The 50,828-nt window shown below is 41.4% G+C and overlaps 1 protein-coding gene and 1 pseudogene across 17 annotated transcripts in view; one reads left to right on the top strand and one right to left on the bottom strand.

Annotated features, from left to right (window-relative positions):
* The window catches only part of LOC103105268 (zinc finger protein OZF-like), a 16,185-nt gene extending 13,740 nt beyond the window's left edge, over positions 1-2,445 (top strand). For all 17 annotated transcript variants that reach the window (XR_008917139.1, XR_008917138.1, XM_016433043.2 and 14 more), the window contains 2 exons: positions 155-235; positions 1,077-2,445. Coding sequence is in view for 15 of the 17 variants with exons in the window: in XM_016433043.2 (XP_016288529.1) it covers positions 155-235; positions 1,077-2,257 (1,262 nt within the window). In the remaining 2 variants the exon portion in view is untranslated. The remainder of the gene's footprint in view (positions 1-154; positions 236-1,076) is intronic.
* On the bottom strand, positions 25,434-50,433 carry VN2R524P (vomeronasal 2 receptor 524 pseudogene; annotated as a pseudogene).

Genomic DNA, 50,828 nt, shown 5'->3' with positions numbered 1-50,828 from the left:
ATTACAAATGCTTTCCATGATTTCTGCCCTTCTGCCCAATAGTGAATACAACGGAAGCGATTCTGTAGGCCTTACTTGCATGCCTCTCTTTCCTTTATAAAGACCACCTTGTTTCTTTTTCTCTCCTGATCCCTTCCTTATTTTTCATGCCCAGGTCTTCCAGTTCCCAGAGAAAATTTTATCTCCTGTTTTCAAAAAAGGGAATCACTTTGGCTGCTAGAGCAAAAAGGCCCAGGTGAGTGAGTTGAAAGCAGGTATATAAGGGCTATTATCCCAAAAAACTTATATCTATTGTAGTGAAGGGAGTGCTAGACTTGGAGACTGGCAGACCAATGCTGAATCGTGCTGTTCATTTCCTGAAAAATGAGTGATGGACTAGGGCATGAGACATAATATATGGTAGGTCGTAAAATAAGATGAATATTGAGTATGTCTGTACTAAATGACACATTAGTTTTACATCTGTAGAAAAAAGAAAACTTCTACTTTGAAAATTACTGCTTGAGTTAAAAAAATGAAGCTGTTTCTCTGCTTAGCCTACAAAATTTACCAAGATTCACCATGTGATAGTGCATCCAAAATGATGAGGACAGAATATCTGGAAAGTTACCCGAGATTCACAAAATTATAAGAATAATGGAGGAGTGACTTTTTAGGAAAAATGGAAAGGGCAATGGAGAAAGACTATACAATACTGCAGACAAAGCATGCTCATGCACAGGGTTTGGGTTATAGTCTGGCTGCCAAGAAGTTGGTCAGGTCATTACTCCATTCATTATTCATGACCAGTTGCAAAGTATGATGAGAATCTTGGGCCTGCCTGTGTCACAGGTCCATTGTGAGGTTTCATTTTTATTGTATGTAAAAGTTTGTCTAAAATCATCCATCTTAAAGATATGACAAAATGGTCTATCCAAAGTCAGATTCTGCTTGTTTCAGTTTGTAAACTTCTTTTTGTCTGAGGAAATAGAATAAAAATCAGTTTACTTTCTCCCGTGAGAAGAAAAAACTTACATTTTTCTGTGGGTGCTTGTCCTCCTTCCTTCTGTGTTTATATCATTATTTGTTTTCTTCAGAGGCAGAGACTAATTTTGAAGTGAAGGAGATATCCACAAAGCTAAGCCTTTTTGTGGAAGGATCTGGCCCCCAAAGATGCATGAATGAGGATCCCCATGACGTCCTTTTGAGAAAAATCCATGTCTCTAATATCAAGTTAAATAAAAATTCAAAGAGTGACAGTGAATTTGATGAAACTGCAGAGAAATTCAGCCAAAATTCAGTCCTAAATCAGTACATGAAATTGACCTCAAGAAATGACTATTGTCAGGATAGTGAATATAGGAAACACTTTCATGAAGAAAGAGGACTTGTTCAGTCACCTGAGAAACCTGAAAAACCCGTGTATCAAAGTAACGTAGGAGGAATGGCCTTAGGCTGTAGCTCAGACATCATAAGACATTCAAAAAGTAAACATGTGGAGATGGTTTCTGTGAGTGATAAAGGTGGGAGAACTTTCAGTCATAACTCTGAGCTTGCTGCACATCAGCGAATCCACACTGGAGAGAAACCTCATGTATGTAAACACTGTGGAAAGGCTTTTACAAAGAAGAACAAGCTTACTGCACATCAGAGAATCCACACTGGAGAGAAACCTTATGAATGTAAACAATGTGGAAAGGCTTTTACTATGAAGGGATCTCTTGTTACACATCAGAGTAGCCACACTGGAGAGAAACCTTTTGAATGTAAACAGTGTGGAAAGGCTTTTACAGACAGGGCTCTTCTTGCCAGACATCAGACCGTCCACACAGGAGAGAAACCTTATGAATGTAAAGAATGTGGAAAGGCTTTCACACAGAGGAGCCATCTTGCTACACATCAGAGCATCCACACTGGAGAGAAACCTTATGAATGTAAACACTGTGGAAAGGTTTTCACACAGAGGGGCTCTCTTGCCAGACATCAGACAATCCACACTGGAGAGAAACCTTATGAATGTAAACAGTGCGGAAAGGCTTTCACACAGAGGGGCCATCTTGCTGCACATCAGAGCATCCACACTGGAGAGAAACCTTATGAATGTAAACACTGTGGAAAGGTTTTCACACGTAGGGAATCTCTTGCTAAACATCAGAGAATCCACACTGGCGAGAAACCTTATGAATGTAAACAGTGTGAAATGGCTTTCTCACGGAGGGACTATCTTGCTGCACATCAGAGAATCCACACTGAAGAGAAATCTAATTGTATGGGATAAAAAAAAATCATGTATTATTCTCCAGCATACATTATTTAGTATTAGTAATTTTTTATTGGTGAATTCCTATAGAAAATTAGTAAAAGGTGCCCTTCAAAAGGGAGATATTAATCTCTCCTTATGAAGAGTAGAGAAATCCTCCTCCCCAGCAGCTTTTTATATATAAATAAATATACGCATTCAATTCACTCTTTTCTAATGTGGCCAAAACCCTTCTTTTTCTCCCCTTTTAAAAATTATTATGGATTAATAAAATCAATGGATTAATCAAAGCCTAGTGAACCTCCAACCCACCAGTCAGACTTAGGGGATGCAAGGCCTGGGGTTCAAGGCTAAATAGCCCCATTCCCAGGATCCAAGGGTAGTGAACTTGTGGCCTGATGAGTAGAGTCTGCTAGGGCCCAGATGCATGGTATTGCTTATAAGGACCCTTTGGCTTTCATCCTTCCACCCTACTGACTATCTGGGGGAGCATCAGCCTTGAGTCCTAGGCCCCAAGCACAACTGCATCTGTGGTGTGTTCTCAGGTTCATGATCAGAGATAGGGTATGGTGGGTCACCCAGTTTTGTCTACAGGGCCCAGAGCATGACTGGAAGATGAGGGAATCTTGGCTCCCTCCAAGCATGTCCTCGGGAATTGAGAATTTTGGCCCTATTGCAGTGTCAGGGATCTAGAAAAGTGCAGTCTGGTGATGGTAGGATGATGGTGACACAGTGGTGACCCCAGATCATTTAACCAGAGCGTGGCTGACCAGGACATGTCCTTGGTTCTGTGAGAAGGGCAATGGGCCACCTTGATCTGATGATCAAGACATAGCGATCCTTCTGGGGAAATTTTTGGGTCATATCAGGCAAGCCAGCCAGAGGTGGGAGGAGCACAGGCTGGGGTAGGGGGACCCAAGCCAACTTGGATAGTTTGCCACTGTTCTGGGCAGGTCTAAGCCTTGGCTGGTTTTGTCCTCAGGGTATTGTGATGTTATCCTGAGAGGATATCACTGGCCCCATGTTTGATCCTGAAGTCCTGAAGAGTCAGTGGCATAGGACTGTCCCAACTTTTAGTAGGAAAGATAAAGGTCAGCCATGACCCAGGGTATTTTCCATGGTCTGGGCTTGTGGCCACAGGGGCTAGGGCAAGGGTCCCTTTTTGAGCTCCACCAGGGCTGAGCCCTGGGACTCATTGACTTGTAACCTGAGTCCAATTCTCTTACCCTGGGGCACCTGGGGTCTGAGGGCTCATAATAGGAGTTACAGGATCTGATGAGTCTCTGAATGCTGTCCTGCATATTGAGCTTGTGGTTCCCAGAGTAGGGTGACCACAGGCTCTTTCCTCTTGAACTAGTTCATGTAAATGGGTGTAGTTTTTCCACCTTTAGAATGGACCCTGTGGACATTCCACTTAGTGACTAAAACCACTTAGCTCCACAGAAGCCAAGTTTTCAGGACCATTAACCTTCCCGGTTATAAAAGAAGGCCTTGTTCCTAGAGAGATCGGAGGGAGGGTTACCTCTGGGGGCAGGGGCCCAGTGGTACCTCATCTGTCACAATTAGAGCATGGCAAACACATGGGATGGTGGTCCTCAGAGCAGGAGTTGTTCTCATCCAGCTGAGGGAAACAGAGCTCCCAAGGCAATGACCCACTCCTCTCCAGTCTGAATATCTTAGACCAGCCCCAGTGCAGAAATGCGGGCTCTTTGGGGTGGTGCTAGAAGGCCTGGAGCAGCCTTTGGGTGGTACAGTGGTCATCCAGAGTCCAGGGTGGCAGGTTCTCTGTGAGCTTTCCTGCCAAATGGACTGCTCCAAGGCAAGGGAGGCCTGGGCTCTGCCCAGAAGCCCAACTTGGCCCAACATCCACTCCATGGGGACTCAGGAAGGCCCACTCAGGGCAGACAGCTTGTCCTCAGGATCCAAGGACAATGAAGTTGTGACCAAATGGCCAGGGTCTGCCAGAGCCTTGGGCTCATCGCTTTGGGTGAAATACCTCTTCGGCCCTGCAATCTGGGACCAAAATGATTTCTCTTTTTTGGTTGTTGTCTTGGTCCTGAGGTTGGGGACCAAGTGAAGCTGCAGATCGGAGCTGTGGGAAGGCCAGAGCCCAGCCTTGGTCCAACTTCATGGGGTGAGGACAGCCAGGGCCTGCCAGGGGAATAGTGCCCTCATGAAGTCTCACCCTTGGGGCCTTCCTCAGACACCAAGTCATTGTCTGATGGCAGTATAATGACTGTGACACAGTACGGGGGACCAGAGGGATGAGGGTGGGGGGGGGGTGCCACACACCCTGCTCTTGGGCCCAGTGGCCCAGGGTCCCCACATCCTCATGGTCAGGCCCCAGGGACCTTGGGGATGGACGATAGGGGCCTCAGGTCAGGGCTGAACCATCAGAGTTCTGGAAGGCCCGGCCCCAGTCAGGGCATCATCCTTCATCCTTATCCAGCTGTCAGGTCAATGTGGCCACAGACACAGGAGTCTATGGGTCAGGGTGGGAGATCCCACCTCCAAGATGACCCCCTGTGTGCTCCAGAGATGCCATGTGGGCCCAGTTACTTATTGTTGTCTCCCCCTCTAGAATGTGAGTTCCCTGAGGGCTGCACGTGTCTCCAGTGCCTAGTACCTGGCACAAAGGGACCACTTAATAAAAATGTTTGTTGACTGACTTGAGTGCTCTTCCAGACCTGTGGTGGGATAGACACAACCTAGCCAAATCTGGGCCCTGTGTTGGGCTGCCTGTGCTTCTAATGTGGATGTGCCTCTAGCAGTCCTAGAGGGAAGAGGTGGGGGGTGGTGACAAGGCTTAGAGGGTCCTGAGCATTCTTGTGCTCATGTCCCAGACCAAGTGAGGCCCAGCCTGGTATGTGTAGCAATTAAATTTAGGTTTTGACTCAATATGAGAGTTATAAAAATAATATTGTGGCTGCCACTTATAAAATATTAGCCCCTAAGTCAAAATGACTGTTAGCAGCTTTTTTATTTACAAGGTAGAGATATTGAAAGCGGGAAATGTAGAAAGGAAACAGAGCCTTGTCTAGACTACCAGCCCTAAGTGCTGCTCCATTGAAGTCCCCAGGACTATTACCAGAGTTCCACCAATGCAGAATGACTCCAAGGAAAAGCATGTCTCTTTAGCTCTACGCACTGACACAGAATCCAAGAAAAGAGTCTCTCCAAAAGCCAAGGAAGGAAAGAGCCCAGACTATGTCAGTCTCTTCTTTTATACCACTTTTCTCCCACATCATTTCCTGTCTCTCCCCCTCTTCACAGAAACCAATTGCAGTCTTTCAATTTACCTCCTCATCCCTGGGACCCAAAGGTAGGGACTCCACCGAGACTTTAGGCCCATGACTTGGGCTGAAATCCAGCATTAGCCCTTATCTGGGCACTGTGAAGATAGAATTATCTCTCTTTGTCTATTTTTTTTAAACCTTTGCCCTCCATCTTAGAATCAATACTTGGTATGGGTTCTAAGAAGAATGGTAAAGGCTAGGCAATGGGGGTCAAGTGACTTGACCAGAATCACACAGCTAGGAAGTATCTGAGATCAGATTTGAACCCAGGACCTCCAGTCACTGGGCCTGGCTCTCAATCCACTGAGTCACCCAGATGCCCCCTCTCTTTTGTGAATTTTAGATTTTTTACATTTTGCTTAGTCTTAGAATTCTAACAACCAGGAATGTATACACCCCCACTTAAGGATTAAGTGTTGAGGAGGATGGCCTATGACAGACATGTTCTAGCAAGTGACAAATAAGAAATAACTGATAGACCCCCTGAGTTGTCCTAAGTCAAGCTTAAGCTACCATTGGTACATGTGAGATGCAGGAAGTGATGTAAAGAACGATCTATATATTTTGTGTCACTTCCTCTTGAGAGGTCTTTCTCACTCTCTCACAGACGTTGGGTTTGTCTTTCAGTGTTAGGAGCTCGTGGTGGCATTCTTAGCTTGCTTGGTGAATGGTTTAGACTGATTCCTCTTTTCCTTTATGTCCTAAAGTACTATCCTCCTAGGAGGCCCCTCATCTCAGAGAAGGCCTCATGGCTGGAAGCCAATCTAGATTGAGAAGGCCCCTTGGCCTAGGCCTCTGAATTCCTATCTGGCTTGCCAGAGCAGTCCTTTCTCTCTCTCTCTCTCTCTCTCTCTCTCTCTCTCTCTCTCTCTCTCTCTCTCTCTCTCTCTCTCTCTCTCCCCTCTCTCTCTCTCTCTCTCTCTCTCTCTCTCTCTCTCTCTCTCTCTCTCTCTCTCTCTCTCTCTCTCTCTCTCTCTCTCTCTCTCTCTCTCTCTCCCTCTCTCTCTCTCCTTTTAATTTCTTCCTTCTATTGTAATTAAACCACCATAAAAAATCCCAAACTGACTTGAATATTTTATTGGGATTGAATTTTAATCACTGGCAACCACTAGTATAATATATTCAGTCAACAATCCTAATTATTAGCCCTTACACTTTATCTATTTTAATGAAATCAATCAGCAACCTTTAACTCAATCAATCAAGAACTCAAAGCACCTCTATTTCACACTTAAGTAAGAGAGTTCATAAGTCAAAAGCCTTGGGTAGGACTAAGAAAATTGAAAGACTGCAATTGGTTTCTGTGAAGAAGAGGGAGAGACAGGAAATTATATGGAAAAGGAGCATAAAAGAAGAGAGGAGCATGGCCTTCTGCAATTCCTTTCCTGGCATTTGGGGAGATTGTTTCTGGAGATTCCTACCTTGACTTTGAAGGAGACTCCCTGGATTCTGCATGGGTGAGCTACTTTCTTTTCCTTGGAGTCATTCTGTGTTGGTGGAACTCTGGCTGAAGAAACCACCTGGATTTCTGGCTCAGAATTACTGGCAAATTCACGTGGAGATCAGAACTTGGGTAAGCCCCTGCCAGGGACTGAGCTGGACTTCACTGGAGAAGGACTGGTAGGCTTGTTAAGACTCTGTCTCTTCTACATTTCCCACTTTCACTTTTTCTACATTGTAAATAAAAGCTGCTAACAGTCATTTTGATTTAGGGGCTACTGTTTTATAAATAGCAACCATTTTTATAACACTCATATTGAGCAAAACCCCAGTTTTAGTCCTTACAGCCTGAAGCTGCTTCTCCCTTTTGGTTCCTCTTGTGAATTTCAAAACTACTCCACCCTATTCAGACCATTCTTTAGAAGATCGGATTTAGCTATTTCCTGATCAATAACAATAGAGATACTTGGAATAACAGAATCAGGTCTTGGAAACTACAATCTCCACCCTACTCAGGGTAACAAGATTAGGAAGGGCTGTAGCAAAACTCAAGATTTAATTATTTGAGACCAGACATGTGCAAAAAAAGGACAGACCTCTGGGTGGTCCTAGATCAAGCTAGAGCCACCATTGGCACATGTGAGATGCAGGAAGTGAGGTAGAGAACAGCCTCTGGAGTTCACAGGACTTCCTGTGAAGAGGGCTAGAGTCAGTGGGAGGCAGGTGCTTGGAGTTGGAGGAGCCCCTAGGATTGCTTTCCTTCAGATTTGTCATGTGAGTGATAAGGACTAATCCCTTTTCTCTGCCTTGTCTATCCAAGGCCTTAAAGCCCGCTTTGGTTCAGCCTGAGCCAGAGTGGGGTCTGAGTTAAACCTCTTTCTTTCTCTCCCTTTCCCTTCTCTCTCTCTCTCTCTCTCTCTCTCTCTCTCTCTCTCTCTCTCTCTCTCTCTCTCTCTCTCTCTCTCTCTCTCTCTCTCTCTCTCTCCCTCTCTCTCTCTCCCTCTCCCTCTAATACTTTCTTCCTCCTGTTTGTAATTAAAACACCATAAAAATTTGGCAGCTGACTTGAGTGTTTCATTTTGGAATTGCATAAGTGAATTCCTTGGCGACATTAAATTAATATATATCAGTCTTTTAAAGTGATTTCAATATCACACTCTCTGGATGCTGCCCCTATAATGATGACAATTTTGACCCCAAAGAGGCACAGATTAGCAGGAACTCTCCCCACTGGCTGGGCATACACATGGAGCTGGAGTCCTTTGTCTCTGGCCTTAACTGTGGCCTGATGACTGGGAGTGTCCTTTGGCTCCTCTCCAGGGATCATTGGAAGCCAAGTCTGGTGATAGTAGGATGATGGTGTTACATGTGTGTCTTTGGCCCCATCATTAGCCAGAGAATGGAGAACCCACCACTCCCAGAGCAAGTGGGTCCTACCCATCCCAGGACAGGGACCCAGGCTGTGGCATTCCAGCATGGCCATCAGAAGCCTGTGTAGCCTCGGTTCCTGGGCCACAACCCAAGACAGTTCTTTAAAGGCTGGAGTTCAGGGATGGATTATTCCAGAATGGGGTCAAGAGAGTCATGTAGATGTATAGCCTTTCCTTTGGCCGCTGCCTCCGTGTCACTATGCCAACATGAAAAAAGAGCAGGGATGGAATGAGGAGGGCTTCTTCTGGCTTAGTGTGGCTCAGAGTGGCTCAGAGTATGGCACGTCCTATAATTCTGCTCTTTTCTTACTTCTTTGAGATCCATAAGGCTCGTGTGTGTGGCAGGGTGCCCTCATCCTGCTGCTTGAGACCCTGCCTTGCCTCTTCTAGAGCCTGCAGACCTGGAATCTCTGAGCTCCCAAGGGTGCCCCATTGGATGTCACTGCTGGAAATTCAAGGAAATGGCAGAAGTGGGGGCGATGATCAAAGGTATCCTAGAGACTCCTTCCTCACCTCTGGGGCACCATTGACGCTGGGTACTGGCACCAGTCTCTCTCCTGTTTGGCCTTGGAGCCTGGCACCCTATAGAGCAGCCTCATTCTTAGGACGGAAGTACAATGAAGTTATGGGCCAGCCCTCTGCCCCCATTTTGTGGTGATAGCATAACTCTGGTCTGATGGCAGTGGTCTGTGATTTAGCATGTTCCTCCTGGTTTGGGACCTGGTTCTGGCTCTTTGCCCTCTACTAGACCAGAAGCCAGGCCCTTGGGATGGTCCCTGTCGCTCAAGGAAGTTGGGTAATAGGAAGAAGATGAGGACTCTGGGGGAGTGGGAGCTCCTTGAGGGCAGGGACTATTTAATTTTTTGTCTTTGTACCCCCAACATATGGCACAATGCCTGGCACAGGATAGGGGCTTAATAAAAGCTTGTTGAATTGAGGTGGATGTGGCCCTGGTCTCTGAGAGGCCCTTTGGTGACCTGTGGCAGGCAGCTTATTCATTCTCAATCTGATGCCAGGGCTGGGGAACCTGAGTGTTGGCCATTGATGGCCACCATTCTTAGCCAAGGCTTGGGTAACTCGGGTGACTCGGGTGAACAGTGAATCTTCCCATCCAGTTATGTGTCTAGGCTTCTCTGGGCCAGCTTGTTCTCAGGCAGGTGTCCTGCCTGGTCCTTGGGCTGGCCCTACTAGCATTGGGAAGGGAGTATGGCTTCAGCTCATTGGCAGGGCTCTGGAAAGAGGACACCATTCCTTGGACCAAAGGCTGCTAGTAGGCTACAACTCTCAGCAGAACCTCACTCTTGGCTGAGCATTGGAGAGCCTCAGTAGTTTTGACTCCCATCTGCCTGTCTAAGTTATTCCCTTCATGCATCCTTCTTCTAAGCCATTCCCTGAGTTTGATGTGCCATTTCCCCTTACTGTGTCTTTACTCAGAGGGTTCCTCGTGTCTTACCCTCACTCTCCACCAGAATAAATCCCTAGTTTCCTTCTTAGCTCAGAGACTGCCTCAGTTCTGGCATTTTCAGTGTCCCACAGTGTCCAACAGGCTCTCTCTCCTTCAGATCTCTGCCTGAAGGCTTCCCAACAGGGGCAAAGCTTGCCTTTCCTTTAGCTTCATACCCCCCTCCCTTAGCCCTGCCAGTTCAGCACAGCAGAGACTTGAGTTCAAAAAGCCCATGTGTGGAGGGCTTTGAGTCTTGCCAAGTATTTTATAGATATCTGATTTGTTACTTTTAATAGCCCTGTGAGCCATCAGCCCTCCTCCATCCCAATTTAATAATAAGGAAACTGAGGCTCAGAGCTTCCCTCCCTAGGGTCACAGAGCTGATAAGTATCCAGGGCAAGATTTGAACCCAGGCCATCCTGACTTTAAAGCCCAGGGCTCCTTCCACTATACTGTGCTGCCTCTGGAATGGAATTGAACTTGTCCTTCACAAGGAGTCTGAGACCAGTTCTGGTTCTGTATAGGAGCCTCAATAGGAAAAAAAGCCAGCATACAAAAACAGAACCATCTAGTCATCTCACAGGATAGGATAGGCCTTCAACTCTGATAGGGGAGAGATCAAAAGAGAGTGAATATCAGCCCGGTGGGAAGGGAATTTCCTTTGTTTTGATGTAATCAATCAGGGACCTGGAGGGTGTTTACCATTGAGATATGCAGGGATAGACAGGCCCTCAGAGAAAGGAAGCTGAAATGGAAAACTGATCCCACAGGCACTGCTCCCATGGACAGACTCAAACAAATTAAGGAACTATGATTGGTTCCTGAGATGTGATGTGGGAGAACTAGTGGTTGGAGAAAACTATTTATAAGGGGGCACCCAGAAGGAAGTAAGGGTATTCTGACTGGAGTTTGGAACCTGAAGGAGCCTCTGGTGAGCTTCAATCCATCAAATGGCAACTAGGATATTTATCTAAGCAACTCTTTACCTCTTTTCTAAATTTTCCTTTCTTGACTGTCACTACTCTGAAGTAATAAAGCTACTAAAGCTACTAGCAGCCTCATAATTTACTTTTAACTAGTACAATGTAGCAGACCACAAAGGTTTGATGAGTACTCTCATTTTCTTGAGTTTCTTCACTTTTTATTCTCTCTAAACTATTCTTAAGTAAGATTGTTAGTAGCGAAGTTAGATTGCCAAAAAATGCCAAGACTCCAACCAGACTCAGTATCAGGACTGATCTAAGCTACTACCTCACGGCCCAGAACTCCGGATTGATGAGAAGGGGGTTGAGTATTGGGGGATGTCAATAAGTTTGGTTTTTAGCTTTCTTTTTTTCTCCCAAAAGAGACAGGTTTGGAGAATTAACCTCTGATTTCCTGACCCCAAAACCACGTGTAACCCAAATCTCCACCGTTTCTAGTCCGTTGAAGCAGAGTATCTTGCCCCTGGGAGTCCAATTCTTCTTCTTTTTTTTTAAAGGCCCATTCTGAGCCCCCCCCCCCATACCTCCAACATTAGTTTAAGTGGGAGGTGAGGTGCTGGGGAAAGCAGCAGCAAGGTCTCTAAAGCATCTCCCTTAACCCTACAAAGCATTTCAGGGCCTACTAAGGGCAAAATCCCAGCAGGGGACCTTACCCCAGCCTCTACTCCCCATTCAAGCCTTTTGCCCCTCCAGGCCAGCTCAGTGAAGAGGATCTCTGCTAAGACCTTCCCCAGTAAAGCCTTGGAGTCCAGACCACCTCAGAGCTAGAGTCCCAGCCCCCTACCCTATAGGCCCAATTGGAAGCATGTGGCCTGCTGGCTTTTTACCCCTGGGCAGGGAGGCGAAGGGAGAGAACTCTTCCCACCTTTTAACTAAAACTCAGGCTGTACTCTTAAGGGGCTTTTACCTACAAGGAAGTGTGTTTGATTTTGCTTTAATTTTTCAAACCTTTGCTTTTTCTTGTTGTTGTTTTTTCCCCTCCCAAACCTTCCTCACCAACTTTTTACCGCAAGGCTTTTCCCACCCTCCATTCAAAGGCTAGCAAACTAGGCTGTGTCTCCATCCACACCATTTTTTTCTTCCTAGTCTTTAGGACACTCTGTGAGACCCTAACCCCTAGCCAGGACACACTAGGGTAGTGCCATCTACAAACAGGAAATAGAACTGCAAGTTTAATAATTAAAATAAATAAATATAAGTTAAAATAAATAGGCAACCAAGGATGGTGCTGGAGAGTATGGCCCACATTGTGGAAGTACGGTTTCCCACTGATCTAAAATAGCTCCTGGTCCCAGAGAGCACTACTGGGTTCACACAGCTCACAGTTTCAGAATGGATTCTTTTAGTACCATTCCTGGGTGTACTTGCACTGATAGGATAACTTACAGTTCCTCCGCTCCTCCCCAAGGCAAAACAACCAAAAGATAGCTTGATCCATCTCAAGATTCACAAGGAAATCAATCTCTACCCTCCCCTTACCATATAAGCCTACCCAGTCTCTGTAAAACATTCAATATGGGGTTTGTCTTCACTGTACTCAGTGTAGAAACCCCCCTCAGGTATGGGGGACCCCAGAGGTGTGACCAAATGAACCTAGATGAATGATGGTACTTGCGAGAGGGGGTGGAAAGGGACCTCAAAGAGTCTGGAGATGAATTTTAAGCCTTTTCAGACTCCATTGCTTTATTGATGTTAACTGTTTCTGTCTGTTCCCCTCCCCATAGTGAAGATGTCAGTGTAAAGCAATTTTAAATAAAAGGTGTATGTAATTTCTTGCTAACCAGTAAAAGTATTTTTATTCCCTTTTTCTATTTTGAGTTAATAAATCAAGAACTAAAAGTACCCCTCCTTAACACTTAGTAAGTCACTAAGAGAGTTCACAAGTCACTTACTAGGAAAAAAAGTTCACACCCCACAAAGGACACAACACTGCCCCCCCCTTGGGCAGTGTTAGGCAAATTGGGAGGCTGTGATTGGTTCCTGTGAAGTGGGAGAGAGACAGGAAGTGATAAACATGGCCTGAACTCTCTTTTTTCCTGGATTCATTTCTGTTTTGGAAAATCAAAGAGCAGTCCAAGGTCCCAAGCCAGAGGTCCTTCAAGATCAAGTTCCAAGGCGAAAGAGCTCTTCACAAGAAGTTCTTGCCACTTTTAAGACCCTTCCTTTCATCACTTCCTGTGCCTTCCTTCCATTTTACATGGACCAATTACAGCTAAAGCTTTGCTTAGAACTGCCCAGTTGGTTTGTCACTCCCTATAACACACTTGGGTCACAAACTTCCCCATACTTAAGGATAAGTGGAGTGTATACACTTCTGGTGATTAAATCTAAAAATGGGCAGGGGAGAGTTAATCCCATATTCACAATCCTAAAATCCAAGGTTTGAAATCTTTTGGAGAAATTTCAGGAAAAGAAACTTGCCAACACCCCAAATCAAGAAAGCAGATCTTTTGGAGAAGGTGCCATAAGGATGCCTGTGGAAACCACACACTGCATCAAAAGATCCAGAGTGAACTTTGGGATATAATGAACTGAATTGAATGGGATTGAACATATTTATTCCAAATGTAAACTCTTATGACAAAAAGGAAGGCCCCCTAATTGGCTTTTTGTCAATGCATCTATCATTGTTTTTGTTTTCTTTCTCTTTTCTTTTTTTATTTTTATTTCTTTTTTTTCTTTCCCTCTTATCCACAAATTATTGTAATTCCTCTAGGTATGTGAAGTGCAATATTCTATATGCCTCTAGTAAGAGAATCTTTAAGGATATAAGCTGGTTATTTGAAATGATTCATTGGGGAGATTAGGCATGTTAATCTCCCAAAACTCTCAATTGGGGAGATTTCAATATGTTGGTCTCCAAATAGAATCACAGGGGGGACCCCAGAATGGGGTCAAGAGAGTCACATAGGGGCATACCTTTGTTTTAAGGTAATCAATTAGGGACCTGGAGGGTGTTTACCATTGAGATGTCCAGGGATAGACAGGTCATTAGAGAAAGGAAGTTGAAACCACAAGATGGGAAACTGATCCCACAGGCACTGCTCCTATGGGCAGACTCAGACAGATTAAGGAACTATGATTGGTTTCTGAGATGTGACATGGGAGAGCTAGTGGGTGGAGAAAACTGTTTATAAGGGGAGACCCAGAAGGAAGTAAGGGTATTCTGGCTAGAGTTTGGAACCTGAAGGAGCCACTGTTGGTGGTGAGCTATCCATCAAATGGCAACTAGGGTATTTATTTATCTAAGCAATTATTTTATCTCTTTCCTATCACTACTTTGATGTAATAAAGTTACTAAAGCTACTAGTAGCTTCATAATTTAATTTTAACTTTTACAGCCCTCTCTAGAAGACTAGGCTAGCCATGTGGCTTGATAGTCAATCGATGGCCATTCCTGAAGATCTCTTGAAGTCTCTGCCTTTGATGACTTCTAGAGGGAGGAGGATTTGGGAGATGACCTTTCAGGGTGGCCAACCCTAAGCTGATGAGCCAGAACTGCTCTCCAGAGCTTGGACAGTAGCCAGGAAGTTGGAGGTCTTCGTTCCTTAGAGGCTTACATGCCAAATCCAGGGAATTTCTTTGGAGAGCCATCACTATCCATGACCATTTAGTTTAGGTCCAGAGGGGAAGAGAGGAAAGGAGAGCCAGGAATAGAGACAAAGTACAATGCCACCTGCAGTTCTATCTCTGATGGGAGGTTTTGCTTTTCTAAGTCTTAGAAACTTAACATTTCTCCAACATGACTGAACCCCACCTAACCCAACCTACTTTGAACCCACATTTATTAAGCACTTATTATGTGTAAAGCACTGACTGTACTAGAAACTGAAACCTCCAAATGAAAAGGATTCCTTCTGTGGAGGAGCTGAAGTTTGGCAAAACCAATATAGCCAGCAAATTAGGCTTTGGGACAATTTGGGGGAAAAGGGGGGGGATACCTTAAGGGACCAGGAAAGGGTTTCTGGAGGACTCAGGAGCTAAGCCTTGAGCAAAGGAATTCCAAAAGTAGAGGTGAAGAGGGAGTGAATTCCTGTGCTGGGAAGACAGAACAGAAAAGGCATGGGAGCAGCTAGGTAGCTCAGTGGATAGAGAGCCAGGTCTAGGTCCCCAGGACCTGATTTCAAATATGGCCTCAGACATTCCTAGGTGTGTGACCCTGGACAAGTGGCTTAATTTCAATTGCCTGGCCCTTGCTGCAATTTTGTCTTAGAATTGATATTAAGACAGAAGATCAGGGTTTAAGATTAAAAAAAAAACTATGGAGGTGGGAAATAGAGCCTCATGTTGGGGACAGAAAGGAAGAACAGTTTGGCAGGAAGACAGAATTGGCTCAGAAAAGGAGGGGAGCCAGGCAGTAGGAGGGGATGACTACATTGGGATCTGCTGGAGCCTGAAACCTTCCCTCTTCCCAAGAAGCTACCATTGGAATGAGGAAGCCAAGGGACTCTCCAAATCCAGTGGTGCTGAAGAGAATGTGAATATACACAGAGATACAAAGCAGCCACTTACAATGGAGTCTAAGGCAGGAGATGCCTCTGTGAGAAGGTCTTCCAAGAAAGGCGATAGGGAACCAGCGATGGCTCATACTTAGGCAAGGGAATTTGTCAGAACCACAAAAAGACCTGACAGGTACCTCTGAGGAAAGCAATTGAATGCCAGTGTCTTGTTTCCAGGAAAGGAAAACAACCTCCCTGGAGCAGGAAACATTTTAGGTCTTCAGGACATGGTGCTTGGCATACAGTAGATGCCTAATAAAGGATTGTTGACCTTTTGGTACAGGCTTTCTTCCCTTTCATTTCCTGGTCCTGTCTCTCTGTCCCCAGCTTAAGTAGGTGGCTCCTAGTGTTTATGGCACAAATCCAAGAGGAACGAATGGGTGTTGGGTTCTTTCTTTTCTTCATCTTCTTCCTTCCTTCCTTCCTTCCTTCCTTCCTTCCTTCCTTCCTTCCTTCCTTCCTTCCTTCCTTCCTTCCTTCCTTTCTTCCTTCCTTCCTTTCTTTCTTTCTTTCTTTCTTTCTTTCTTTCTTTCTTTCTTCCTTTCTTTCTTTCTTCCTTTCTTTCTTCCTTTCTTTCTTTCTTTCTTTCTTTCTTTCTTTCTTTCTTTCTTTCTTTCTTTCTTTCTTTCTTTCTTTCTTTCTTTCTTTCTTTCTTTCTTTCTTTCTTTCTTCCTTTCTTTCTTCATTTCTTTCTTTCTTTCTTTCTTTCTTTCTTTCTTTCTTTCTTTCTTTCTTTCTTCTTCTTCTTCTTCTTCTTCCTCTTCTTCCTCTTCTTTTTTTGTAGCAAATGGGAAGCACCAAAGGGCCCCAGAACAGGTTTCTTTTGACTGGTTCTCCCCAAAGAAAATTGAATGCATTTCCTTGGTTCCAAGAGTCATGGAGTCTGGCCACCAATCCACATGTCTGGCGTATGTTCCTATTGTCCTCTTATCCAAAGGTTATAACCTTTGATCACACCATGAAAGCTCTCCATTAGGACAATAGTCAAACAAGCACTTAACTAGGTACCAGTCACTGTGCACTGAACATTCAAAGACAAAAGAGAAATGGTCCCTGCCCTCAAGGAGCTCATATTCTAGTAGTGGTGACAACAGATATACCTCTAGATGCAGCCAGAATAGATAGAAAATCACATGATTGTGGCAGGGAGGTCCAAGAATGGCTTCATGGAGAAGGTGCTATTTGAGCTCAGTCTTAAAGGAAACTAGAGATTCTAAGAGATGAAAATAAGGAGGGAGAACATTCTAGAGGGAGGGGCCAGACAGCGCAGAGGTATGGGAGGAGTACAGTGTGGCTAGACCATGGTCTTTGAGGATGGGGAAAAAATGGAATGGGAGATCAGCTATGTCCACATCATGATGCAATGTGTCCAGCTATCTTGAACTACCCTATCCCCAGCTATGAAGTCACTCCTTCAGCTCCTCTTTGATTGTCCTCTACCCCTGAAAGCATGACCCTTAAATGGTTCTTTTAAAAAGTATTTCAGAAGTTATTCAGAACATTCAAAATGCAATAAAAATCCATTCTTCACTTTCAATAATGAATGGCAACAAGAGGAGAAGAAATCCTGGAATCAACTGTTCTCAGGCACAGCTTAATGAAGATCATCCTTGTCACCAGCTTGAACCCTCCCACCCATTACCCACTTTAATTCCTGTAAGCTGATTGCACTGGAGGACAATTCGGTTTATACTTTGGACTCATGCCCAATTGGAGTCACAAGGGGACCTTCATCTACCTATATCACCTCCTGGATCTGGAATGCCTAGGGACCTAGGGAATAGGGACTCTTGGGGTCTGAGGCCCCAAGTCCATCCTTACAGTTAGGGCATGTTTGAAGTGGCTGCTTCTCTGGTCGGGTCTCTCCTGAGGGGTAATAACCATAGTAGACTAGAATAAAAAGAATGCTTTCTAAAATGTAACTGGAAGCCTTTGTTTTTGGACCTCAAGCAAGGTGGTACCCACTTTTGAGGGAGGCCAAAATGACCAGCCTTGAGAAAACAGGAAGGCCTAACAAGCTGACTTGTCAGAACCATAAATATGCCAAACCCCAACAGGAAGGCCTAACAAGCTGATCAGCCTTGAGAAGCTCGTCAGAACCATAAATATGCCAAACCTCTAGCTGTAGTTGGTACCAGATAAAGGCCAGGAAGACCCCAATAAATATGCCAAACTCCAGCTGCAGGAAGACCCCAATAACATAGAATTGTCAAAGTTCCAAGAATAGTAGGAAGCAGATAAGAGCCATACATGCAGGCAAAATTCCAAAGGATGGTATATAGTAGATAAGGGGCTGGAAAACCGTGCTTACAGAAAAGTATTTAAAGCCCAGCCTGTCAGAAGCAACTCGGAACTCTGATGATAGAGGTTCCCACTGATGCGCGTATCAGTTCAATAAATGGCCTTTCTCTGCCTGTTTGCATTGTTCGTGGACTTCCATGGTGGTGGGTGAAATCCCGGACCTTAACACTTTCTCTGTCCCTCCCTCCTTCCAGAGGAAGCCCATTATACTTTGGACATCAAGCCTAAACCTGCTTCTTTCCACATGCCCCCATTATTACTCTTGGGCATTAATCAGAGAGGCAGAGCATGTTTAATCCCTTCAAATACCTGAAGATAGTGTGTGCTCCCGGAGTCTTCTCTTATATAAACATCCCTAGTTCCTTACAACTGATTGAAGTTATGGTATGAACTTGAGGCTCTTTACAATCCTCCACATGCCCTCCAGAATGTGTCAAGAGCAGCAATCACTGATTTATGGGGCCTAAAAGTTGTTCGAGTCCAATAAAACTTGTTTTGAGGAAGCTTGTCTTTCTTGTGATAGGCTTGTCTCTGCTTTGCACCTTTCCTTTCCTCCTTCCTGACAATCTCTCCATTTTATGGAACCTTCCATGCTAGAAACTTTCATGCCTGATTGCAGTCTTGCTAAGTGAATCTGTTGGCTATGACACCAGAAACAAGAAACTAATAATCAACCAAATTGAGACTCTACTTCTCCCTCTATCCTGGTCCTGGCCTATTGCATGGCTGACCCAGGAGGGAACTGAGCTAGAAACACATGGAGCCCATTTCCCCTTAGTATGAGAGGTCCTGGCTCCTGGATGCCTGGCAGAGGAGATGGGACCGTGGCTGTTCTTCAATTGATGAAAAGGAATTGTCCCAGGAATGTGAGCTGGGAATGCCAGTCTCAAGGATATCCTTCTATCCTTTGCTGAACCCCTTTCATCTTACTAAAATTCACAGAATGCTGTGGCCACGAATGCCCTGATATCCTTGCTTTCCACTCAGTGCTCCCATCCCCAGTTGTCACCATGAACCTCCCCACTTTGTTCCCAGAAGTTAAGAGGTTTTGCTTCTAGCCTCATGGGCTAGCCTATTTTGGTGCCTAGAATAATAAGAATAGACTGAGACAAGAAGTGACAAAGATCAATATCCATAGGGTTTTCATTTCTTCCTCCAATTATCCCTATGACATAAGGAGCTTGGGGATCCCTTTCTACTCCATTGAACAGATGAGGAAGGTAACCCAGTAACATTCAGTGATCTATAGCATAGCTTGCCAAACCAGGAAGTAAGAAAATGAGATTGGGTCCCAGGGGTTTGGCATCTCCATCTAGAGCTCAGGTGGTCACCCTACCCTGTCTCCAACATTGACTGAAGTCATTCAGGTGAGTTTGGAAACAGAACCAGAAAAGAGTTATTCATGGAAGCCCAGAAGATACAAAGCTTGTTTGCATCTAGCTCCCTCTGCCTGCCATACTTCCATCAGCCACTGCAGAAGCAGGAAAGAAGACCATGGACCCAGAAAGGGAGTTTCCAAATATCTTAAAATATGCTCAGTTGGTTTGGGCTGGGAGGTGTAAAAGAGAATTCTTTGTTCTCTTTGAGTTTACATTTGTGAAAGGAAATCCTTTATTCCCTTTGTCTATTTTGAGTTAATACTTTGGTTAACATTAAGTACCCCTACTTAGTACCTCACTATACTGAAGACAGGATTAACTCTCCTTTGTCTACTTTAAAAATGAATCAATAAAAGATTGAATACCCTAATTAGTACTAGGAAAGATTTAGAAAATTCACATCCTTAGCTGTGAATCCTTTTGATGAGAACTTTATTATATGTCTATTATTATTATTATTATATTTGTATTATATGTGTGTGTAGATATATTGACATAGATGAAGATATAGATGCTATAGATATAGATTATATAGATGCATGTTGTTGGCGTTTAGTCATTTCAGTCATGTCTGACTCTTCATGTCCCCATTTGAGGTTTTCTTGGGAAAGATACTGAAGTGATTTTCCATTTTCTTCTCCAGCTCATTTTACAAGTGAGGAAACAGACAAATAGGGTTAAGTGACTTGCCCAGGGTCACACGGAGTCCGAGGCCATATTTTAATTCCAGTATTCCCAACTCCAGGCTTGATGACCTATCCACTGTACCACCTAGCTGCCCAAGGATATACATATGTAGATAGAGAGAGGGACTCTGGCCATCATTCCCTTTGGGGCTCTGCTGTGGAGAAAAGAAACAAACCAGGAAAAAGGGGCCCATGGACAGTATGGGAACCCCAAAAAGAAAAGAACATGAGGTGATTCCCACCAGGGGTGTAGAGGCCCGTACACAGGATAAAAAAAAGGGGACTCATCTTCCCCAGGACTTGACCCTCTGACAGCTCCAGTCATGCCTCTCCTAACCTTAAAGGGAAGGGAAAGGAATGAGCATTTCTATTGTGCCTACCATGTGCCAGCCACTGCACTAACCCATTTTTTACAAGTATCTCATCTGATTCTCACAACAACTCTGCAAAGGTAGGTGCTGTTATCCCTATTTTATGACCAAAGGAACTGCGACAGAGATGAAATGACTTTCCCAAGCTCACACAGTTAGTAAGTGTAGGAGGCCAGATTTGAAGCAAAGTCCTCCTGATTCCAAGCCCAGAACTCTGTTATGACACCAAGTGTCTCAAATATCCTAATGGGGCTTGCTGTGGTCAGAGGAGAGTCATGAAGGGCATGAGTGTCCAGCCCACCTGGAGCCCTAGCAGAAGTCTCAACAGCAATGGGGTCACCCTCATCCATTAACAATGGCTGGTCACTGCAGTGAACAGAACTTTCTTTTGGGAAGGAAACTCCAACGGCCATTTGGTCCAACCCAAACCTGAAGAAGAATCCCTACTCCAGGCTGCCTCCTCAGTCAGTGGTCATCCAGCCTTTGCTTAATAATAACCTCCAATGAGAGAGAACCCACTCCCTCCTGATGCAATCCATCCCATTTGGGGAGAGGTATTATAATGATAATAACTAACAATTTCATGGCATTTACTATGTTCCAGGCACTTTATCATTATCTCATTTGATCTCACAACAGTCCTGGGAGGTAAGTGCTATTAGCATCCCCATTTCATAGATGAGAAAACTGAGGCATATTGGAATTGAGTGACTTGCCCAAAGTCATACACCTCAAATTTGAGGCTGGATTTGAATTTAGGACTTCCTGATTCCAGACCTAATGCTTTGTCCACTCTTTCACCAGGATTATCAAGTTTTTACTGGCATTAAACCTAAGCTTATCTCTCTGTGATCCCTCCTCATCCCCTATAGTTCTGTCCTCCAAACTAAACAAAGTATGCCTTGTCTACGTGGAAGCCTTCAGATATGTGAAGACAGTCATCATGTCTCTCCATCCTGCTTCTCTAGGCTGAACACCCCCAGTTTCTTCAACTGGTCCTCATATGGCATAGACTTAGGTCAAGAGTCTTTACTGTCTGACTTCCTTGTCCTTTCCTTGAAAGCTATGCATTTCTCAATGCAGCCCAAGACTGAATTAACTTTTTTACTTGTCCAGTCCTCATGGTAAGTTTTCAGTCCACTAAAACCACCAGATCATTTTCAGACTGACCCCATCTTAAACTTGTGAAGTTGATTGTAAACGTAAGACTTTACATTTAAACCTCACCCAATTAGATTGGCCCCAAGGGAGAGGAAAGTACTATTACTTAAATTCCAGTTAATTCTTCATTCTTCAATTACCTTGCATCAAATATAATTTTTACTGCACTATGGTCGACAAAGATATGTCTTATATTTCTGCTTTTCTTTAACTCCTATCTTCGAATCCATACTAACTATCACTTACAAGGCAGAAGAGCTATAAGGACTAGACAATTGGGGTTAAGTGACTTTTTCAGAGGCACCCAATTAGGAAGTGGCTGAGGCCAAATTTGAATCCAGGACCTCCCATCTCTAGGCTTTTCTCTCTTTCCACTGAGTCGCCAAGGTGCCCCTATTTCTGTTTTTCTACATTTATCTATGAGGTTTTTATGGCCTAATATGGCAGTTTTTCTAGGTACCACACACAACTTATAACCATATATAATCCTTTTTATTCCCATTTAATGATTTCCAGATATTTTTCACTTCCAGTTTTTATAAAATTCTATTCAGATCCCTAATTTTTATAGTTTTATTATTTATTTCTCTATATAACTCATTTTTAAGTATTTGAATGCTTCATCATTCAGTGTGTGTATACTATTGATATTAACATTACAATTCCTTTCTGTAGTTGAGGCAGAACCGTAAGGGTTAAAGCCCTCCTCTTCTCCCTGCTTGGGTTGCATAGTCAGGGTTGTGGGTTGAACTGTGTACGACCTGTACAGCTGTGTGCTCAAGGTTGGAATAGCAGTGGTGGGAGGATTGATAAGGTCTGTGAGAAAGAAACTGCAAGGTTGGAGTAGCCAGCAAAGGGAGGATTGATAAGGTTTGTGAGAAATTGTGAGAGACTGTGGGAAAGTTGCTTGTTTGGAATCCTCTCGGTTCTTCCCTGTGCCTGGCAGGTAACGTCATGAATTCCTATGAATCTGCCCAATTATTGGTTCCTGCTGTTGCTGGGTGGTAACATCATATCTTCCTGTGTGTCTTAACCTATATAAGCTTTGTGTGAAACCAATAAAGCTTTGTCACTATGCATTTTCATATAGCGTCCATTCGTTACTCTTCATTTCGTTACCCCAAGTGAGGTCACACAGGGCTGGCTGACCCTGGCAATGAGCCTTACACTTTCAGCATAATACACTTTTACCTGCTTATCTGGTTTAATCAATAATCAAAACCAAATCAATCAAAAATAATTTTAATTTATTCTGTTGCCTCATTTGAATCCATTCTTGCTACCCCTGCCTTTTTTTATAAGTGGAAGCATAATAGATTTTGCTATAGCATCACATTTAACTCTGAAATATTCTCTCTCAAGTATGTTTCTTATAATTAAATGTATATTTGTATCTTCTTTCATTTTATAAGTGAGTTCATCACATTCACTTTCATAGTAATAAGAATTATGTATTTCTCTCCATCTTATTTTGTTATCCTTTTCCCTCCCTTTGGTTCCCACTTTCCTCTTGTCAAAAAAGAAGAGAGTAAGTAGTTGGATGAGGTTGGTATTCGGGGCTCCAATCTTGTCCCTCTTTCTCTTTCTCTTGCCCAGATGCAAATCACAGATTCTTTGATATTCTCTCCTCATTTTTCTTTTTTTCCCTTCTTTGCTCCCTTCTTCCATCTTTCCTATCCTTCCTTCCAAATCATTTATTTGAGCCACACTTTGTGGTTAAAGTTGTTTTTTGTTTTTTGGGGTTTTTTTTGCTTAGGACTGATACTTCCCTGAATTCACTCTCTCATTTCTCTCTCTTTCCTCTCTCCATTCCCTCCTTTTCCCCTATTGCATGAAATGAATTTCTTTAGCCAGCTCTGATGTATCTATTCTCCCCACTTTTGACCAGCTCAGATGAAAGTGAATTTCAAGTGTTGCATATTTCCCTACTCTTTTCTCTTTGTTTGAATAAAATTCTCCTTTCATTCTTTTGTTTGACATAATTTTCCTCACTCTTCCTCATTATTTCCTCTTGAATATCTGTTGACCCTCCCTTTCCTTTTAAGGCCATCAGAACATAACAAAGCTATTTTGGCTTCTGTCTTATTTAATTCATACAATAACACCTGATGATGATAGGACTCTGAGAGGGCACTAGTACCATCTCCTGCGATGAGATTGTAGACATTGCATCCTTTTCCCTCCATTGGGATTGCTTGTGCATATTTCTCCTTTTGTGTTACCCTTAACTCAAAGTTTATAGGCAACTCTAGTCTTTTCATCAAGAGTGCCTAGAAGTTGCTTATTTGGGGGCAGATCTCCCCACTCAAGTGTAAGTAGCGTGTTTACACTTTTGATGATAAAATCTAAAAATGGGCAGGGGAGTTAATTTAATATTCACAATCAAGGGAGAGTTAATTAATTTCATTTTCACAATCAGGGGAGAGTTAAATTTAATCTTCACAGCCTCAACCACAGAGCATGAGCAATAAATTTTGTCTGCTGCCAGATTGTGTGGAAGAGGTTAGCACGATTGTTTCCAGAAAGGAGAGATGTCATGTAATAGTATTTTACCCTATTCCATGAAATGGAATAGCCCTGCTTGCCCTCATATTAACCCTGTTTATCTCAGTTTCCTTATCTGTAAAATGAGTTGAAAAAAGGAAATGGAAACCTCTTTGCCAAGAAAATCCCTAGTGAGGTCAGGAAGAGTCACACATGACTGAAACATCTGAATAACAAGACCAAATTGTTATTGATAGAACAATTGATTGACTCAGACATCAAGGCTGGAGGTGCTGATGGTCTTCTCATTGATGATGGATAATAGAGGAGTGACATTACCAATACCCAAGGGAACATTAAAGGTGAAACACAAAACAGAAGAATAAAAAGGAACATCCTCAAAATCATGAGATGAAGAAGATTGAACGGGGTGCTCCCACTGACAAAACTAGAGAAATTGGGGGAAAGTATCAGTGAAGTGTACAAAGTAGGTATGATTAAAGTATTACAAAGTTCATGAAATAAAATATTCTGTGAAGTAAATATTTGGGAGCCTAGATCCTCCATACTCTGGTGGTAAGATATAGGAATCACAAAGTCAAAGTCATGTGGAGTGTTGGAAAACTGGACTCCTGGGTTCCCCATCAGGGTAGGCATCCTGAGGGACAATATGGCAGAGCCAGAGCAACATGACCACAGAGGTGGAGCTGACAGGGTTTTTTAACTAGGGCGGGAAGCTGAGCCTCCCTCTTGATTTTTGTACTCGAACACGGTGTGTGTGTTGGAGCTGACACATCCCTTCTCTCCCTCTCTCTGTCTCTCTTTGTCTCTCTGTCTCTCTCTCTCATAAATCTGTTAATAAGCCTCCAGATCCATTTTTATTCATAATAATATCCCAGAATGATACAGGTCATTTCTTGGGTACCCCTTCAGCCTTGTGAAAGAATACAGATTCAATGTTCGAGATGTAAGGAGCAAAAGATGAAATAAATGAGGGGGACAAGTTTTATCTTCTGAGCTTATCCATTTATTAAGCAATGTATGCCAATGGCCTGACAAATAAGGACAAGGCCCCTTCATCATCATAGGGCTGGCCTCTAAATAAAAGGGGGTACAAGCTTTTATACATCAAGAAATTAATCCTATAAGAGCAATTAATTAAAAGAAAACTATACAATATAAGTAATCTAATTTCTAATTTGAGAGAAGACTGGGGACTTTTCAAGATAGGAGGGAAGAACGAAGAAGTGCAATTTCCTGATTTCAGCATGAAGTGTCCTCCTTCTCCCAAATGTCTGATATAATCAAAGGAAAATAAAAAGAATAACTGATGAACATGGGGGCCTGTTTTCAGGGGGAAACCATATACATTGCTTGAAATGGCCAAATATGAGAAAAGTTCTTACATCAATCTTACAATTGGACCTTATTTCTGGTCAACACAGCTTAGGTCCTTGGTAAAGGACCATAGCATGTCCAGGTGGATCACTTTCCCCACCAACACAGGGCTACAGTCAATCAGTGCAATAAGGTTTTCTCTCAGTTCCCACAGTTGAAAAATTTTTTCTCACAGGAAAGAATTTGGACATGACTCATAATTGAATATCAAGGAAAGTGAGCTAGTTGCAAAATTGAGTCAGCAGATAGAGTCAGTCCACTGGATTTCCATAAATAACCACTTGCTATCCTAATTCCCTCAGTTTCTCACACAATGTTTCCCACTCTTGCAATGTGATTTATTTCTCATGCATTTCTGGGTGTTCCTATCTGGCCTCAGCAAGATTACATAACACTTGGGGATAAAGATGCAGCCCAGTAAGCCAGCACTGGAGGCCAGGATGGAGAAGATCTCCACCACCACCATGGCTTTGCCTTTGGTGCTCTGGTATGTGGGCAGGAAGGAGACCCACACGCTGCAGAACACCAGCATGCTGAAGGTGATGAACTTGGCTTCATTGAACGTGTCAGGCAGGTTTCTGGCCAGGAAAGCCACCATGAAGCTCCCCAAGGCTAGGAAGCCCATGTAGCCCAAGACACAGTAGAAACCAAGGACAGAGCCCTCATTACATTCAATGAGGATTTGATTGGGTTGGGAATGAGTGTCAGTGTCTGGGAAGGGGGGAGAGATTCCCAGCCAGATGCCACACAGAGTCACTTGAATCCCAGAGCAAAGGACTACAATACAGTTGGACACTCCAGATTGAAGCCATACCTTAATCCTGCTCCCTGGTATCGTAACCCTAAAGGCCAGAACAACCAGAATGGTTTTTGCTAAAATGGAAGAGACAGCTATAGTGAAGACAAGTCCAAATGTTGTTTGTTGGAGGAGGCAAGTGACTGAAGTGGGACGACCAATGAAGAGCAGGGAGCAAAGGAAACAGAAGGTGAGGGAGATGAGGAGAGTGTAGCTGAGGGCCCGGTTATTGGCTTTGACCATGGGGGTGTCCTGGAACTTCACAAACACCCCGAGAATCAGAGCTGTCAGCACAGAGAAGAAAAGAGCCACACAGGTGAGAGCCATTCCCAGAGGTTCTTTGATATCCAGGAAGGTAACGGCTTTGGGGAGGCAGCGATCCCTCTCCTTATTTGGATATTTATCTTCAGAGCACTTCAAACAATGTTTCGTATCTATAGGGGACAAGAAGCATATCATAATTTATGTTAAAATTTTCTCAAACCTGAGGAACAGACACAATATCTCTAGTTAGTCCTTTTGGCCCTACAGGGTGGGAGATGCCCCTCAAGATGTAATTAAATCCACCTTGGGTTAGCCACTGAGGTGATCAAGCCCAGTTCCACTGTACCCATAACCTTCATCATTCTGAAGCCTTTGATGATGCTGTTTCTCAGCATTTATCATTTCCTATTGAAGAAAACTGTTCCTCAGTTCATCTATACTTGCTGGTTATTCCCCAATATTAACCAAGATAAAAATGATAAAATAACCAGCACTTACATAGCACCTACCATATGCCAGGTATTGTGCCAAGAGCTTTACAATGATTACCTCATTTGGTCTTCACAAGAACTTCAGGAATTAAATGCTATTAGAATTCCCATTTTACAAATGAAGTACCGAAGGAGTTTCCCTCTTCTTTAAAATAGGATTGGTAATACCACCTACCTCTCAGGGCTATTAGAAAGACCAAATGAAATAATGTTTGTAATGCTTTTCACATTTTAAAGTATGATATAAAAATTATTATTGTCACTACAAGATTTACTGTTCACTCTCTCTTCTAGATGCGTTATCAAAATCTAAAGTCAAACCATCTCCGCACTGATACCCAATGGACTCTAGAACAAATACTTCCTTACCCTGAAAAAAAAAGTCTAGCCATCACTATCTTTACTTGATCCAATTCTCATCCTAATAATAAATGCTCCTCTGTAAGCTGGAGTCTTCACCAGGTTGGTAACAATGCCTGCAGATGAGCTTTGCTCTCTACTTTCCATGATGAGAGCGCATGGCTCAGCCTACACCTCTGTTGTGATATATGAACAAAACATTGTGGCACCGAAAAAGGAAAATGGATGGGCTCCTATTCTGACTCATTTGAGGTGCATTTGAGGCTCACCCATATCTTAAAGATAATCTAGTCCATCACCCACCCTCCACGACCTAGAGAAACTGAACATCTCGCAAGAAGTTGCACAAGTAGGATGCTAAAGAACTAAGATTCAAATTCAAGTCCCCTTATGTTATGTGGCTTCTGGTCTTAACTTGACCACTGATATCACATGAGTTATTTCAATTCTCAGTCACCTCAGCCATGAAGTGAAGCAGTTTTACTATTTTTCAAACCCTTACCTTGTGTCTTAAAATTGAGAGTAAGTATCATCTCCAAGGCAGAAGAGCATTAAGAGCTAATCCGTTATGGTTAAGTGATTTGTGCCAAGTTGCACAGCAAAGAAGTATTTCAGTCTACATTTGAATCCAGAACTTTCCATCTCCAGGCCTGATTCTCTATACATTGAGTTACCTTGCTACCCCCAAGTTTATTATTTAAGAGAATTCCCCATTGAGTTTAGCTTTTGGTGTTTTAAAAAAAAAGTATTTATTTGTTATACTACCATGGCCACTTAACTCTCTCTTTACCTTACCTTCACCCCATAAGAGAAGGCATCATTTAATGAAAAGATATATTTATGTAAAAAACCATGTCTCCTTTATTTCGATTTATCAGTTCTTCTCTGGGAGTGGACATAGACAAGTCACCCTTCAAACAATATTTCTGTTTTGCTGTATCTAATGTTCTTTTGGTTCTAATTGTTTTACTCATCATAACATCATGTCTGTCTTTTCATTTTCTTTAACACATTCATCATTTCTCATGGGACAATGGCATTCCATCCCAATCACATGCCACAACTTGTTTAGCCATTCCCCAGTTGATGAGCATCCTTTCCATTTCTGTTCTTTGCCACCACAAAGACAACTGATAGAAATTTTTTTAGAACATAAAAGATTCTTTCCTTTTTCCATGATCACCATTGGAAAGAAACCTAATGGTGGTATTGCTCAGCCAAAAAGTATACACAGTTTTAGAATTCTTTGACCATAATTCCATATTATTTTCCAAAATGGAGAGTTCCACCAATAGCGTCTTAGTGTCCCCAGTGCTTTTGATGGAAAGTTTGAGGGAAGAGTATGGACATGTTCTTTGGTACTTCATTATCATTGGAACTCCATTTCAAGCTGATCTATGAAATGGAGTCAAACCATAGATTCAGCCTTTTTGCATTTTCTTCTATTTAGGATACATCTGAGTTCAGCAGTAGGAAAAGGCTTTAATCTTTGATGGGGAAGGATTTATGCCAGGGGAGCAACAAATGGCTACCTGGGGCATGAGTGCAGGTGGTCTTATGATAATAGTTGGCCAGTGTTTATTCCAAGTTTTTGATGCAGGATCCACTGCTGGGGATCTCCCATGTGTGTATTAGCACTGCTATCCAATTCTACAATTCATCTCTTCAGTCTTATCTGAGTTGTATCTAGTCTCCCATTGTTGGGATTCAGTGACTGGAGTGCCTCTCTGCCATTAGGATAATGCTGTTTAGGCACAGCCATAAGTTCTAAGCCACTAAAACCATCCAAAGAGGTGGTCAAACCATCTAGGATTGAGTATCCTTTTTTAAAATGCATTATGGATTAAATAGACAACCATTTATTAATCGTCTACTCTGGTAACCTGGTTCTGATACAATGTCATACTCCTTTCTCCATACATGAAATTAGAAATGTCCAAGTTTCTCTCTGACTTGGTTTGCCACTGAATGTGAGCTGCAGGCTGCCTACCTGCAGCACCTGACTCAGGCATATCTGTCGCTAGTTAGCAATCTCCCTGACTTTGTGGCTATATTTGGGCACCGACAAACTTCCCTGTTATTCTCTATTAAATGACATGGGGGGGGGAAGCTGGGGAGCTCAGTGAATTGAGAGCCAGGGCTAGAAATGGAAGGTCCTAGGTTCAAATCTAGCCTCAGTCACTTCCTAGCTGTGTGACCCTGGGCAAGTCACTTAACCCCCATTGCCTAGCCCTTACCACTCTTCTGTCTTAGAGCCAATATACAGTATTGATTCCAAGACAGAAGATAAGGGTTTAAAAAAATGACATCTAGGATCTGTTCTAGTTTTCAGTCTATAATTTTTCCAATAATTGGTGGCACAGGAAGAGAATTTTCATTGTGAGAAATGCGTGAAGAAATGTCATTCCTTCAGAAAGGAGTCTAGTACAATCAGGTGTTTAGCTAAAATCAAAATTGTGTAGAGATATTAAGTGTAGGACCCCGTCCCGTATCAAATCATGATCCCCTTCCACAAATAACTTGATATCATACTTCAGCACACAAGTAAAGCCAACCCACCATCATCTTTCCTTCAAGCATTTTCTCATTTTCTATTATTGCTCTGCCATGGATAGGTTAGGTGTTGCCATGGATAGAGTGCTAGGTGTAAAGTCAGGGGTCCTAAGCTTTAAATCTAGCCTTGGGCACTTATTAGTTGTGTGACCCTTGGCAAGTCACCTAACATCTGTCTGTCTCACTTTTCTTACCTTTAAAATGGGGATAACACCCCCAAGAGTTGTTGTAAGGGTCAAATGAAATCATAACTGTAAAGTGCCCAGTACATAGTGTGAACCTTAAAAATTCTCAGACCCTACTTCATAACCATTCCCCATTTTAAACAATGAAGGAACTTAGATCAGGAATGTGAGACCTCTACTCCACCCCTACTTAAGCATACTTTAGCGGAAGAAACTCCTGGCTGAACAATGAAAAATATTTAAACCCATACTTAAAGTAAGGCAAAAGTTCTTAAGCTGTGCCTATTTTTAGATCTAATACAAAAGGGTGCTAAGTACCTATAAAGGTCAGGCAGCTTGTGAATTTACAAGAGGTGAGAAACTTACTCAGAAGTTTTCTGGTGTGAACTTAATCAAAAATTTAAGCCTTCTTAGGTTTGAACTAAGAATGGTCTGTCCTTTGGAAAATGTCTACTGTGATTGGTAGATGTGAGAACTTAGGGGAGGTGACATAGGAGAAAATTCCCTTTAAAAGGAGATGAGAAACTGAGTCTGAGGACAGTCTCAGAAGGACTCTCTCGCTGGAGCTCCTTCTGAGGAGACTCTGTCCCTCTGGACTCTCTCTCTCTCTCCCTCTCTCTCTCTCTCTCTCTCTCTCTCTCTCTCTCTCTCTCTCTCTCTCTCTCTCTCGACTCTCTCTCGACTCTCTCTCGACTCTCTCGGGGACTATCTCAGAAGTACTCTCTCTGGAGATGGCAGCTGGCCAAAGCTGAGCTAGTCTCTCTCTGAACACTAGAATCTTTGCTTGGACAAATCTTGTGGTGAGTGGATAAAAGACTGACTGATCTTTCTCTTAGGGTTTGGGCCTGGGTTGGCCAGGGCCAGCCTGGGCCGGCCTATCCTTTTCTCATTATTTCCTTTTTTCTCTCTTTCTCTCTTTCTTTAATTCCTCATTTGTATGAATTAAAATCTCTATAAAACCCAGCTGACTTGGGTATATTTAATAATTGGGAATTTTTCCCTGGTGACCACCTTATATTTGATTTAAAAACAAGACACTGTCTTGAAGCCATATTTTCATTTCATCCATTCAAATACTGTTTTTTTTCTCTTGAACTGGTCATCCCACCAGTTCCCAAAATTCAGGCTAAACTTCTCCATCTCATACTTGCTCACGGCATTTAATTTCTATAAATTTTTAAAATTAATATCCAATACTCCAAGTATTATATTTAATAACATTTATTAATATTCAACTTGACACAAAAGGAAATTAAAAAGCTAGTGAAACAGGGAGAGCTCACCAGCTTCACACGTGAAAAAAGAGGGTGAGGGAGGAGCCACAAAAACTTCTATACCAACGTAAAAGACACGTAAAAAGAAATGGAAAAGGAATTTTCAAACCAGGGAAGAATTCTGGGAGATGAAGTCCAAAGCATACAAAATTTCCACTTATACATTTCCCAGCTTGAACTTGTTTCTTCCATCAGTCTTTCTGCCTGCCTGAATGTACCTGAGAGTACCTCCTTAAGCCCTACCTTCATCTACACTGTCTTCTGAAGCATTCACCCAATTAGAAACCTTACACACCAAGACTAATTCCATCTCTATTTTCATACTCCTCTACATCTGCCTAGGATCACAGATATAACTGTAATGAACCTCAAGTGTCATCTATCCCAGTGATCTCATTGCAGAGATAAAGAAATGAAGGAGCCAGAGTGAAATGACTTGCCTAAGGTCATACAGATAGTAAACAATTTGAGCCACCTTCCTTTGACTCCGTATGAACTATTATTTTCACTAAACCACTTTGCCTTTCCAAGATCATAGGAATAAAGACGGAAGAGACCTCCTATATCATCTCGTCTAAATCCATCATTTTTCAAGAGTGGCACAATTGATCCGCATCAAAGTTATGTTACACACAGAGTCACCTACCTAAAACATATATAAAAGGAAATTTCAATCAACCTGACCCCAGGTCCAGGGCTCTAGCCACTTCCCCAAAGTCGAGCAAATGTACTTTGAAGGGTATCAGAGTTCAAGAAAGACTAGCAACTCTACAGCAAGTAAGGGCTTGCGGAGTCCTTTTAGAGCTGTGGTTATTCACCTAGCAATCAACTCTTATTTGGGACTCCAAGAACCTGGGAAATGCAAAGCAACCACACTGGGATAAACCACCTCAGCAGGTAGCTGATGGGCCACCGTGTCAGTGAGTTATTGGGAGATTCATCCCAAATATTTAGAGAATTCCTCTGCTGGAATGGGTGGATGATGGTCATTTGTTCTGATGACCACAAAGATGCCAAGATTATGCATTCTGTCCTTGGTCCGTACCAGCCATCCTTTTGCCTTACACTGTACTCTAGTTACTCAGGAAGAGAGACTGAGGCTAATGGCTTTATTCAATCAGCCTCACTGAAATCCAATTCACGTACAAGTCTAGGTGTCCTGTGGTGTCATTAGTCCTCTTCAAGAAAGGACAGACAACAACAGTATAGTGGGGAAAAGCACAGCCTTAGAAGACCTGGGTGGAGATGCTCCTGTTTTAGACCTTGGGTAAGTCACTTAAACTCACCAAGTCTCAACCGTTACACCCCATTCTTGGATTGTTCCTTGATAAATTAAATGAGGGAGCTGAACTAGATGGCTGCTGGAGGTTTCTTCCATCTCTAGATCTATGATCCTACATATTAATTTCAGCTGATGATCATCCCCCTTGCCATGGTGGGTAATTCCTGAAAGAGATCAAGGACATGAAATGCACAAAGAGAAAGAAAACTAAATCAATGGCTCTTGGGGCTGCATAGCTTGTTATTCTATTATCAATGTTCCCATGAATTCTGTGTATTTTTTTAACCCTTACCTTCTGTCTTGGAGTCAATACTGTGCATTGGTTCCAAGGCAGAAGAGTGGTAAGGGCTAGGCAATGGGGGTTAAGTGACTTGTTCAGGATCACATAGCTAGGAAGTGTGAGGCCACATTTGAACCCAGGACCTCCCATCTCTAGCCCTGGCTCTCAATCCACTGAGCTATCCAGCTGCCCCCAATTCTGTGTGTCTTAAAGAGCACAATACAAGTCTTTTATGTTTTCACTGAGTTTGGTTCAAAAATTCACGCAAATACTTACTTGTTTGATTGGAAATCTCCCCCTCTGGGCAGGGAGAACAGTCAAAACAGCAGATGGGCTCTCCCTCTCTTGGAGTTTTCCTGAATCCAGGGCCACAGCTAGCACCACACACAGCAAGGGGAGCCTGATAGTGGTAAGAGAAGAAAGTGCTTGAAGGATCCGGTCCCAACAACAAATGATGAATGCAATTATTTTATGAGAGTTTGTGACATCATTTCAAGGATGAAGAAACCTTATTTTGTAGGAGAGTGAGAGGGCTTTCCCTCAGGCTCATAAATCAATGAGCACACATAACAGAATGCCCACCAGATCTATTTTCAAGAGATCCAATTTTACTTCCCATTCATCAGTAGCGATGGGACTTTGGTGGAGCTGCTCCTCTGCGCTGGGTTTCAGATTCTTCATCTGAAAATGGGAATTGTTAGACTTCAAAGGCCCCTCTCAGGTCTAGCATTCTATAATTCTTCATGTAATCCTGATTATTGTAACAACTCTGATGGTTGAAAGAAAGGCAGACTATTGATGGGAAATATCTACATCTAGTTCTTGTTCATATGTGAGGTCAGACACACAGACTGAAAGGATGTGACCCTGTTGGTTTTTCAATGGAAAATAAAGGGGGTAGCTGGATGGCTCAGTGGATTGAGAGTCAGGTCCAGAGATGGGAGGTCCTGGGTTCAAATCTGGCCTCAGACACTTGCTGTGTGACCTTGGAAAAGTCACTTAACCCCCATTGACTAGCCCTTACCACTCTTCTGTCTTAGAACCAATACCCAATATTGATTCTAAGACGGAAGGTAAAGGTTTAAAAAAATCAATGGAAAATAATTAGTAAATCCCACTGTAATTTGGAAAGTACTCTTTTATAAACCATATTGTTTTGGAATATTCAGGAATGCAGCTAATTTTATCAAATAAATCAGCCAAAATCATTAGGTAAAACTACAGGAAGAGTGGATGACTTTGCTTTAGCTAAAGTCAAGTAAATGGATGGTTTGACATGCTGCAGATTACAAAATATTGCACAGTGGGGGAAGATCAGGTGGACTGACCACTTGCTATGTATTTCTTAAGGTCTTCTGAGGAAAAAGGGGGATAGAAGGGCCAGAGGAAAATTTTCTCTACAAAAATATGACTATACATCAATTAATAAAAATAGCTAGCATTTATGTAGGATTTTAGCATCTCAAAAACTCTTTAAACTGTGGGAATAGAAACACAGAAAAAAAACAACTGCTTGATCACATGGGTCAATGGGGATATGATTGGAGATGTAGACTCTAAACGATCATCCTAACGCAAATATCAATAATATGGAAACAGGTTTTGATCAATGACACATGTAAAACCCAGAGGAATTATTTGTTGGCTACAGGGGGTGGGGGGGGGAGGGGAGGAAGGAACATAAATCATGTAACCACAGAAAAATATTCTAAATTAATTAATTAAATTAAAAAATTAAATTTAAAAAACTCTTTAGTAGGTGGTCTAAGAAATAAGATGTGTCTCCATGATTGGAAACACCAAATTAACATTGAAATTATTTCTCACCTTTGATTCAAACCAGCCCCACACTATGGTCTCCTCACTAATGGTGAAATCTTGACCATATGGAGCATTTGGAATAAACTGTCCCACTTTCACCAGAGTTTCATTGGGCAAGTGTAAGTACTCCAAAATGTCATAATGAGCCTCGGAACTTGCTGTGGCATCCATAAACACTTGTTCACCAGCACTGTTGTTAAAGTGGGTCTTCTTTAAAAAAGAGTGGAGCTGAAAGGGAAGAGAAATATGAGTCAATGCCTGGTGCCCAAGGACAGAGCCTCTGATCCGTACCCAAGATCCTAGGACTCATGACCTGAAGTTAATGCTCTTGTTTGGAGAGAGTAATAATATCCAGGTTTATGCAAGAACAAACTTGGAAAGAAGATTCTGTATTCTATGGAATACAACCAATAGATGTTCAACAAATGTTTGCTAAAAAGACATGAACTGAATCCTGATCAAGAGGGTCCATTCAACCCTGCATATAGTGCTCACAATGGCATCCCTCTAGGTAGGCAAAAAATTTGCATATTTCTCACTGACTTGACCTCACATTAACAATTGGATTCTAGAGATGTCATGATGAAATTCATTTAAAGAAAGAATATCCATTATATTTCATCATATTTCCTTTACACAACATATTGCAATGAGCCTGTCTTCTTTGTTATGGCCTGAACTCTATATTGTATCTCCTGCCTCCCTATTTTTGCATTGGCTGTTTCCCCCAAAAATGCACTCATTCTACCTTTTAGAATTTATTTTAAAAAATTGGAGTAGGCATTATGTCTTTTTCCTTTTGTATTTATTCCAAATATATAGGTACATATGTATGAATGTGCATATTTTCTTTCCCAATAGATCAGTAGCACTTGAGGACAAGGAGTCTAGTTTTTTACTTTTAATCCCCATTGCCTAGCACAAGGTAGCATTTCATAAATTCTCGTTGGTTCATTTTAGAATCCCTAATGTGGAATCATATTATAAGACTTTCTTTCAACTTAACTGAAAATATTAAGAAATAAAATTTCTTTGGCTTAATAATTCTTTTCATCCTATTGGAAAGCGGGTATAAGGTAAGAGCAAAGTTCAAGGTCCCAGAAAATGGATCCCAGGTGATAACCAAACTTAACTTTTGCCTAGCTAGTATCATTGCCTTACCACCTATCTGAAGTGAGTGGTGGCAAACCCCTCTAAGAGCAGTTTCCTCTTTTCCAGTCATGGACTAAGATACTAACCATAAGCAGGACATTTTTTGAGCTTTGGGGAGTCCAATTATGAAAGAATGAACAGAAGAGTAACCACAGAAGTCCTGATTAGTGTGAATAAGTTTCATGAAGTGCGAATTCCAATTTTCAAGTCTTTATACTATAATTATGTCTAAAATATAATAAATTATTTCTACACCAATGGAAATGTGCAGATTTGAATATTGCCATAGCCTCAAGAGATTCTTTTTAATCTAATGAAAACTGTATTTTAAAATTTTGTGACATTTTTTGGCTTAATGATTTCTAAAAAGTATCACTTCAAATTGTCTTAGAGACAAAGAAGTCTGACAGAATGAGCAGGCGATGCCAGTTTGGATATTTCTCTCTCTAAATTAGAATGCTTGGATTTAGAATAATGTTCAATTAAACTAGTGTTTCCACTAGTCTTGGGCTTCAAAATGAGTAGAGTGGTAATATTTTTTTCCTTCCTTCAACTCTAACTTCCCTTAAGTTTCAGTCCAGGGCCCACATCCTACCTGAAACCTTTCCTGTCATTCCCCACCAACCCTAAATAGTAGTGATTTCTCCCACTTTAAATGATCTCCCATTTAATCATCTCCATATAATTTTGTCCTTTTATCCTAAATTTCACAGTCAGGAACAACTCTTTTTTTTGTTCCTGTAATAGACAGGAACTACATACAGAGTGAGAAAAGTGCTGGACTTGTAGATAGGAAGAGTCATGTTCAAAACTCTTCTCTAACACTTCCTGAAGTGTGGAACCTTAAGAGGTAAATAAAATAGAACTTTTGATCTTTTCAGATCATAATCCTTTTACAAAGGACAGGCATTCAGCTTTGTATCACTGGAATCATTCTTGCCTCGTTGACTCTCCTCCATATCCATAGCCAATCAGTTGGCCAGTTTGCAATTGCTTCCTGCACAAAAATCTTACAGCAATTCCCTTTTATGAGGCTGCTCATTTCCTCTAGGATGAAATATAAACTCTTTCTCACTTTTAAGGAGAACTTTTTAAGAACCAATCTGAACTGGAGGAATTCCATGTGAACTGGGACGACCTCCAGGAATTGATGCAGAGTAAAAGGAGCAGAACCAGAACATTGTACACAGAGACTGATACACTTTGGCACAATCGAACATTATAGACTTCTCTACTAGCCGCAATGCAATGATCCAGGACAATTTTGAGGGACTTATGAAAAAGAACACTATCCACATTCAGAGGAAGAACTGTGGGAGCAGAAACACAGAAGAAAAACAACTGCCTGATCACATGAGTCGATGGGGATATGATTGGGGATGTAGACTCAAAATGATCACCCTGGTGGCAAATATTAATAATATGGATATAGGTCTGGATCAATGACACATGTAAAACCCAGTGGAATTGTGCATTGGCTACAGACGGGGGGGTTCGGAGGAGGGGAGGGAAAGAACATGAATCACATAACCATGGAAAAATATTCTAAATTAATTAATTAAATAACTCCACCCCCACCCCCCCGAAAAAAAGAATCAATCTGACCACAACCAATCATTCCAGTCTCATTGGATATAGCTCCTCCTCCTGCATTCTATTCTCCCACAAAGCTGGTTCTTCTTCAGTATTTCACACAAATCTTCCATCTCTGGACCATTACATTACTTGCTGAAAATGAAAACCTTGCTCACCATTTCCATATAAAATCCCTTCCTTCATGTTACAATTCCAGCACATCCTTCTCCAGATTGTTTTTGGTGATCTTTTTCCTCTCTAAACTATTAGTGCCTGTTCTCCCTCCATTACCTTATTTGGATTATTTCATTCTTTTTATTTGCATCCCCAGCACCTAGCATACTCTTGAGTACATAGTAAGCACTCAGTAAATACTTGTTGACTCATTTAGGATTTTATTAGGAAATTATAAAGCTATATGGGATTGAAAAGTTCCTAACTGAATGGGAGAGGATGCCCCCACATTGAAGAACTGAGAAGTCCTTGATGCATTGATCCAGAAGCAAGCACAGTATGTTGGCACATAGTAGGAACCTAATATTACCTGCCATGGCTGAAGTACCCAGCTTTCTCCAGCTCTCTTGGATCCTCTCTCTGAGGACCCCAGGAGCATATCATGGAGTGCCCAGGCTACAGCATGCACAGCATTGTAGATGGTGTAACTCAACCCAGACATGGTCATGTCAAAGAAACGCAGAGGCAGAGTCTCCAAGGAGGCATTTGGTGAGCACTCATTTGGCTCCTGATTTCCAAGTTTCTCTTTTCCTTTGAATGCTGAGCACCAAAACTCCTTAAGTAAAATGTCCTGTGGGTATTTGTCAGGGTTCACAGTCCTGAGAAAGGACTTGAAACCAGGTATATTATTTGTCGTCTGGGAAAATGAAAGTGCTCCATGGAAACTGTGGCCATCATACCACTGAGGTCTCATGGTGACGTCCCAATGAGATGTGGTAATCCAGACCTTCCATAGGAAGAAAGGAAAAGGCTGTGAATATCTAAGGATCATAAGTGAATCTGTGTCACCATGAATAATGATGACTCTGACTGAGGATTGCATAATACGTGGCATGAATATATCTTGAGATTCTGTGTGACTTCTCTCACTGACTGGGATCTTCTCTGTAAAGGCTAGACAAATATCATGCTTGACCATGTCCTCTCTTAAGTTCCAGAGAAATTCTTCACCTCTCATATCATCTGTGGTCACCAGACCTACCCATGTCCAGTCAAATTGGACCATTAATCGGACCATACCACGGTGCAAAAAGGAATCCCTGGGGGCCAGCTGGTAGAGAGAAGGAAACTGTGCCTTGTCACTCAAGTTTGAATCAAAAGGTCCATAGCTGATCTAGATGAGAAAGAAACATGGAGCATTTTGATTTCTGCACCTTTCATATAGTTGATCAAATTTTAGCAAAGTGTAAACTATGTTGTGTTAGAAGAAATGTGTTGGATTTAAGAATTTCCTGGTCATATTTACAAGAATTTCTAAATTAATTTACTTATTTCATATAAAACTGTCAAAGAATTCCTTTATATGTAGTGGTAGTCTCTCAGTGACCGAGAATGACAATTGTCTTTGTGCATTATCACCTATTGATGTACCGTCATATGGCTTTGATGTAGAAAAACAATAATTAAATTGACTTGGAAGAAAAAAATATCAATATCAAGAAAATTGATGAAAATAATTAGGAATGACCTAGCAGTACGAGATCTCAAACTTTACTACAAAGTAGTAATCATTGGAATCACTTGGTATTGTCTAAGAAATACATATTAGTGGGAGTAACAGATGAGCAACATAATATAATGAGGCAAATGATAACAGTAGCCTAATGTTTGTTCAACTTAATGACTTCCCCTTGAAATGGTTAAAAAATCATTATTTAACAAAAACTGTGGGGAAATATTGGAAATCAATCTGAAACTAACTAGATATTGTGACAAGGAAATCATTTTAAAAGACTGATATATATTAATTTAAGGTCGCCAAGGAATTCAGCTATGTAATTCCTAAATGAAAACTCAAGTCAGCAGTCAAGCTTTTATGGAGTTTTTAATTACAAACAGGAGGAAGAAAGGTATTAAGAGAGAGAGAGAGAGAGAGAGAGAGAGAGAGAGAGAGAGAGAGAGAGAGAGAGAGAGAGAGAGAGAGAGAGAAAGGGGAGAGAAGGGAATAGGGCTTAAATACCCCCTCTGTTTAGGCTGGGCCAAAAGGCCCAAGCCCTTAGATAGCTGAGGCAAAGAAAAGAGATCAGTCCCTATCACTCACGTGACCAAAATGGAGAAACAGTCTCAGGGGCCTCCACCTCCAACCTCCTTCAGAGCAAGCCTTCTCAGAGCACCACCTCTCAGAGCAAAACCTCTCCAACCACCTTCAGTCCTCAGACCCTGCTATCTTTAAGGAAACCATCTCAGTTCCCTCCCCTCAGTTCTCACATCTACCAATCACTGTCCATGTCTTCCCTGTGCCAATGATGGCTCTAGCTTAACCCAGGACCACCCAGAGGTCTGTGGCTTTGCACATGTCTGTTGAAGGTCATATTCTCAAATAATTAAATTTTGATCTATGCTGCAGCCCTTCCTAAATCCTGTTAGGACTGAGTAGGGTGGAGATTGTAAGTTCCAAGACCTGGTTCTGTCATTCCAAGTATCTCTATTGTATCAATTCTAAAATCAATCATGACTCAAAGAACTTCCTGTTCTATGCTTAAGCATAGGTCAAAGCCCTTTCCATTGTTCAGCAAAAGGTTACTGTCCTAAAGTAATCTTAAGTAGGGAGGAGAAGGACCCTCCCATGCCAAGGGGGTTCACATTCCAATAGACTATCAGCAGGAAATTTTTCAAGTATGAAATTTCCCAATGGTGAAATTTCCAACATTTATAAGTCTAAGAAATTTTAAGGTTTACAATATAGAGCAAAATCTTATGGCAAATACAAAAATCACCTGCAAATAGGTACATACCTTAGATTAAAAAAAAAAAGATCAAAACTTGAGGAGCAAAGAGGAAAAAAAACTTTCAGATTATGGATAGGGAAAGAATTCATGACCAAGCAGATGATGGAGAGGATCACAAAAGATAAAATGGACAATTTTGATAATATAAAATTATCAAGTTTTTGTGGAAACAATGGCAAGACAGATAAAATCAGAAAGGAAATAGGTAATTGGTGAGAAAATTTTGGAAGTGTAAGAGTTAAATTTGAGTGACTTCGGTCCTTAGAATTTTATAAAGTTTATTAGAATTACTTGGATAGGTAAAGGCAGAAAGACAGAGGGAGAAAAGTCTGTTCTAGCGAGTCATGTGGGTGGTCTCAGCCTGGTCACCACAGTAGCTCCCCCAGCATGGTCACCTGAGCTAAAGCCTGTACTTTCTTGTCTTGAACCTTTTAACCTCCCTCTCCCTTCTGAGTCAAATTCAGTCATCTCCAGAACAAGTGGGTGGGCTACTGTCCCGTGACCCACATTAGTGACGTTGATGATGCAGACTCATGGAGACTCAAGTGAGCTGTTGCCCAGAAAGGGGAGGAAGATAGAACTTTCCTCACACAAAAGTAAGATTCTTGGATAGAAGTCTCATTTTCAAGATATCTGAGGAATGGATTAACTTTTTAAAAAAGAATTTATTCCCCAACAGGTAAATAATTAAAGGATACAAAAAGCCAGTTTTCAAAGGAAGCCATGGTGTGAAGGATGGAAGTCTAGTAGTACCAGATCATAAACTGTGCTACAAAGCAGTGGTCATCAAACAATATGATACTGGCTAAGAGACAGAAGGGTGGATCGATGGAAGAGACCTGGGGTAAATGCCCTCAGCAAGACAGAGTACGATAAACCCAAAGACTGTGATAGAGATATGAGAGAGAGAGGTTTTGCAGGAATGGTGGACCAAGATGCAAAGAATGCAAAAGCCAACGTTCCAACAGAATGTCCCCGGTTGGTGGCAGTTGGAGCTGAGGAGGGGGCTTTTGGTCTCTGTGTCTGGGACTGAAGTCACACTTTTTTTCCCTGGAGGCTTTTGGCTGGCCACACTGAGAAGAGAAACTGAGCTTCTGAACTTGGTCTCTGTCTCTCTGGCTCTGAGCAGTTGGAGTTGACCAGGGGGCTTTTTGGTCTTTAGGTCTCTGACTGGGACACGCTCTTCCTCCCTGGGGGTTTGAAGCTGGCTGAGCGATTTTGTGAGGCAGACTTGGCTTTTTGGACTTTGTCTCTGGCTCTGAGCAGTGGAAGCTGATCAGGGGAGAAGCTTTTGAGTTGGTGATCTATTTGGCTTTTGAGCTGGCCAGGAAAAACTTAGAGACTTTGAACTTTGTTTCTTTCTGGGATTAAGCTGAGAGATCTGGCTGAGTTGTGAAGAAGAAGAAAAAAGATCTGGAAAAGCCATTGACCTCCATCTTTCTAACTGTCTAAGAGACACACTTGTGACTCCCCAAACCCTCAATTTTATATAATTTAGATTAGGGATTTCCTCGTCCCTCTTACCTCAGTTTCCCATCCTGTTATCCCAATAAACCCCTTGACTGAGAAAACAAGTAGAGTATCTTTATAGTTAACTCAGGAGGGAGGGAAGGAGCCAAAGGCTCAAAGGAAGATTGGGGAGGTGGGGGAGGCAAGGGGTTTAGGAAGTAGATTGAGCCATCAGTGATCAGGAGGGATCGGTAGGCAAACCCCCGAGTAAACCCCAGAGCATTCCTTATAAGCAGTATCCCCTGTGTACCAGTATCCCTGTGTGTGGCAACCCCCAGCATTTCTGTTCTACCTCCATTATAAATAAGCAGGTTTAAGTTCCTGTAGCAGCTTTAGTCAGCCAGAGAACAGCAGCCATTGTGAAGAAACCGGTACCCCTCAGTTTATCCTCTCTATCTCAAGAAGTAAAAGTTTCCTCTCAGTTTATTTCTTTTATTACAAGATCCCAGCTTTTGGAACAAGAACTCATTATTTGACAAAAACTGCTGAGAAAATTGGAAAACAGTATGGGAAAAATTAGGGTTAGATCAACATCTCATACCCTATACCAAGATAAATTCAAAATTAATAAATGACTTAAATATTAAGAGAGAAATCATAGATAAATTAGGGGAATATAGCATAGTATACTTGTCAGATCTATGGGAAAGGAAGGAATTTAATACCAAGCAAGAGATAGAGAACATTACAATGAGTAAAATAAATAATTTTGATTACATTAAATTAAAAATGTTTTGTACAAACAAAGCCAATGCAGCCAAAATTAGAAGGGAAACAATAAACTGAGGAAAAATTTTTATAACAAAATTATCTGACAAGGGTCTGTTTCCCCAGATATATAAGGAACTAAGTCAAATTTACAAAAAAAAAAATCAAGTCATTCTCCAATTGACAAAATGGAGAAGGAACACAAATAGGCAGTTTTCAGATAAAGAAATCAAAACTATCAAAAACCACATGAAAAAGTGTTCAAAATCCCTCCTGATTAGAGAAATGGAAATCAAAACAACTGAGGTATCACCTCTTGCCTAGCAGATGGGCCAATAGGACAGTAAAGAAAAATAATAAATGTTGGAGGGGGATGATGAGATTGGGATGCTAATGCATTGCCGGTGCAGTTGTGAACTGATCTAACCATTCTGGAGGGAAATTTGGAATTATGCCCAAAGAACTTTAAATGACTGCCGGCCCTTTGACCCAGTCATCGCACTGCTAGGTTTCTACCCCAAAGATATAATAAAGAAAAAGACTTGTACAAAAGTATTTATACCTGCACTCTTTGTGGTGGCAAAAAAAATTGGAAAATGAGGGGGTGTCCCTTGATTGGGGAATGACTGAACAATTTATGGTATCTGATGAGGATGGAATACTACTGTGCTGAAAGGAATAATGAGCTGGAGGGATTCCATGTGAACTGGGAAGACCTCCAGGAATAGATGCAGAGCGAAAGAAACAGAACCAGGAGAACAATATACACAGAGATTTTATACATTATAGCATGATTGAATGTAACTCACTTTGCTACTAGCAGCAATGCAATGGCCCTTGACAATCCAGAGGAACTTAGGAGAAAGAACTGTGGGAGCAGAAACACAGAAGAAAAACATAGGCTGGATCATGAGGTTTGATGGGTATATGATGGGGATTTGGCTTTAGAAGATCACTCTGGTGCAAATATGAATAATACAGAAATAGGTTTTGGGCAATAATGCATGTATTACCAAATGGAATTGCTTGTCAGCTCTGGGAGCAGGGAGGGAAGAGGGAAGGGAGAGAACATGGAAAAATATTCTAAATCAATCAATAAATTGATTTTTAAAAAAAGAAATGATATAAATATTTTTGTGCAAGTAGCTCCTTTTCCCCTATTTTTGGCCCCTTTCATCTGCAGAGCTGGTAGCGGTAGAGTTGGGTCAAAGAGTAGCTGCCTATAGTTGTGACAAAGAACAAGAAGGTAGGGCGTAGCTATAATCAAGGCCAAGTTGGCTTAGTGATGGGACAGAGCCTGCCCAGCATTAAAGATCTTATTCTTACTGGGGCTTTACAACCTGCCTGTAGTTCCTACAGATGCAAGTTTACTCAATCTCAGAGACTGCTCTGGCTGATTAGTTGGAACTGGTTCAATGGTTGTGAGTTTAGCCCAAGAGCACCAGTGAAAGAGACGGTGGTTATGCCGAGTTCACAGCACGTCTTAATTGGGTAGGAAATGCTCAGCTAGGTCTGGGCCTGGAGAATATGATAACTTAGAAGACATTAACAAGAGGTCTTTGGGAGAGTTAATTTGGGGGTCCTGGAATTCCTGACATTACCAACAAAATCCAGCAGAAAGATATATACAGAAAAAAATTGTTTGAAATAACTATAAATGGTAAAAAAATATTTTGGAGTCTACCTGACAAAACAAACCCAGGAAGTATATGAATACAACTACAAAATAATTTTCACGCAAAAACAGATCCAAACAATTGGAGATGTTGTTTTTCACTAGGCTGAGCCAAAATACTAAAAATGATGAAATACCTAAATTTATTTATTCAGTGCCATATCAATAAAACTGGCAAAAGAAACTAAAACAAAACAAAACAAAAACCCTTACCTTCCATCTTGGAATCAATGATATATATTGGAAGAATGGTAAGGGCTAGGCAATGTGGATGAAGTGACTTACCCAGGGTCACACAGCTAGGAAGTGTCTGAGGTCAAATTTGAACCCAGGACTTCCCATCTTTAGGTCTGACTTTCAATCCATTGAGTCACTCAACTTCCCCATAACATAAGGAATTTTAAGGAGTTAGAAAAATAAATTTAAAAATTCACCTGGAAGAACAAAAAGTCAAGAACTAATGAAAAAATGTGAAGGAAGTTGGCCTAGCAGTGCCAGATCTCAAACTGGATTACAAAGTATGTCTTATCAAACCAATTTACCAATCAACTAATTGTTAATAAATACAAAAGTGGATCAGTGGGATAGATAAGGTACGCATAGTAGTAAATGACCATAGTTAGTTATCTAATGTTTGATAACCTCAAAATCCAAGCTTTGGGGAAAAGAATTTACAATTTACAAAAAATTGCCTGGAAAATTAAAAGCAGTTTGGCAGAAAATAGGTCTAGACCAATATTTGTAACATATATCAAGAGAAGGGTGAAATGAGCACATGATTTAGATATAAAGGGTGACACCGTTAGCAAATTAGGAGAGCAAAGAATATTTCCCCTCTCGGGTCTATGGAAAAAGGAATGATTTATGACCGAGGAACTGATAGAGGGCATTACAAGATGTAAAATGGCTTTGATTACATGAAATTTAAAAGGGTTTGTACAGACAAAACCAAGACAGGAAAGATTAGAAGGAAAGAAGAAAACTGGAGTGAAAATTTTATAGCAAGTTTCTCTGATTAAAGCCTCATTTCACAAATATATAGAGATGTGAGTTAAGTTTCTAAGAATATGTGCCATTACCCAATTTATAAATGGTCAAAGGCTATGAACAGGAAGTTTTCAGAAAAAGAAGTCAAACCTATTTGTAGTTCTATAAAAATGCTCTAAATCACTATTAGTTAGAGAAAAGCAAATTAAAGGTAGTATTTTACTTCACAAGTGTCAGTTTGCTTAATGTGAAAGAAAAGCAATAAGAGAAATGTTGGAGGAAATGTGGAAAAATAGGGCCCTTAATGCAGTATTGGTAGAGTTGTTAACTGAACCAACCATTTTGGAGACCATTTTGAAACTATGCCCCAAACTGTGCATAATCTTTGACTAGGTCTCCATGTAAAGTGACAAGACTTGGCAACTCAGTGTTGCCAAGAGAGACTAAAGGAGAGGAGTCAGTCAAGATGACTATAAGGTAATGAACATGGGTCAGAGGGAGAAGTAAATGGCTGACTTCCAGAGAAAAAGGAAATTATGGAGGAGAAGGGTTTGGGGATAGAGAAGTGGTGAGTTTACGACTATATTCCAAAGAAATTTTTAAAAAGGAAAAGGGCCTGTACATATATATATATATATGTATATATATACATATATATGTATATATATACATATATATATTTACAACAACTCTGTGGTGGCAAAGAATTAGAAATTGAGAGGATTCCCATGAATTGGAGAATAGCTGAACCTGGAAAGACTTGAACTGATGCAAAGTGAAGTGAATATTACCAGGGAAACATTGTATACATTAACATCAATATTGTAAGATAATCAACTGTTAATGACTTAGTTATTCTTGGAAATACAGAGATCCAAGACAAATCAGGAGGTCTAAGGGGGAGGGGGGGAGCTGTCCATCTCCAAAGAAGGAGTGAATCAAGTCTGAATTAAAACCAAGGCAGAATTTAAATTTTTTTTCTTAATTTTTCTTGCTTGTTTTTCCCCCCCTTTGGTCTAGGTTTTCTTTTGCAACAGGATTAATATATAAATACATTTATGATCATTTCAAATGTAATTCTGTATCATATTTCCTCCTTTCTCCAGGAAGGAATAAAAGAGAGAGTGGGGGAAAGAATTAGGAACTCCAATTTTTTAAATGGATGTTAAAGCTTGTTTTTACATGTTGTTGGAAAAATTAAAATATAATTTTAAAAAAGAAAATGAGCCTCACAGTATCCTCACTCTATCCCCAAACTCCTCTCTCTCCAGACTCTCCTTCTTCTCTTGAAGTCAGCCATTTATTCCCCCCTGTGACCCATTCATAATTTCATAGTCATCGTTTACTGGTTCCTCTTCTTTAATCTCGCTAGATCCAATTAGTGGCCTTGGCTTTGGTAAAGCCACTGCCCAAATTGATCACCAGGGTCTGCTGTAGTGTGATAGGGAGTTTGCTTTAGCATTCACTAGGACCACTAAGCATGCCAAAAGCTGAATAATAAATTCTGTCTTCAATCCAAAGTCTGTAAATTACTGAAGGATTCTCTACTGCTCCCAAGATTAAGTGGTTTGAGAAAAGCACAGAAGGCGATTGGCTCAGTATCCCCCACCTGTGGAATCTTGTAGAGTTCAAGCAGGGTCCCCATCTGGATAGACAGAGCTGATGTGGCTCCTCCAATGATAGCCACAGGCTTGTCCTGCCTCAGGCAGCTATAATTAGGGATGAGCTGGCCCTGCCCAGACAGCCACCTCAGGGAGCTCTCCAAGGTTCTCTCGTCACTGTGGTAGGTGTTGTAGAGGTGGAATCCCAGGGCAGAAATATTGGGTAACAGTTTGGGGTCCCTGTTGATCTCCTCCACAGCAAATACCATGGTCAGAACCTGCTGGTAATTTTTGTGCATCCACCTGAGAGACAGAAAGTAGGAAAACAAAAACAAAATATTCAAAGACAGTCCATTAGACACAATCAACAAGCATTTCTGAAGCACTTGATATGATACAGAAATTGTGCAGAATTCTGGGGAAACAAAGAAAAAGACTATTTCCTGACTCAAAGAATTTCTATTCCAACTGGAAAAATCACATATGCATAAATACATACATACAAGAAAAGTTCAGAATAAACAAAGTAATATTAGAAGAGAAGGCACCAGCAGCAGTAGGAATAGGAAGAAATGCTGAGAAAAATTTCTTTCTGGAAAAGATCTTGTCATATTAATCTTATAGGAGGCCCAGGGTTCAAAGAAGTGACGGTGAAGAGAAAGAGCATGGTGGACAACCACTGCAAAGACATGGAAATGGAAGTATGTGAGGAACATCAAATAGGCATTATTGTTAGATTATAGATTGCTTGGAGGGGAGTAAGAGGCAAGAAGACTGGAAAAATGGGAAGGTCTCAGGTTTAAAGATATTTTGATTCCAAATAACTTTCTATTTTATTCACAAAATAACTGGTAATTTTATCATTGAAGTAAACCCATTGAGGTTTATTAAGTAGGGGGATAGGGTCAATCTTTGGCTTTAGAAAAAACATTTTGGCAGTTGAGTGGAAATGGGTTTATAAGCACTGGAGATACAAAGAAAGGCCAAATGCAATACCAGTTGTCAAGAAATTCACAATCTATTGGTAGAGACAACATACAAAAACTATTTACATACAAATTATATACACAATAAATTGGATATAATTAGTACACTTTAGATGGAGCCCAACTAAAATGTTCTTCACCTTCAAAATAAAAGAGGATCAAAATGATATTGCTTTGTTGAGGTTAATGAGCAGTATCAGACTCATCTGATCTGGGGGGAAGGATGGCTATTTCCAAACAGGGAAGGGTGAATGAGGTTTGCACCATGTTGGGACATGAGACTCAGATGGTCAGCATCTTATAATAAAGGGAAGTACAAACCTAGAGAGGGGTAAGAAATCCCCTTAGAAGCAGTTTTTATGCTTTAGTTAGAAATCCTTATAAGAATCGTGAATTCTACTGATTGTTTGGAGATTATAATAGAATTTATACTAATCACTTTAGAATCACAATATTGATTATCTTAAACCTATCACTATCACTAAGATCCAATCAAGTATAAGAGGGTAGGGGTCTAAGGGCATCACCTTCTTTGATAAGGGCACATCATAAAGGATGGCACAGTGTCAATCAATGTCTTCCATATCTCACAGTTGCTATCAAAGTTCTTCAGAGACCCTTTGAGAGCATGCTTGCATCACTTCCTCCGACTTCTGTGTGAGCACTTGCCTTTTGTGAGTTCTCTGTAAAATAGTCTTTTAGGCAAACAAATTTTTGAAATTCAAACTACTTCTTGTTCAGTCCTTCCAGGTTGTTCTCTCCCCACTAGAGCCTTAATGCTTGGCAGTTCAGCTCTAGAAAGGACCCAGTGCTTTACCTTGTCCAATGATCTTCAAAATCTTCCTAAATCAATTCAAATGACAGTCATTCATCAAATCAACAGCCCCTCTGCCTTTGCACTGGCAGTCCTGTATTCCTGGAATATATGCTAGCCTTCTTTGTTAGTTTCTCCCCTCTCTTTGTTTAAGACATAACTCAAGCACAAACTTGTACAACATTTTCATGAATCTTTTCCTAATCCTAACCCTCCCAACTGTTTCTGCTTCCCTCCCAAATTATCTCAGTGTAAACAGTGCCAGACTTAGTCAAGAAGATCCAAATTCAAATCTGACTTCAGACATTTACTAGCTGTGTGACCCTAGGCAAGTCAGTTAACCCTGTTTGTCTCAGGCTCTTCATCTATAAAATCAAGAAAACCCCAAAAGGGCTCACAAAGATTGAAATGCAATTAAAATGACTAAACAACAACACTATATAAATAAAAATTATATTCATGTAGTATGTCTATTATATGAAAATATTGTCCCTCATTAAAACGTAATTTCTGGTTCTGTTGGCATGGTCTATTTCTTCTTGCTTATATTCCCAGTTACTCTCAGAATAGTGCCTGGTAAAATATAGAGCTTAAAAAATACCTGAATAATTGATTCTCGAGGCAAACCATTCTCATATTCCTGTTCCTTTCAAGAAGAATTTGGATTGGAAGAAATGGTCATTCCAGTGAAAACCTCTGACCTGCCCTTATCTATAACTCAATCAAATTGAGGTTTTACAGAAATTCTTTTTAAAAATCATCATGTGTGGACAGAGTACTTACTACCTTGTGGCCCCAGTAATTTACTGGTGCCAACTGACCAGGAGTGGAAAAATAGAATAAAAAGGGAAGGAAGAAGAACATACAAACAGATTCAAGCAATTTAATCAAATGTAATGAATAGATTTTATTTCTATAACTTGACCACTGAATGAAGATGTAAATAGTGAGCAAAGGAAAGCAGATGAGAGGAGAAAACCAGAAATATAGAGTACTCAACAGATAGAAAAAAGAGAAAGGCAGACATAGACATGCAGAAAAAGTGACACAAATGGTGATGTCCAGACACACATTGGCCATTTTTCATACCTTTTCCATTCTCACTCAGCTCCTGTATTCTAGCCATTTGCAGTTGCTAACTCTACATCCAACAGGCTATTTCACCATACTAGGTAAGAATATCCATAGAGAAGGATTCAGATTAGGAAAGCTAAAACTCTGGTTCCTGAGTCATGATTTTCATCCATTTCTCTTCTGATTTTGCATTTCTACACATTAATCTTTGCACTGTTTCCATAGTTTCCCAGTGGCAGTAAAATCAGAGGAAAACTTTACATTGGACCATCCATAGAGCTGTCATTGATACATAAGGCCTGAGCTCAACAGCAGATATTAATGGAGTACTTCCCAAAAACCCAGGGAGGTAGATTCTATTTTAAAAGAGAATAAACTGAGACCCAGATAATAATAATAATAATAATAATTTTATACCTACTATTTATATCATTTGTAAAGCATTTTATTGTAAAGTCTCATTTGAACCTTACGAAAGCCCTTGAAGGTAGGTGCTTTGTTAACTGAGTTCTACACAAGTTAATGTGGTTCTTTGAAATTTACAAAATGCTTTCCATACACAAACCCATAAGATCAAGTAAAAGGCTCTATAGGTGTTAGAATCACACACCTAAAGATGGCAGAAATCCCAGAGAGAATTTTAGAGAATAATGGATAGTATTTTAGAGACAGGATGAAGTCAACTTTTATCAAGACCTTTTGTAATCATCACAATGGAAAAAAAAGAACATTATGAGATAATCTGATAGGCACTTACTTGTAATCCTTACAGCCTTTGTCAGGATGACTTTGAAAGAGTTCGGCTCTTCTGACACTGCCCACTTCTACTGAATATAGGGGGACAAAGCACCCAATCACCAGATCTCCATCCCTAGATAGGACAGGACTGGTTTGGGGGAAACAAGGGGACTTTTCTGTCTTGTGCACTGAAGGTGAGAGTTGTGGGAGCATTAACAGGAGGACAGGAATCATCTGAGAAATTTTTTTCTGAATTTTGGGAAGCATCAATCTGAACATGATTTTAAGTCCTAAACCAAGGGAAACTCAAGCAGTGGCTAGCCTAGACCTTTGATCACCTGCTTGGGTCTTCTTCTGATGGAGAAGTTCCCAGAGTTTGATGAATTAACCCTGAGTGCCAAGACCTATGCTATATGCCTAACACAAATGAACATGAGGCAGGCCTGTATTTGGGGGAGCAATGAAAGGAGGGGAATATTTAAGCATCACCGGTTCTAAGATCAAACTCTTTTCCTCTTAGTGCTCTTGTTTATGAGACTGGAGAGTTGTTTGGTTTTTCTATCATCAGCCCTCACCCTCAGCCAGGGAGAAGCTCTGGGGACCATCTCTGCCTGAGGCATCTCCAGCTC

The sequence above is a fragment of the Monodelphis domestica genome, chromosome 3 (assembly GCF_027887165.1).
Source record: "Monodelphis domestica isolate mMonDom1 chromosome 3, mMonDom1.pri, whole genome shotgun sequence".
NCBI lineage: Eukaryota > Metazoa > Chordata > Mammalia > Didelphimorphia > Didelphidae > Monodelphis > Monodelphis domestica.
Note: the sequence above shows the minus strand (reverse complement) of the source record. Positions and strands in the feature narration are given on the sequence as shown.